This window comes from Onychomys torridus, chromosome 4 (assembly GCF_903995425.1).
Source record: "Onychomys torridus chromosome 4, mOncTor1.1, whole genome shotgun sequence".
In the NCBI taxonomy this organism is placed as follows: Eukaryota; Metazoa; Chordata; class Mammalia; order Rodentia; family Cricetidae; genus Onychomys; species Onychomys torridus.
Genome location: NC_050446.1, coordinates 61,785,881 through 61,857,969, shown reverse-complemented (window position 1 = coordinate 61,857,969; position 72,089 = coordinate 61,785,881). Strand labels below are relative to the sequence as shown.

General features: G+C 38.6%; 3 protein-coding genes and 2 pseudogenes across 3 annotated transcripts; all 5 read left to right on the top strand.

The window, feature by feature from the left end:
- The first annotated feature begins 16,861 nt into the window (after nt 1-16,861).
- On the top strand, nt 16,862-17,809 carry LOC118581135 (putative olfactory receptor 5AK3). Its single transcript, XM_036183088.1, has one exon. It carries the CDS (start codon nt 16,862-16,864, stop codon nt 17,807-17,809), a length of 948 nt encoding a protein of 315 aa, XP_036038981.1.
- An 8,455-nt stretch (nt 17,810-26,264) lies between these two features.
- LOC118583219 (putative olfactory receptor 5AK3) lies at nt 26,265-27,209 on the top strand. Its single transcript, XM_036186640.1, has one exon. It carries the CDS (start codon nt 26,265-26,267, stop codon nt 27,207-27,209), a length of 945 nt encoding a protein of 314 aa, XP_036042533.1.
- A 13,002-nt stretch (nt 27,210-40,211) lies between these two features.
- LOC118581767 lies at nt 40,212-41,154 on the top strand (annotated as a pseudogene).
- Nucleotides 41,155-52,653: 11,499 nt separating this feature from the next.
- LOC118581127 (olfactory receptor 5AK2-like) lies at nt 52,654-53,583 on the top strand. The gene has a single exon (XM_036183072.1). The coding sequence runs from the start codon at nt 52,654-52,656 to the stop codon at nt 53,581-53,583; it is 930 nt and encodes a 309-aa protein (XP_036038965.1).
- An 8,569-nt stretch (nt 53,584-62,152) lies between these two features.
- Nucleotides 62,153-63,037, top strand: LOC118581360 (annotated as a pseudogene).
- The last annotated feature ends 9,052 nt before the right edge of the window (nt 63,038-72,089 follow it).

Here is a 72,089-nt window from a genome sequence, read left to right as displayed (position 1 = left end):
ATGTGGCCTAAGTGTGCAGTACTTATAAAGTCTGAATTATTGGAGAATAACATTCAGGACTTTCACAGACACCCACCTATATTCCCCAACTCACTCAAAGCAACTTCCAGCCCTAAAAGTACTATATGGTGATATTTCATTTGTACTGAAATGTGATTTTATTTGTATGTTAATAAATAAAGTTGCCTGTGGGTCAGAGCTAATAGCAAGCCATAGCAGAAGCCAGGTGGTAGTGGCACACACCTTTAATCCCAATCACATACATGACAGGCAGATCTCCGTGTGTTCAAGGATATACAGCCAGCATGGAGACACATGCCTTTAATCTCAATACCAACCATAGAGACCTAGAGGTTTGTATAGACAGGCAATGATGAGGAGATCATGTGGTTGGATTTACAACCAATAAGAAGGAAGAACAGAAAGTCAATAAAAAGACAGACAGACACACAGGAAGTAAGTCTCTTTCTGAGGGGAAGGACAACAGCGGCAGGAAGGGTAAGAAGGTTTTTTAAGTCTCAGCTCTTAGCTACTGCTCTGATCTCTTGGGCTTTTAACTCTGCATTTGGTTCTGTGTTTCTTATTTAATAAGACTGTTACATCTACAGTACTATTCAAGGTAAATATCCTACTTAGATTTTCAAGTTTGATTTCTGTTGCTGTCATCAACACAACGAAATCAACTTGCCTGGAAAGGGTTTATTTCACCTTACACACAATCTACCACTGGCAGAAACCAAAGCAGGAACTTCAGAGAAGAACTGAAGCAGAGACAACAGAGGACCAATATTTACAAATCTTCTCCCTAGATCACTTTCAGTGACCATTTTATATAACCCAGACCCACCCACAGCTGGCTGGGTCCTCATACATAGATTAGCAATCAATAACATGTCCACAGGCCAATCTGATGGAGACGGTGTTTCAAGTGATGTTCCTTCCTCCAAAGTGTATCTAGTTGAAAACCAATATTAGCCATCACAGAAAGTTATCATGTTTAATTTATATATTGTATTTTAATGTACCTTTTCTATATTTATATTTTTATATGCACAAATACTTATATTGTATTACAATTCCCTAAAGGACTTAGTTCAGCAACATGGTTTTGTAGCCTACTAGCAATAGACCATGCCCTGTAGCTCAGATATGTGGCAAACGATACCAGTTATGTGAGTGTGACTACACTCTGGTGTTTGTCCAGCAGTGAAATCACCTCTTCATCATTACATGGTACATTCTTCATCGTTAAGTGATGTGGGATTGTATTCAGATAAATGTCTTAAATCAACAATCAGGCTTTCAAAATGTTAATGGGACAAAACTTGTTTTCTTATCTCACATGGGGATACTGAAAAACCTTTGGAGCTGGGGTAATATATTATATCCTTTAATATATTGTGCACCCTAATAAAGCTTATCTGAAGATCAGAGAAAAAAAAGCCAGCCATTATATTAAACATAGAAGTCAGGCAATGGTAGCACATACCTTTAATTCTAGCATTTGGGAGGCAGAGTTCCATCTGGATCTCTGTGAGTTCAAGGCCACACTGGGAACAGAGCCAGTTGTGGTGGCACATGCCTTTAATGCCAGCACTAACCATAGAGGTCTGGAGGTCTATACAGACAGTCAGGAAGTGATGTAGCTGGCAGAGAGAGGAAGTGAGACAGCTGAACAGAAGAGCATATAGGCGTGAGTATACAGGAAGTAGGTCTCTTTGGAAACTGAGGAGTTGGTGAGGTGAGGTTGGCTGTGGCTTGTCCTATTCCTCTGTTCTCTCAGTTTTCACCCCAGTATCTGGCTCCAGGTTTTTTATTAATAAAACCTTTTAGCAATTTGTCTTACAGTATACAGTTCTGTTTATCAATTGTATATACCTTAGCAAGGATGTTTGGGGGAGGGCTAAGATGCAGTCTGTGTTAGCATGCTTGCTTAGCATGTAAAAGATTCTATGTTTGATCCCCAGTCCTATGAAATATTAAAGTTTAGAGACAAATAAAGGAGGGACTTGTTTAGAAGTAGAGTAAATAAAATCAAGAAGTCTTTCTGTGTGCTGTAAATATGTGATGCTACCATTAGTTAATAAAGAATCTGTTTTAGCCTATGGTAAGGCAGGATAAGAGCCAGACAAGAAATCCAAGAGAAGATACAGGAAGAAGAGTATGGAGTCATGGCAGATCCCAGACCCCTGCCCAAGAAGCAACATGCCAACAGACCAGTAACACCACGGCCATGTGGTAAAACATAGATTAATAGAAATGGGTTAATTTAAGATGAAAGAGCTAACAAGATTCCTGAGCCATAGTCCAAACAGTTTGTAATTAATATTAAGCCTCTGAGTGATTATTTTATAAGTTTCTGCAGGCCAGATGGGACACAGGAAAACTTCTGTCTACAAAGAATAATTTAAATTGAACTCTTACTAGATTGCTATATATTTAAGTTATTAATTATGAGAAAAATAAGAAAGCTGAATGCTGAGATACAAAATCAACAAGTAGGTTGTTGTTGTTGTTTGGATTTTGTTTTGTTTTGTAGTTGTTGTTTTTGAGACAGGATTTCTCTGTATAGCCCTGGCTGTCCTAGAACTCACTATGTAGTAAAGGCTGGCCTTGAACTCAGAGATCCACCTGCTTCTGCCTTCTGAGTGCTGGGATTAAAGGCATGCACTACTATCACTCAGAGCAATGTGTGTTTTTAAAAGAAGTAATAACAGAAATTAGGAACAAAAAAACATGACTTATATAAATAAATATCAAAATTGTGAAAGCATAATGACATTTATCATCTATATTAGTAAAATGTTAGAGACAATTTATATGTCTGATAATGGAGAAAGAGCAAATTAAACAGATTCAGAAATTCATCTTTCAATAAAATATAAGGGAACCACAAACGAAGAGTGTGGCCTCTCTCTGTACAGACATACTTAGATCAGTCAGAACATTAAGTGAAATGCAAGCTACAAAAGTACCGTGAAGAAGACCATCATCTGGGTACTAGCATAAAGAATATAAACATTAATGTGTTTCAAACACAATGCATAGCTTATAGCTTGCTAAATAACAAGATGTCAAGGCAGTGATGATCACCAAATAGGAAAGGAGTGCCTGGAAATTAAGCCTTGAAGAAGGATATGGTTTTTATTCATGTTACCATTTCAAATTTATTACCATATGGGTGACTTACTATACAGAGAGAAGAAAGGAGGGATGCAAGAATGACAGAAAAGGAAAGGAATTCAGGAAGGGTGCCAGAAGAAAAGGAGGAAGGAAGAGGAGAAAGGAGGCTAGAGAAGACTAGGGATAAAAGAGAAGAGGAGAGATTAAGGAAGAAAAAGAGGAAGAGAGGGAAGAAGGGAGGGAGGAGGGCAGAAATAAATTGAAATATTTTTAAAAATCTAGTAAACAGATCCTAATGAAAGTAACACAGAAACAAATTTTGTCCCCTCAGGGAAGTTATGGTTTTCAGCAGGGAATAACAAATGAATGTTGTTTATTCAATTCCATCTCAGGCATAGGAGCTTAGGGTTCTCTGAGTACTAATCCCTTAGGCACAAGTTATTTACTTCCTGATGGGAAAAAGCGAACAGAAAGGCTTAGGTGGGCAATTACCTTAGCCAGCAGCAGCGCAGACACATTCTGGTGGCAACGTCAGGGTAAGTAACACAAGGCAAAGCCTATCACTAACATAATTGCACCTCTCTGCAGTGAGGAAGAAACTGCAAAGCAAAAGAGCCAGAAGCAGAGGCCAGCATGACTCTCCCAAAACCCCAAGGCCACTACTCATCTCTGGTGATGAAATGCAAAGTAGTGAGGGGTTTGAACTGTCTCAGTGTTGCCTGGGGAAAAAAATAGTGAATGAGTAAATAAGAGAGTAAAATTCCAGTTCATTAACCAAACACTATTGAAGGGCATAGCATAGTGCATGTGTGCTAGCTGGGCCATTTGGCAGGCATTCATTTGGTGTGGACTCCTGTTCCAGAATATTCATACAGTGCTCAAATGAATCTTGCATTGCAGTAAAGCCTTCTTCCTATTTTATTTTTATTTTGAAAGTGTATAGAATCACAGGAAGTTGCAAAGATACTACAGAGAGTTCCCACAACCTTACAGTTCTCTGTAATAGTTAATATCCTATATATCACACTATGACACCAGCATCAACACTTTGATGGTACTATAGTGTACATGTACATGTCTACTGGGTTCTCACAGAGTGAACTCATATAAGCACCATACAAATCAATATACAGGATATTCCATCACAGATCTTGTATTCCATACAAACTCTTATCTTGTTACCATGCATAGACACACTGTCTCCCTCCATCTATACCTCTAAGCCCTGTTAATCACTTATTTAGTCCCCATCTCTACAATCTTGCCATTTTCATACTGTTAAGAAATGGAAGTTATTATATATATATATATATATATATATATATATATGAAATAAGCTTTTTCATTGAATCAGCAAAATTTCATTGACATTCATACAAATCGTGGCATTTACCAATCAATAGTGTAATCTTTATTTTTAAGTACTAGTCCACACTACCATTGTAGTGTTCAATATTTGCTTCACCACTCTATGATTCAGCATGTGGGTTGATGAAAGCCATTACAAGTGGATGTTATGACAATTTGTTTATGTGATTTTCTGTGAAGTAAGTCTTGTACAAAACAAACCAAAAGAACAAAAGTAGTACCACATAGCATATGTTTAGAATTCCAGAATTTAGAAACTCCTAAACTTCTGTTAAGATGACTTACTATTTTCACAGTCCCATGACAGTGCTGAGATATTCAGCAATTATGTCTCTTGTTTAGTATTTGGTTTTGTCATTATTTTTATTTTGACAATCATAAATATGTGTTTCATACTATCATCATGTTAGTGTGATGATTTCATGGTACTCATAATTTTTGTGTCCATAATAGGAATGACATTGGAAATATTCTATATGTTTATTTGTGATTCATTTAGAACTCTGGTAAAACACTTGTTCATGTATCTTACTAAATCTTTTTTTTTTTTTACTTTTAAAAATTACTTACTTTATATACCAACAACAATTTTCCTTCTCTCTTCTCCTCCCATCCCCTCTCCCACCTCCTTTCTACCTCCCTGCATCCACTCCTCAGAACGGTTAAGGCCTCTCACAGGAGTCAACAAAGCATGGCATATTAAGTTGAAGTAGGACCAAGCTCCTTTCCCCTGCATTAAGGCTGAGCAAGGCATCCTACCATAGGGAATAGGTTCCAAAAAGCTAACTCATGTGCCAGGGAGAGACCTTGGTCCAGTTGCTAGGGGCCCCACAAACAGACCAAGCTACATACTTGTCACCCTCATGCATAGGGCCTAGGTCAGTCTTATGCAGGCTGCCTAGCCGTGAGTCTAGAGTCCATGAGCTCCCATGAGCTTGGGTCAGCTGTCTCTGTCAGTGTCCCTAGTCATGATCTTGACCTCCACCTTGCTTATGTAATCCCTCCTCCCTCTCTTCAGCTGGACTCCCAAAGCTCTACCCACTGCTTGGATATGGATCTCTGCATCTGCCCCCATCAGTTACTGGATGAAGATTCTATGATGAGAATTAGGGTAGTCACTAATCTGATTACAGGAGAAGGCCAGCTCAGGTAACCTTTCCACTATTCCTAGTAATCTTAGCTGGGATCATCCTTGTGGATTCCTGGGAGTTTCCCTGGAAACAGTTTTCTCCCTAATCCCATAATGGCCCCCTAGGTCAAAATATCTCTTTCCTGTTCTCCATTTCAGTCCCTCCCCCAAACTCCACCATCCCAATCCCTCATGTTCTCCTCCCCTATTCTCTTCCCTCTAGCCCCCTCTGCCCTGTCCCCCAGTTTACCTCCGTGCTCTCATCTATTTCCCCTTCCTAGGGCAGTCCATGCATCTCTCTTAGTATCCTCCTTGTTACCTAGTTTCTCTAGCGCTGTGTATTGTAACCTGGTTATCCTTTGCTTTACATCTACTATCTACTTATGAGTGAGTACAAGCTGTGTTTGTCTTTCTGGATCTGGGTTACCTCACTCAGGATGATTTTTTCTAGTTCCACCCATTTGTCAGATAATTTCATGCTGTTGTTGATTTTTTACCACTGAGTAATACTTCATTGTGTAAATATACCACATTTTATTTATCCATTCTTCCATTGACAGGCATCTAGGTTGATTCCAGGTTCTGGCTATTAGGGATAATGCTGCTATGAACATAACTGAGCAAGTATCCTTGTGGTAAGATTGAGCATCATTTGTGGATATGCCTAAGCATGGTATCACTGGGACTTGAGATAGATTGATTCCCAATTATCTGAGAAACTGGCATACAGATTTCCAAAGTAGCTGTATAAGTTTGCACTTCTACAAGCAGTGGAGGAGTGTTCCCCTTTCTCTACATGCTCTCCAACATTAACTGTCATCTGTGTTTCTGATCTTAGGCATTCTGACGGGTGTAAGATGGTATCTCAGAGTCATTTTGATTTGCATTTCCCTGATGACTAAGAATATTGAGCAATTCCTTAAATGTCTTTCTGCCATTTGAGATTCTTCTGTTAAAAATTCTCTGTTTCGATCAATATTTTAAATCTAGTTTGAGTTCTTTATATATTTTGGAGATCAGCACTCTGTCAGATATGGGGTTTGATGGAGAAAGATCTTTTCCTATTCTGTAGGCTATCTTTTTGTCTTATTGACCATGTAATTCACCTTATAGGAGCTTCTCAGCTTCAGGAGGTCCCATTTATTAATTGTTGCTCTCAGTGTATGTGCTACTGGTGTTATATTCAGGAAGTAGTACCAATGCATTCAGGGCTACTTACTACTTTCTCTTCAATCAGGTTCAGTGTAACTGGATTTATGTTGAGGTCTTTGATCCATTTGGACTTGAGTTTTATGCATGGTGATAGATATAGATCTATTTATATTCTTCTATATGTCAGCATCCAGTTATGCCAGCATCATTTGCTGAAGATGTTGAAGATCATAGGTATGTGGATTTATGTCAGAGTCTTCAGTTTGATTCCAATGATCCATGTGTCTGATTTAATGCCAATACCAAGCTGTTTTTTAATTACTATAGCTCTATAGGAGAGCTTGAAGTCGGGGGTGGTGATGCCTCCAGAAGTTGCTTTATTGTACAGGATTGTTTTAGCTATTTTGGATTTTTTGTTTTTCAATATGAAGTTGAATATTGTTCTTTTGAGGTCTTTTGAATCTATAGATTGCATTTGGTAAGATTGCCATTTTTACTATGTTAATCCTACCTACCCATGAGCATGGGAGATCTTTCTGATATCTTCTTTAATTTCTTTTTTCAGGTACTTAAAGTTCTTGTCATACATGTCCTTCCCTTGCTGAGTTAGAGTTACCCCAAGGTATTTTATATTATTTGTGGCTATTGTAAAGGCTGATGTTTCTCTGACTTCTTTCTCAGCCTGTTTATCATTTGTGTATAGGAGGGCTACTGATTTTTTGAGTCAATCTTGTATCCTACCACATTACTAAAGTTGTTTATCAGCTGTAGGAATTCCAGGTTAGAATTTTTGGGGTCACTTATGTATACTATCATATCAACTGCAAAAAAGTGGAAGTTTGACTTCTTCTTTTCCAATTTTTATCCCCTTGATCTCCCTTTTTGTATTATTGCTCTATCTAGAACTTCAAGTACTATATTTAATACATATGAAGAGAGTGGACAGCCTTGTCTTGCTCCTGATTTTAGTGCAATCACTTTGAGTTTCTCTCCAATTAGTTTGATGTTAGCTGTCTGTTTGCTGTACATTACTTTTATTATGTTTAGGTATGCTCCGTATATCCCTGATCTCTCCAATACCTTTATCATGAAGGGCTGTTTCTCTACTGTGTGGAATAATTTGAGGAGTATTGTTGGTATTAGCTCTTCTTTGAAATTCGGGTAGAATTCTGTACTGAAACTATCTGGCCCTGTGCTTTATTTGGTTGGGAGACTTTTAATGACTGATTCTATTTCCTTAGATATTATGGATCTATTTAAATTATTTATCTGGTCTTGATTTAATTTTGGTGGGTAGTACCTATCCAGATAATTGTCCATTTCTTTAAGAATTTCCAATTTTGTGGAGTACAGGTTTTTGAAGTATGACCTAATGAGTCTCTGGATTTCCTCAGTGTATGTTGTTATGTCTCCCTTTTCATTTCTGATTTTGTTAATTTGGATGCTTTCTCTCTGCCTTTTAGTTAGTTTGGATAAGGGTTTGCTATCTTGTTGATTTTCTCAAAGAACCAACTCTTTGTTTCATTGATTTTTTTTTTTTTTCAGCTGAGGATCAAACTCAGGCAGGGCCTTATGCTTGCTAGGCAAGTGCTCTACCACTGAGCTAAATCCCCAACCCATCACTGATTCTTTGTATTGTTCTCTTTGTTTCTAATTTGTTGACTTCAGCCCTCAGTTTATTTACTGTGGTCTACTCCTCCTGGGTGAGTTTGCTTCTTTTTGTTCTAGAGCTTTCAGGTGTGCTGTTAAGTTGCTAGTATGGGATCTCCCCAAATTCTTTATGAGCACTGCTTTCATTGTGTTCCATAATTTTGGGTATGAAGTACATTCATTTTCATTGAATTCTAGGAATTCTTTAATTTCTTTCTTTATTTCTTCCTTGACATGGTGATTCAATTGAGTGTTGTTCAACTTCCATGAGTTTGTAGGTTTTCTGAATTTTGTGGTGTTGCTGAATTCTAACTTTAAGCCGTGGTGATCTGATAAGTTACAGGGGGTTATTTTAGTTTTTTTGTATGTGTTGAGATTTGCTTCGTGACCAAGCATGTGGTCAGGTTTAGAGAAGATTCCATGAGGTGCTGAGAAGAAAGTATATTCTTTTCTGTTTGAGTGTAATGTCCTATAGATGACTGTTAAGTCCATTTGAGTTATAACATCTGTTAGTTCCCTTATTTCTCTGTTAAGTTTCTGTCCGGCAGACCTGTCCATTGGTGAGAGTGGAGTGCTGAAGTCTCCCACTACAACTGTGTGATTTTAGCTTAAGTAATGTTTCTTTTAGAAATGTGGGTGCCATTGTATTTGGGGCATAAATGTTCATAACTGAGACTTCATCTTAATGCATTTTTCCTGTGATGAATATGAAATGTCCTTCTCCATCTCTTTTGATTAATTTTAGTTTGAAGTATATTTTATTAGATATAGGATAGCTACACCAGAATATTTCTTAGGTCCATTTGATTGAAAAAAACTTTTCCTAACCCTTTGCTCAGAGATAATGTCTGTCTTTGAAGTTGAAGTGTATACAGCAGAAGGATGGATCCTGTTTTCGTATACATTCTGTTAACCTGTGTCATTTTATAGGTGAATTGAGTCTATTGGTATTAAGAGTTATTAATGACCAGTGACCGTTAATTCCTGTTAATTTTTGGTTTTGGTAGTGGTGGTGGTATTGTGTCTGTGTTTCCCTTCTTTGGGATTTAATGGTATGAGGTTATCTATTGCCTGTGTTTTCATGGGTGCAGCTAACATCCTTGGATTAGAGTTTTCCTTCTAGTGCTTTCTTTAGAGCTGCATTTGTAGATAGGTATTGTTTAAATCTGGTTTTGTCATGGAATATCTTGTTTCCTCCATCTATCGTGATTGAAAGTTTTGCTAGGTATACTAGTCTGGGTTGGCATCCATGGTCTCTTAGTGTCTGCAAAACTTCTGTTCAGGCCCTTCTGGCTTTTAGAGTCTCTACTGAGAAGTTGAGTGTAATTCTGATAGGTCTGCCTTGATATGTTACTTGGCCTTTTTTCCTTTGCAGCTCTTAATATTATTTCTTTACTTTGCATGTTTAGTGTTTTGGTTATGATTGTGTTGAAGGGCCATTTTTTTTTGGTCCAGTCTACTTAATGTTCTGTAATATTCTTGTATCTTCAAAGGCATGTCCTTCTTGGTTGGGCAAGTTTTCTTCTATGATTTTGTTGAATATATTTTCTGTGCCTTTGAGCTGATATTTTTCTCCTTCTTCTATCCCTATTTTTCTTAGGTTTGATCTTTTCATACTGTCCCAGGTTTTCTGGATGTTTTGTGTTAATTTTTTGGATTTAACATTTTCTTTGACCAATAAATCTATTTCCTCTATCATATCTTCAATGCCTGAGATTCTCTCTTCCATTTCTTGCATTCTCTTGGTTATGCTTGCATCTGTAGTTCCTGTTTCTTCACCCAGCTTTTCCATTTTCAGAATTCCTTTGGTTTGTGTTTTCTTTGTTGCCTCTATTTCAATTGTCAAGTCTTGAACTGTTTCCTTCACCTGTTTAATTTTTTTTCTTGACTTTCTTTAAGAGACTTACTGATTTCTTCCAACTTTTTGTTTGTCTTTTCCTCGATTGCTTTAAGAGAATTTTCATTTCCTCTTTAAGGGCCTCTATCATCTTCATAAAGTTATTTTTAAGGTTGTTTTCATCTGCTTCATCTGCGTTAGGATGTTCAGATCTTGAGGTTGTAGAACCATTAGGTTCTGGTGGTACCATATTGCTCTTTATGTCATTGAATGTATTCTTACACTGCCCTCTACCCATCTGGGTTTGGAGTAATTACAGGTACAGGTGTTGGTTCTTCCTCTAGTCGATCCAGGTAGTGCCTGTGCCTCCGGGTCACTCTGCCTCCAATTGGTGCAGCTAGTGTCTGTGCCTCTAGTGGCCACCAAAACCTCAGGGATGGTGTGTGTGTGTGTGTGTGTGTGTGTGTGTGTGTGTGTGTGTGTGTGTGTGTGTGTGTGATAGGATGAGTTCTGTGTGTTTGGAGGGCAGAGTGGGACTGGAAGTTTACAGGGTCCAATGGATGGCAGGAGTCTTACTTGGTGACAGGCTACTGGGGCTATGATGGGTGGGGGAGGGGCACAGGATGTGCCCCAGAGTCTAAGGCTTAAAGAGTGGGGCTATGCAGCCCACCTCTTCCTCCAATCATTGGAGGTGGAGCCTGTGCCTCCAGGGACCTCTGATGCTGTAGGGTATGGTGGAGGTCTATCTTACTAGTTTTCTAACTTGACTTTTTAAAATTTTCAGTTTAAGAGTTCCTTAATACCCTATACAAAGTCTAGCATTATATATGTGCATTAAATTTTTACTTCAGAGTGTAGCATGCCTTTTTCTTATCTTAACCAGGTCTTTGAGCAAAAGTGTGAGTTTTTATGAGGTTCAATTTATTTGTCTATTTTAATAAATTTTTATTTTAGTAGCATGTCTAAAAGAATTCTTCACTGAGCCTTGGGATGCAAATCCTTTGGTCCTTTCTAGAAGTCTTGTTGTTTTATATGTTGCATTTATCTATGTGTGCCCTTTGGGGTAAATACTTGTATATGGTGTAAAATTTGCACTGAGATCATCAGTTTTCTTGTGGATGGCCAAGTACAACAAAGCCATGTGTTAAAACAAACAGTGCTATTATCTCTCACTGGCCTCTGTAGCTTTGTTCCAGTTGGCAGACAGGGCCTGTGAATATGTAGTAGTTGGATATCTTCTCTCCAGGTGTCACCAAGCCCCCTCGATCCCACAACCCACATATAAAATAACCACTCGGACGCTTATATTATGTATAAACTGTATGGCCATGGCAGGCTTCTTGTTATCTACTTCTTCTCTCTTAAATTAACCTGTTTCTGTTAATCTATAACTTACCACGTGGCTCGTGGCTTACCTGTACCTTACATCTTGCTTGTCATGGCAGCGGCTGGCAGCTCTCTCCGCCTCTGGCTTCCACTTCCCAGATGAATATCTATTCTAGAACTCTCCATTCTGCTGTATATATGTGCCTATCTTTCCACCAACATTAGCATTGGTCACTACAGCTAGAATAAAGATTTCAATATCAGGTGGATTGACCTTTACCTTTTCAGAATTACTTTAGCCATTCTTTTTTCAATATTTTATTCATCCCCCTCTCATCCTTACTCCCCCATCCCCCCACCCCTACCTAATCCCCCCCAACCCATCCTCCATTCTCTCCTCCAAAGGGTAAGTTCTCCCATGGGGGAACAGCAAAATCTGGTACATTCAGTTGAGGCAGAACCAACCTCCCCCCTGGCCATAGCCCCTTGGAGGCATCAAGAGTAAGCAAGGTGTCTGCGCATAGGTAATGAGATCCCCAAAGCCAGCTCATGCACCAGGGATAGATCCTGGTCACACTGCCAGGGGCCCATAAAACAGACCCAGTTACACAATTGTCTCCCGTATACAGAGGGTCTAGTCCGGTCTCATGCAGGTTCCACAGCTGTTGGTCTAAAGTTCATGAGTTCCTAGGAGCTTGGTTCAGTTGTCTCTGTAGATTTCCCCATCATGATCCTGACCCCCCCCTGCTAATATAATCCCTCTTGCCTAATAATTGCTGTTCCTCTCAAGATAGAGTCTGCCCCTTTGAAGGACTCTGTTTTGCCTATGATTTAATGACAAAACAATTTCCTAGAATATACTTTTTCTCAGCCCTCATTAAGCTAAAACTGAAGGCAGCAATGTCTTTCTCATTAATTATGTTTGTCCTGTGGTGCTTATTTCTCAAGGAATTAAAAGTATCAGTGAAGTCAACATCAACACTGACATAGTTTTCCACACTCCATCACTAAAAATAAATTGTTTCTGACGAGCTTCTCTGTGATGACACAAACCTGCTGAGAGTCACTGATAGAAGACCAATGGAGTGCTCTACTGATGGGCTGGGGATGTAAGGTGTTTGTTTTCCTCTGTGGGTTACATTGTGACATAACACATTACATATACAAAAACGAACAAAATGGTGAAGCAAAAATCCCATCACATGATATAATTCAATAGCTAGTTTTTAGTAGCCTGGGGTTGTGACTATTGCTCAAAATTAAAGTGTTTTCCTAGCATATATACAGCCCTGAGTTCAATATTCTACAGTGCCAAAGGTCTTTTTGAATGACCTCAAACAACCTTCAATAATTCACATTTGTAATCCGTAGCAGTATCATGTGCATCTGTATTTCTCTCTCTCTCTCTCTCTCTCTCTCTCTCTCTCTCTCTCTCTCTCTCTCCCCCCCCCTCTGTGTGTGTGTGTGTGTGTGTGTGTGTGTGTGTGTGTGTGTGTGTGATGGGTTGCTTGAGAGCTTCAAAACTGGTCCTTTTCCCTGGAAGTTTCTGCTTCCTCCATAGGCTTTGTATCTTTCTTCATTCTTTATATATCAAATGTTGGGACTTCATCTTGCTAAGCCAGGGAAGTTCTGGTGTCTTCTGTATAGTGATATTTTATTTGTACTGAAATGTGATTTTATTTGTATATTAGTAAAGTTGCCTTGGGGTCAGAGCAAGCCAGAGCAGAAGCTGGGCAGTGGTGGTGCACACCTTTAATCCCAGCACTTGGGAGGCAGAGCTAGGCAGGATCTCTGTGTGTTCAAGGGTACAGCCAGCATGGCAACACACACCTTTAATTTCAATACCAACCATAGAAGACCTGGAGGTCTGTACAGACAGGCAGTGATGAGGAGGTCATGTGGCTGGGTTTACAACCAATGAGAAGGCAGAACAGAAAGTTTATATAAAAGACAGGACACAGGAAGTACACAGGCTCAGGCGGAGAGGAAAGACAGAGCAGCAGTGAAGGGTAAGGTTTTCAGCTCTCAGCTATTGCTCTGACCTCTCGGCTTTTAACTCTACAATTGGCTCTGTGTTTCTTATTTAACAAGACAGTTACATCTACACTTCTGTAGGCTATTGGCCTGTCAGTTATAACAAGAAGTTATAAGCTATAAGCTGTGTTCTGAAAGGCTCTGGACTGGTTCTTATCTAAAATGCCTAGGAGCAATTCCAGAAGGATCTAAACAATCCTCATTCTTTTAAACCCTCTTACCAGGCCTGGAGAATTCAATAGTGTGAATCTAGCTGATGCTCCAAGCTTTCCCTGTTGCTGGCTCAGTATTTTATCTTCTTGTATTTGTTAATCAGTAATGAATCACCAGTATGAGGTCTAGGTTGAAAGTTGTTCCATTGTTACAGGGTCCTTCATAGGTGCATATTAAGGAAAGAAAATCTTTAGTAGAGGCCTGTGAGCTCTCTGTTCTCACGACTGAGCTATGCAGTGAGTGGGTTGGTCGTCTCTATCATTGATTTAAGTCTTCCTTTCTCTCACTCCTCTTGCCTTTCCACTCTGGAGTGATGCAGTGGGAAGTGTACTTCTTCCATCTCAGACTGACTAGCTTCTGGAACTGTGAGTCCAGTAAATTTCCATTATCCATATAATTCAACGAGTCTCTAATATTCTACTGTAGTAAAACAAAACAGACTCATGTGATTGCAGAAATGGCCTAAAGCAGACCAACATCCCCATGAAACATCAGAACTGCCACCAAGACTTAAAAACACAGGATGCGCAGTTGATTTTGGATTTCAAATGAACAATGTATTTTTAATCTTTTAGTATTTCTCATATAATATTTACATCACATCACTAAGATTGTGCTGTTTATCTGAAATCCACATTTTAAATTGTTATTCTGTTTTATACATGGCAACCTTAACATATGATATGCCAAGTTCCCCAACTATCCATACCTAGCTAACAGATGAAAATTCCTACAAATTGATATTCAGATGTGCCTGTCTCTGTAACATGGGGGTGAAGAACTGATTCAGGCTTGGAAGGAGAACATTGGTCTGTGCTTCACTGGGTAGAGTATGGATCATGACTACACACAAGCAAGAGTGATTCAAAATGTGGTCTCTACTCCCACGAAATGGCTCAGAGCATCAAAATGTTTCCTGACAATCTTGACACCCCGGGTTTGATCTCCTAGAACCAGCTCCTACAGGTTGTTCTTTGACTGTTACACACCACACATGCTCTGTGGCATGAGCACACACACACACACACACACACACACACACACACACACACGTGCATAAAATACTTAGTATGTAATCAGAAGGTTTTTCTCTTTTGAAGAAGTATAGTCTATCTCTAGTTCCATAAGAAAAACACAAGTATTGACGGGAAAGATGTCCATATGCACCATATGAAAAGCCATCAGGTATTATTCCATAGTCAGCAATACTTGGCAGAATGGATGAAAGTTTAAGCATGATGGCACTGAATCATAGAAGTTGAAGTTTCAAACTACATGAATGCATGTTACCTTTATACTTAATAGGTCAATAGAGGAAAAACAAAGGTTGTTACTGATTAAAAAAGATATTGTAAGTATTAAACTGTTACCACATGATTTTTTTTTTTTTAAGAAAGGTTGGACCTAAAGTGAAAATGTCATGGGAAGTGAAAACTTACCTCTTATAAGATATCCATTTTGTGAGGCAAACTCTTTATATGATAGTTATTAAAAAAATAATAAGTCATGTGGTAAAAATCATCAAAAATGTGGAGCATGAACGTGTCTCAGAACCTTTTTCTTGCATAGACTACTAATTGCAACAGCTATGACCAGAATTAAATGATTAAAAAATAGAGAAATAAGAAAACTACAGGTTATTGCTGGGCAGTGGTGGCACACAACTTTAATCCCAGCACTCGGAGACAGAGCCAGGCAGATCTCTGTGAGTTCGAGGCCAGCCTCGTCTACCAAGTGAGTTCCAGGAAAAAGACACTACATAGAGAAACCCTGTCTCAAAAAAAACAAAAAAGAAAGAAAGAAAGAAAGAAAGAAAAAGAAAAAGAAAAAAGAAAACTACAGGCTATTAAAATGAACAAAATAAAATTTTGATTTTAACATATGTAAACAAAAACTTTTATTACAGCAGAAAGGTATGTCAACCTAGATTTCTCATATTTATTCATAAAAAGAAGACAGCATTCTTCTATCAATTATGTTTTATTTGAAAATGAATTCCTGGCTCAAATACATTGACCATGTGCTGGCCTCTTATTCTAGATCCAGAAAGTTATTTATTAATCTATCAAAACTATATGTATTTATCATGAACACCTAGGTCAAAAAAGTAATATGAGGTAGTTGAGAGAGCAGTGAAGGGTGAACCCGCTGCTCTTGCAGGGAACCTAGGTTAGGTTCTGAGCATGTACAAGTCTTCTCACAATTGTCTCCAACTCCAGTTCTGAGGATTCTAGCACCCTCTTCTGGCCTCTGTGAGCACTGCATGCATATGATACACATGCATATATGTAGGCAAACACTCATACACATAAAATAAAATAAAGCAAGCTTTATAAAAGTAATGTGACATGGATCTCAGGCTGGACCACTGAAGCCTAGCCCAGTTGTCATCAGAGAGGCTTACAGAAACAGATGCAGAGACCCACAGCCAAACATTAGGTGGAGCCCAAGGAGTCCTGCAGAAGAGGGGAGGAAGGATTGTAGGAGCCAATGACCACAAGAAAACCCACAGAAAAAAACTAACCTGGACTTATAGAAGCTCACAAAGTCTGAACATATAACTATAGAGATTGCATGAGCCTGACCTAGGCCCTCTGCCTATATGGGACAGTTGTGTACCTTGGTCTTTTTATGGGACTTCTATCAGTGGGAGAAGGGGCTGCCTCTATCTCTTTTGCTGGCTTTTAGGACCATATTCCTCATAGTGGGTTGCTTTGACCAGTCTTAATACATGGAAAGGTGATTATTCTTACTCCAACTTGATATGCCATATTTTGTTGCTATCCACGGAAGGCCTACCCTTTCCTGAACAGAAACAGAGGAGTGGATTGGAGTGGAGCTGGGGAGTGGGGTTGACAGAGGGGAGGTGGGGGAGGGAATGGGAGGGGATAAAGAGAAAAGGAACTATGGTCAAGATGTAAAACAAACAAACAAACAAATAAATAAATAAAGTGAAGTATACGAATCCTTCCATTCAATAAGTCCTAGCTTTCCCCTCTTGTCTTGGCCCTTTCAGGTTCTTAGCATCCATGGCACAAGGAAATGACACCAAAGTCACTGACTTCTATCTTCGAGGATTTGGGGTCCAGCACAATACTCAGTATGTCCTCTTCATTGTGTTTCTTGTCATCTATGTGACCTCCGTGGTGGGAAACACTGGGATGATCCTCCTCATCAATACTAACTCCAGACTTCAGACCCCCATGTACTTCTTCTTACAACATCTGGCTTTTGTTGATATCTGTTACACATCTGCCATCACTCCCAAGATGCTGCAGAGCTTTATGGTAGAATACTGCTCCATATCAAATACAGGATGTGTAATGCAATTGTTGATATATGCCACATTTGCAACCAGTGACTGTTACCTCCTCGCTGTTATGGCAGTGGACCGTTATGTGGCAATCTGTAAGCCCCTTCGCTATCCTATAATCATGTCTCGAGAAGTTTGCATCCAGTTGGTAGTTCTTTCTTATCTTATGGGATCAGTAAATTCCTCAGTACACACAGGATTTACATTTTCATTGTCTTATTGTAATTCCAAAAACATTAATCACTTTTTCTGTGATGTTGTCCCAATCATCACTCTTTCATGCTCCAACATTGACATTAATATCATGCTACTTATTGTGTTTGTGGGATTTAACCTGACGTTCACTGTGTTAGTCATTATCTTCTCCTACATATACATCATGGCTGCCATCCTAAAGATGTCCTCCACAGCAGGAAGGAAGAAAACCTTCTCCACATGTGCCTCCCACCTGACAGCAGTCACCATTTTCTATGGAACCCTCGCTTACATGTACTTACAGCCTCATTCTGACAATTCTGAGGAGAATATGAAAGTGGCCTCTGTGTTTTATGGCATTGTGATTCCTATGTTGAACCCTCTGATCTATAGCTTAAGAAACAAGGAGGTCAAAGAAGGTTTTAAAACAATAACCACAAAGTTCTTTAGATCAAATGCAAATGCTTGAAACTGAGAACATCCAAGTATCTAATAGACATGTGTTAGTACAGCTTGATAATTCTGAATCTGAGAACATTCTCAGCTATAAATCAGTGCTACATATATCAATATGTAATAGTTTAGAATGTGGGAAATGTCCTAAGACCTGTTTCTAAAACTGATTTTCATGTTATGTCATTTAGAAAGCATCTTACATTTCTCAGGAGGAAGTTTTCATAGGCCTTATTTGAGAATTTAAGAAACATACATAAAACTTTGAAAAATATTGTTGCAAATTTTTAGTGCCATAGTAGTTTCTTTTTTTCTTTTTTTTTATTATAAGAAATTTTCTATTCATTTTACATTCCAACCACAGTTCCCCCTCCTCCCTCCCCCGACTCCCTAGCCTTCTCCCCAATCCATCCCCCATTCCTACTTCCTCCGAGGCAAGAACTGCCATGGAGCATCAACAGAGCCTGGCACACTCAGCTGAGGCAGGTTCAAGCCCCTCCCCCTCTACCAAGGCTGTGTAAGGTGTCCCACCATAGGCACTGGGCTCCCAAAAGCCTGCTCATGCACCAGAAATGGATACTGATCCCACCAATTCTACATAATCAATATTGATATTAAAATTTTCCTAAATCATTTACAATGAAGTCTATTATGAATTTAGTTCTAATTGTTACACAAATCTATATATGAACACATCTATTACTTTGATACTATCTTATGGTTCAAGCACTATTTTCTGCTCAATATATCTCACATGCCTTACATTCTTAGCACGTCAGAGCAATTATTTTTGTCATTACTTACCCTCACTATCCTTACTCCATCTTTTTCCTACCCAAAGAAGAATTCCTTAAAGTATTTTCTACTACTATATATAAAATACATATAGAAAGAGATGTCTAAAAGCTATAATTCTTTTATAAAGAGTGTATAAATAATGCTTTCTTGCACTTTGAGGAGCTACAGAAACTCAATCTGAGGTACATGGGAGGATTTTGAAAGAGGGAAAAGGAAATAGAAAATTATGAAATTATAATCACAAAGAAAATTATGAATTTTCTAAAGTGCAGGTTGAAAACATGTCTTTGCCGAGGGCTTCATTAAAAGAGCATAGAAGTTTTCAGGGTGAAATGCAAGAAGAAAGAAATGCAACTTTAAAAATAAACAGCGATAGTCGGTGTGATATCACAGAGCACTTTCCCTCACTGTCACACGGGGACAAAATCCCTTACATTTAGATTAGATACTGATTTCTTCCCAGTGATTATATTGACAGATATTTTTCTCTACACCAATATCTTTACAAATATGGGTCCTCGAACAATATGAGAAGATACTGAACTCGACTCGTAAGAAGAGATCATTAGCTATTGTTAAAGACCAGGTAGCATGAGAAGAAAGTGTCATTCCTAGAAATAAAGTAAGATTAAATAAAAAGCCCTCTACAGAAAATTTAAACCAATTAGTAAAAAATGACTAGCTGGGGCAAGAGAGGACTGGAGAGGTTCAGCAGTTGAGTACACTTGCTCAGAAGGACCAGAGTTCAAGTCCTACCACCTTCCGAACAAACTGGGAGTCCCACATCACCTGTAACTCCAGATGCAAGGTATCTGATGCCCCATTCTGGCCTCTACTCACTCACAGGTACCTGCACCTTCCACGCACACATGTATGTACATTCACATGAACACATGAATAAATAAATTTAAAATAACTAACTGTAAAAGATGTAGATGAATGGAGGGAGTGGAAGACAAGAGAGGTTAATAGGAAACATAATTAAAATATATTATACGTCTATATAAAAATATAATTAAACCCTAATTTTTAAAATCACTACAGATTATTGTTTATCCAATTTCAAGTCAGGCTTGGAGACCTCAGATTGTCAAGGGAGTATATATCCCTTAAGCCCCAGGTATAAACTCTCTGATGAGGAAAAAACACAAAGGCTTGGGTTGACATCACCTCAACCAAGTGCAGAGAGAAAATCTGGAAGCAACTCCAGTGTAAGTAAAACAAAACAAATGTCATTTTTCAGCATCAGCTGTGATCATTACAATGTGAACAAGAAGCAAAAGAACAAAAGAGGCAGAGGCAGAGTCCCAGAATATCTCACCTAGGGCCCAGAGGATGCACTTCACCATGGGTGAGATAATAAGGGGGTGAGGGGTTTGTTTTCACCTGGCTGAGTGCTTCCTGGGAAAGAAGGTAAGGAACCGAACAAATAATTGAAAGAGTCAGCTAATAATTGGTTGGCGTGTGTTATTATAGTCATTTGGGTGGACACAACTCAGTGTCTGTCCCAGTGCAAAGTTTGCATGAATTTGCTTGTTTGATGCCTGCATTACTGCACAGCTCACTCTGTGCCTTTCTACTAACTTCTGCTTTAAGTACTTACAGATTCACAGAAAATTTTAAAGATAATGCAGAAAATTCCACCTATACCTTTGGATGATTCTTTCTCCATGGTTTCATCTTGCATAATAACCCTAGGCTTTAAAATTATAGCTTTATTATTGGCACGGTGTCCACGTGGTTAGATGGCATTTTCTCCCTTCTTTGGGTAGACTCCCAGAGCTGCCATGTTAGTAAAGATAGAAAATATCCATCAGAGATCTAATTCTAACAAACTTCTCTCACATTTGCCCTTTATAAACACACCAACCCAATCACCTACTAGTTCTAACTCAAGCCAATCACTAGTCACTTCTTTATATTAAAATCTTACCATCTTGATAAGGTTATACACAAAATCATACACTACAAGACCTCTGCAAATTAGATGTTGCTGTGGCGAGCCACCATTCATCCATGTTTCTCTCTCACAGATTCTAAGTGCCGTTTCACCGTGGAATAATGTGATCTGTTTAACCAACAGTTTGCTGAAGAACATTTTAGCTGTTAACACTTTTAAATTATTGCCAGTAAAGCTTTTTTGAAATTTTTTCCCATTTTGACATGAGCATACGTTTTGTGAAAGCAAAACTGGCTAGAAATGCAGGGACTGGACTGTATGTTTGGATTCCTTAAACACTTCCAAATTATTTTTGCAGAGTGATTATGCCATTTTCCAGGCCCACAACAATCTATAAAAGACCCAGAGCTCTGAGTTTTTGCGAGCTTCAGTTTTGTCACTGTGTTAGCAACAATGATGGCTGTGCAGCAACAGCTCATCATGCTTGGTGTGATAATATCCTATCATGTTGATAATTTGCATCTTCCTAATGGCTAATAAGCCTGACAGTTTTCCATATATTTGTACATACATCCCTTCAGTGAAATAGTCTTTTCATATATTTTACCAATTTTCTAATTATCCTTCTTTCAATAGTTTTGCATCTTCATCAAAAACTATGTGGATGTACCAGTGTACAGTTTACTCTCAGAAACCCTACTGTGTTTCCACTATGTCTGTCCCTCCAATATTGGAGTGTTCATTAGCTTAGTGACACAAAGTGTTCTGAAAGAAGTGAAATGCTGTATGCATTTTTCTTCATTTTATATTCGTTGTTTGAGAATTAAATGCAACATATCTTTAACATATTACCTCCCCAACTTTTCCAAAATCCACACCCACTTTCTTACTAACCCAACCTTGTTTCACTCCCCCCACCACACACACACACACACACACACACACACCTTTTTAAACCCATTAAATTCAATTTGCATTACTCAAATAATTTTAGATGTGAGGTCATCACTGAAGCCTGGCCAGCTTACCAGGAGCCACACCCATAGAGAAAACTGACTGGCCCTCTCTCAACAGTTACCAATAGCTCTTCAAACAAGAGTTGACTTTCATGACCACCTACTCCCTCCACTCTGGGATTTTGTCTGGGGCTTGCGCTTGCACAGTTCTTGCACACGCTATCACAACTGCTGTTAGTTTACATGTGCAATTGTCCTGTCGTACACTAAAAACAGTTTCCTTATTGTCATCCACTCCCTCTGACTCTTACACTGTTGATGCCTGCTTTTCTTTGATGATCCCTGAGCCGTAGGAGGAGAGGATGTGGTATAGAGGAGCTATTTAAGACTGAGAACTCTGCAATCTCATTCTCTGACCTTGACAAGTTATGGGTCTCTGTGTTCATAACCATCCACTGCATTTTTTAAAAAGTTCCTCTAGTAACAATTTAGACATGCATTAATCTAAGGGCATAATGGTAAGTCATTGGCAACTGCTTTAGTACTATTTCAAGTCACAAAATAATAGTAGTAGATTCCACTCTAGAGGCTATAACCTACATAGCCACAAATGGGCAATCTTTGGCAAGCAACAACTAGGATTAGGCAACCCAAATGGTGGGAGTTTTGGACATTGAAGGGCCTAATTCATGCACTTAATTCTTTTTTATTAATTCATTTAGATGTTCTAACTTTTCTTTTCAGCATCAATTTTTAAATAATGTTTGAAAATTAAGAGGCGTTGTCACATTCCTTTATCAGTTTGGGAAGAATCACATTTCATTACATTGAGTGTTACAATCCATGAAAACTGTTCATTTTCAGTATTTTTCATTTCTCTTATCAATATTTTCTAATTTTCTGTGTAATAATTTTATGTATATACTTAAACATTTCATTTTTCAACCACCAGTAAAAATATTTTTAAGCCTCAATTCTCATCAGTCTATTGCTAGTATAGAAATACTATTGATGTTCAAATAGTCATCTTTTATTCTGAAATTTCTTCAGCTCCTTAACATAGACCATTGTGTCTTTTACAAGAAGGACAGTGCTATTTTATGGTTCCTGAAATGTGTTACTTTTATATGTCTAGGCATTGGGTAGAACTTTCAGAAGTATGATAAATATCATAACAGATGAGGATATATTCACTTTGCTCTTGATCTTAGAAGGCAAGTGTTTAGTCTCTAATCACCAACGATGGTTTCTGTAATTTTTTTTTTTTTTTGCCGGAGCTGAAGACCGAACCCAGGGCCTTGCACTTGCTAGGCAAGCGCTCTACCACTGAGCTAAATCCCCAACCCCAGTTTCTGTAATTTTTTTCCAGCAAGTTAAGAACTAATAATAGGAGCCTGTTTTCTTACAATAGTGAAGAATTGTTGAATTTTTCCAAATGTCTTTATTCATAAATATATTTAACCATTTATTTTCTATCTGCTATGAACATATTTGAATACACTGATTTGGCTTCCATATCTGAGATGAGAGTAATCATGGACTAAATCCCACCTGATCATGTATACAATTCTATATGTGTGCCCAAATTAAACCATTGATTTTTTTTTTTTTAAATCTTGCTTCTTCATTGATGTGAGATGCTGGGGAGTAGTTTTCTCTTTCCATAGTCTCCATGTCTGGTGTTGTGAGTGAGAATAGCGAGAACTCACTCAAGGTAAGTCAGAAATCATCTTTCCATGTAGTATTTAATTCCCCCTTCATTTTGGTGAATTCTCCACAACATTTTTCAATTACACTTATTTATTTTGTCTGTTTGTCCCCCCCCCCAGTCTCTGTGCATGAGTGTGTGTGTGTGAGAGAGTGTGTGTGTATGTGTGTGTGTGTGTGTGTGTGTGTACTTGGAATGTAATTTGTTCATTCATGGGTAATTTCTTTAATTATATAGTATTTTACAGGTGTAAAGGTCTATTTATATGAATTATAATTATGCGAGCAATAATTTCAACTCTGCTGAGTAGGCTACAGAATGAAAACAATACCTGATGTTCAATACTAGCATTTATCCTTCAGTAATTGTACTTCCACTTATTCTCTGTGAAGGGTGTGTTATTTTTAGCTGGGTTCTTTGAGTCCCAAAGATAATGCTTTCTCAATACAATTTCTGCTTTCCCCAATGGTATTCACACTGTAAGCAGCAGAAGCTCTGTTGTCTTTGGGGAACTGAGGGCCTATAAGTTAGAAGAAAAAGTTGTAACAGGTGAATTGCTTTCTAGAGGACTTTAAACCAGTGCTCATTGTTTTAACATTCCTTTCAGTTTTCTCCCAGTAGACTTATCAATACCAATCCCTGAACCCTTTAGGGATTCTACAAGGTAAATATAGTCAATTATTTGCTTTCCCTGTTGCTGATTTAGGATTAGATTTTCTTGACTCTAATGAGTCAGTAATCAATAAACACAATCCACGTTATAAGGTACAAATGTGTACCATTACTACAAATTCATAGATTCATGCCTTTTAATTAAAAAAAAAAAACTTTCTTGTACATGTTATTGAAATACCATCCCTTTAAAATAAGACAGACAGGAACTGGAGAGACGGCTCCATAGTTAAGAGCACTTGCTGTACTTTCAGAGGGTACAATATCGTTCCAGCAGCCACACCGTGAAACTCACAAGTGCATATAACTCAAACCCCAGAGGAACTGATAGCCTTTTCTGGCTTTTGCGGCATCTCTCTCTCTCTCTCTCTCTCTCTCTCTCTCTCTCTCTCTCTCTCTCTCTCTCACACACACACACACACACACACACACACACACACACACACACTAAAAATAATAACATAAATCTTTAGGGAATAAAGACAGCTATAAAGAATAAAATCCCTGAAATTCAGTGACATAAAACAATAGAACTCTCAATCGCATCAAGTGCTACGATAGAAATACATTGTAGGAAGAAGAGCTACTTTAAACACAATGTGTTCCTCAGAGTTCACCTCTGGAAACATTTAGGGGTCATCCCCTAAGGGAAGGTGATCGGATTGTGATGGTTCTACGCCTGTTGCTAAGTTAATGGCTTTGCTGTAGGACAAAGTTAGCCATCATCACGTAGAATAGATTCGTCATGCCAGAGATTTAGTTCTCGCCATCTCTTGCCCATCTACCTTCTGCCATGGAGCAATGCAAACGAAGGCCCTAACTTGACACAGCCTCTCCTCTTGGACTCATCTGCCACCAGAACTATGATCCAAGTACATCTATTTTTTATACATAAATTACTCAGTTTCTTTTTTTTAAGCCAATATAATAAGAGTTTTTTTCTTTTTTTTCTGAGTTTCATTATAAATTACTAAGTGCTATAGTAACACAAAGTGTAGTAAGAGAGGATCCCTGCTCTACAGATTCATTCTGTGGCAGATAACACAGAGATTATACCCCTCATCCACACAGATTCCAGATTTCAGACTCCCATGGACTTTTTCCTACATCTGGCTTTTGTTGATCTGTTTTACATCGGAAGTAGGCTTTCATAAGCAACAGAAGCAGGATATCAGACTTTGTAAATAAAATTACATGATACTGAATAGAAGATACTGAATGTCATATGAAGAATAAATAACATTACTTTTAATTGTCCCTTAAAATCTAAAGGTCCATTATGATAAAAATTATGTTATTTGATAAAATTCAAATTTTAACCTGATGTTCTTTCTGGTATCCAGCCACCCAAATATATTGCTTACAAGATGTTCTTAAATGTTGATCCATGTAGAGCAGGTGAAGAATAAAAAATAAAGTGGAGATTTGTATAATTTCAGTTTCCATAGGAATGGAGAGAAGAGGCCTGCATTAGCCTTAGATGTCACATGCATCACCTTTGTTAGTCCCGCTGGACAGATTTTAGTAGCATGGCCATGGGCTTTGAGATCATCTCAGTGTACAAGTGTGACTGGAACTGCAACTCCCTCCTGTTGCCTGAAGAAAAGACAGGTGTATCAGTGGGCCAGGAACCAGTTTCTACCATACTAAAGTTGATGATAGAATATTCCACCCTGAGCAATGCTTTTCAATCTGAAATGGAATGATTGTAAAGACACTGCATCATGGAGTTGAAAATTCTACACTGTATAAAAAAACCACACATGAACTCACCTTGGCGCTAAACCCAGTTACGTGCAAAGATTCTGTAACAAAAAAAAAATGTATAATTTAAAAATAAGCTACCAATGTATGTAGATCAAAGTGTTAGCACATGGTTTTCCCTTAGCCTTGGTAATAGCTCAAGAGAAAAATCAGTCAATGCCATGGGAAATGCAAATCAGCCTCTTATAAATTTATGAAATATGGGGATTCTTTTAGCACAAACAAGTACAAAGCCATCATGAAGCCAACAAAATTGTGTAGACCTTAGAATTGTCTCAAAACTTTTTTCATTACTAATTTCAAGAGCTTGAAGCACAATTAAGAGTCTAAAAAGATAAATGTGTAAAAATTATATAGGGTTTTGTGGTCAAAATTATATTTGTATATTGCCTTATGTAATTATAGATGCATGTATCATAGAATGGGAAAAGTATGAGATTTATATTTCTTAGAATTGTATATTCAATGTTGACTTTTCTGTGAAGTATCCTTTACCTTTAAATGAATCCATTGCTAAAATACACATGCAGAGCAACAAACCCATTTGTGAGTTTTTATTATGGATATCAAAGTAAAGAATGGAGTGAAAAATAAGGACTTTTCTTAAATCTGATGAAAGATTTTCTTTCTTATTTCTCTCCTTTTCTTTGTCACCTATAGACTCTTGATAACCATGACACAAGGAAATGATACCAAAGTCACTGACTTCTATCTTCTAGGATTTGGGGTCCAACGTAATATTCAATGTGTCCTCTTCATGGTGTTTCTTATCATCTATGTGATGTCCATGGTGGGTAACACTGGGATGATCCTCCTCATCAACACAGATTCCAGACTTCAGACCCCCATGTACTTCTTCTTACAACATCTGGCTTTTGTTGATATCTGTTACACATCTGCCATCACTCCCAAGATGCTGCAGAACTTCATACTAGAAGATAAATCAATAACCTTTAAGGGATGCTTAATACAATTATTTATTTATGCAATATTTGCAACCAGTGACTGTTACCTCCTAGCTGTTATGGCAGTGGACCGTTATGTGGCAATCTGTAAGCCCCTTCACTACCCCATAATCATGTCTCGGCAAATCTGTATTCAGTTGGTAGCTGGTTCTTATCTCATGGGATCAATAAATTCCTCAGTACACACAGGGTTTACATTTTCACTCTCCTTCTGCAAGTCAAAAATCAACCACTTTTTCTGTGACATCCCCCCAATTGTCACTCTTTCGTGCTACAACAACAACACTAACTTCATGCTAATTTTAATTTTTGTTGGATTTAACCTGACATTCACTGTGCTGGTTGTGATACTCTCCTACATATACATCATGGCCGCCATCTTTAAGATGTCTTCCACTGCAGGGAGGAAGAAAACCTTCTCCACATGTGCTTCCCACCTGACAGCAGTCACCATTTTCTATGGAACCCTCGCTTACATGTACTTACAGCCTCATTCTGACAATTCTGAGGAGAATATGAAAGTGGCCTCTGTGTTTTATGGCATTGTGATTCCCATGTTGAACCCTCTGATCTATAGCTTGAGAAACAAAGAAGTCAAAGATGCTATAAAAGCCACCAGGAAAAGGTTCTTTAAATTGGATTTAAATTATTAAAATTTAGTACATCATATTACAAAGCGGAGGTGTGTTACTGCAGCTGAAATTCATCTATAATGTCCACAAACCATCACTGTAGCTCATTTAGTAATTTTAAACTAAAAACAATGGCCTCTGAAATCATGTCCAGAGACTTTCATCCTAGAACATTTGAAACATCTCAACTTCTGATGAGAAGAATTCATGGAGATTATTCAAATGCTAAGAATTAATGTACATCTGAAAAAGTACTATTTCAAATTTATTTTTAAGTGCATACAAAATCCCTCCTTGTATACTGTCATTATTAAAATTAAGTCATTATATTCCTGTCATTTAAACAGTTCTGTAAATTATCTACAATGGGATCCATTGCTAATTCTGCCCAAATTATTTATTGCAAATAACCCTAAATTTTCCTATTTACAAAACATGTTTTTACCCAAGCTATCATTTCTACTCAATATTTATACATTTGCTACCTTCCTAGGTACTTGAGAGTACTTATTTATGTCATCAGTCATCCTCTTGATATAATTATCTCAGTCTCTGGGAAAGAGAACTACTGGGAGCATCTTCTATTTCTGTCTCCAATTGAGATAATTTTAAATGAATTAATATAAAAACTTACTGGTATATATCCACTTCAAAAAGGCATATGGATCTCTTTTGTTTAAACAAACAGCTACAGAAACTTGATAGGAATTCCAATGGAACCAAGGAACACTTTAAGTCAAAAGGTAACTGTTAGCAGGAAAGCTGTAGTACCATATTGTACTTCACATCAGTGATCTGAAGGAATATAGGAAAGACTCATTGTAAAACAGTAGATTGCAACTCAGAGCAAACTGTTTTTCAGAGTACACCTTGATCAGTCTATGTTATATACCAACCATAGATGCATATTCAAAAACTAGCCACTTGATCTCTGTTAAAACAAAATACTCATTATTATACCTTCCATGTTTATTAAATTTCATGAATTTACTAGTTTTTATTTTTTTCTTTTTTATTCCTTTTACATACCAACCACAGATCCCCCTCTCATCCCTCCTCCCCTCCCCCAACCCCTGCCATCCCCACCCTCTCATTCAAACCTCATCCCCTCCTCCAACAGGGTAAGTTCTCCCCTGGGGAGACAGCTAATCCTGGTACATTCAGTTAAGGCAGGACAAAGCCCCTCCCTCCCCACTACATCAAGGGTGAGCAAGGTATCTGCCCATAGGTAATAGGATCCAGAAAGTCATCTCATGCACCAGGGATAGATCCTGATCATATTGCCGGGGGCCCATTAAACAGACCCACCTATACAACTGTCTCCCATATGCAGAGGACCTAGTCCGGTCCCATGCAGGTTCCACAGCTGTCAGTCTAAAGTTTGTGAGTTCCTATGATCTTGGTTCAGTTGTCTCTGGAGATTTCTCCATCATGGTCCTGACTCACCTTGCTCTTATAATTCCTCTTCCCTCTCTTCAACTAGACTCCTGGAGCTCGGCCTAGTGCTGGATTGTAGATCTCTGCATCTTCTTTAATTAGTTACTGGATAAAGGCTCTATGGTGACAGTTAGGGTATTCACCAATCTGATTACCAGGGTAGGCCAGTTCAGGCATCCTCACCACTATTGCTAGTAGTCTAATCTAGGGTCATCCTTGTGGATTCCTGGGAATTTCCCAAGCACCTGGTTTCTTCCTTACCCCATAATGTCTCCCTCTATCATAATATCTCTTTTATTGCTCTCCCACTCTGTTCCTCCCCCAGCTCAACCATCCTGCTTTATGTGTATGAGTATTTTTACCTGAATGTATGTCTGTGCACTATTTGCATGTCTGGTACCAGAAGAGAGTTTCAGATGCCCTCAAACTGGACTTGTAGATGGTGTGAACTGTCATGTCAATGCTGAGAATAAAAACCAGGTCCTCTGGAAGAGCAGTCAGTGCTCCAACCTATTGAGCCTTCTTTTCTGCCCCTAATATAGCTTCCTTTAGATGAATAAACAAAGCATGCGCACAAATGAGTTGAATATGGCCAGAGAGAGAATATGTAGTGCCTGGACCTCTTCTACAACAAATGCATGATGGCAACTCATGATTTATGAGATCCAACAACAGTTCCTGATATTACTATAGACAGACACTCAAGTCTTCATTCAGAATTGGAAAGGGGGGCTTGAGTGACCATTCAATAAAGTTCCTGTGTTGCAAGAAAAGCAACCTGAGTTTTAATCCCAGAACTCACATGAAAAAAACTGTGTTTAATGGAATGCATTTGTAATCTTGGCACTAGGGAGGCCAAGAGAGTGGATCTCTGGGACTTTATGCCAGCCAGCCTAAATTCTTCAGCCATGTGCAGATCACTTCTTGTCTCAATAACAAGGAAGAATACCAAATATGCATGCAAGTGCTCAGAGAGGTAGGGGGATAGCAAGGGAGTCATCAGCAATTATAGCTAACTTCATAAAAATTATAAATCTAGGCAGGCAGTGGTGGTGCATGCTTTTTATCCCAGCACTCAGGAAGCAAAGTAAGGCAGATCTTTAAGAGTTTGAGGCCAACCTTGTCTACACAGTGAGTTCCAGGACAGCCAGAACTACAGAGACCCTCTCTCAAACAACAAACAAAAAGTTATAAATCTAAACCCTGAGAGAATAAATATGATATTATGAACCAAATATCCTGGAATAAGAGTCACAGCGAGAAAAGAATAGCTACACAGGCAGAAAGACAACGTGTTTATCATTCCATGAGCATGGTCACTGCTACAGCAAAATGCAACCAATGTCTGTGCTTTGTGTGTTTATCATTCCTCTATGAAAACCATCTGTGATTTTAAGGGGAAAATAATGTGATAAGAATTAGATAGTAACTCAAGCAGCCTTTATGTGTCTCGGTTTTCATACCTGAGACATGGTCTTGATTTTAATCGAGGTTATGTGTCTTGAGGAGATGTTGTGAAGAATTAAATTTACCATTTAAAATGTCTGGCATGTACCCTCAGCTCCTGGGAGGTGATCTCTAAATTGATGCAATATCCTGCCTAACAGGAGTGAGTTGTTTGCTTAGAGGACTGGGACTATGGATAGTGGTTTCTTATGGGAGTTTGAGATATTCTTTAGCAATTTCAAACTCAGAGGAAGTGAAGAATGGAGGTATTAACTGTACAGCTTGTGTATAAAGATTATCCTTGTTGCCAGCATGCTACCAAGCCTCAATAAAATTCTGGATGCCAAAGACACAGGTGAATTCCCTGGATTGACAATACTGTGCATCTATCTCTATTTGTTTTCAATAGAGCAAAACATCATGGAGGACAAGGAAGTTTTATATTTACACAGATATGAGGCATTGCTCTAGGCATCTCTTCCTTTATCTGGTTCATATTTTCATCCTTGTTGTTATAATAAAAATGTGCTTGTCTATATACTGTTTACCATGGTTTTACTTGGCAATCTATAGCAAAATATCATTGACTGGGTGGATTATAAACAACAGTATTTTCTTTCTCATGGTTTCAAAAACTAGAATACAACATTAAGTGGCAGAGGTGATTCTGGTAAGGATGTTTTTCTTGGTCATGGTTATTCACATCTCATTGTATCCTCTTTTGATCAAAAAGAAGCTTGTGAGCTCTCTACATTCATTCAGGAGGACTTCATGTTCATTGTGTGCTTACTTTCCAAAAATGGTGGCACTATGAAATAGTGAACTTCAGGGAGTCACAGATTTAAAAGTCCTCTTCTCCCCTAAAATTCATATCCATCTCACATGCAAAATGTCTTTTTTCCATTATAACAATGCTAATGTGCTTGCTACATATCAACTTCAGAAGTCTAATGTCCCAAATAATTATCTCAATATCATCTACATAAAATATAGGTGAGTTTCATGAAATTATTTGTTCTAAATTCTTTTCCAACTATGAATCTGAGAAAATGGTCAGTATGTGTTTTCAAAATAACAGTTGCTGGGGAGAGGAGAAGAAGACACAAGTGCCTAGAGGGGTCTGTTAGACCATCCAAGCTACCCAGAAGAGCCTCCTTCATCTACAAGCTATATGCAAGTTGTGCAGAAACCTGCAGGGATGTAGCTTTCCTGAGTTGTCACTGAGTTGTTGGTGAGCTTTTTGGTAATGCATCTGCCTTTGAGTAATCCCTGCCTTTGTAGGTAATCCTTCCTCCATATTTCTGTTAACAACCCAACATTGGTTTGCACAGAAACAGAAATACACACACACACACACACACACACACACACACACACACACACACACAATGATAAGAAAGACATTCCTACTGCACAAGAGAGAGAGAGAGGGAGGGAGGGAGGAAAAAAGGAAGGAAGGAAGGAAGGAAGGAAGGAAGGAAGGAAGGAAGGAAGGAAGGAAGGAAGGAAAGAAAGAAAGAAAGAAAGAAAGAAAGAAAGAAAGAAAGAAAGAAAGAAAGAAAGAAGAGGAAGTAAGGAGAGGAAGTAAGAAAGGAGTAATGGACCCTAAGAAACTATTGAATCTTGGAGGTGAGTTCTGATATTCTAAAGCTGGGGAATAATCTCCTTTGGTCCCCTATACTACCCTCTGAATATTTTAGAGGTGGGGTGGAAAAACTGCCTTTCAAACTCACACTGAGAGACTTCCTCATGAACATCATACTTATCATGTCCCTACCAATATATTATGCATGGTTTCTTAATTAAGCTCCAGTAAGAAATAAAAATTTTTTCATCTCTCTGTCTCATCAGTCCTGGTGTGAATCATTTTACTTTTTCCACAGCACCTCAAAATTCCCCCAGCCTCTACTCACTACATACATCCAAGACTGCTTCTCTATTTTTAAACACTTGAAACAGATGCCCTTCACTCTGTGTAAAATTTTCAGCCTTGGAGAATTTGGGCTGCTATAACAAGTTACTATAGTCTAATTTGTTTCTAAGCAACAGGAATGTATTCCTCACAGATCTGGAGAGTAAAAGCCTGGAATCAGGGCAACAACCTGAGCAGGCTCTGGTGAGAGTTCACTTCTGACTTGCAGACTAACAACTTCCAATGTTAACTTCAGCAGCAGAGGGAGAGAAGAGAGGGGAATAGAGACATAGACATTTGGTCCATAACACTAATGTTCTCTGAGATATTCCACTAAACTATTATATTATATAAGCGTCATTTTGGAGCATCCCAAATGAACTTGGAATCAGTGTAAGAGCTATCCCTGATGGCTTGAGAGCCAATGAGCCTGTCCTGCCACTAGCCAGCTACCACAGGCAGTAGAGCTGGCTCCACCACTCACCTGGGCAAAGCTGGGAAAGCTGGCCCCGGTGGCATGGTCATGGAGAGCTGGTAGGCTGACCAACTCAGCTACCACCTAGGTCCAGATCCAGAGCTTTGAGTTGGGTCTGCCTCAATATCTACTCTATCTAAGAACTGCTGGAGCATGTGAAGGGGCCAGTCCTGTAGAACCAAAGGATCCAGTATTCATAGTGTAGCAGAAGCCAGAGGCCTTAAACCAGACCACTGACTCATTTGACTCATTTTAATGAACATTTGCGAGTAAAGCTATTTGGGCAAAAGGGCAGACTGGACAACACACCATGACACATCATAGCTTCCACAGCAAGCTATTTTTTTGTGGTTTTTTTATTATTTTTATTTTTTGTTTTCTTTACGAGGTGGCGGGGGATGTTGCAATGGCAGAAGGCAGATATGGAGGGACAGGAAGATGAGTGGAATTGGGGTATATGATACAAAATTCACAAAGAATCAACAAAAAGGTTTTTAAAAATGTGTCCATTGAAGCTACAAAGAAAAATGGCTTCTGTGGAAACTGTTTCTTCATAATGTATAGTTTTATTGATCTTTTGAAACTGATTTTCTTAGCTAGCTAATAGAGTAAAGAAAAAGATATAAAAGGAGAAAATGTTTACTTGGGTTATGATGAAATCTACAAGGGATTCTGGGTAAAATCTACGAAGTGTACATTGAGTCTCATTTGGGCAAGATATTCCATCAACTCTCCTCTTTCATTGGATGACAGTCTGTATATGTTAATATTTCCACACATACATCATAATTTCGGTGATTCCTCTTCCATAGTTTAAGAGACAGAAACTCATTATGCTAGAAGGGAGGTGCCACAACACATAGAGGGATAAACAAAACTATCAACTACAAATACTCTAAAATCAAGTGCTGATGGGGTGTAAAATAAGACAAGAGATTACGTTGTTCTGTGTTACACAGACCTAACCAATGGCGCTAAGCACAAGGCAGCTGAGTGGTATGGAAAATTTTTGTCTCTTGGGCCAGGTTACAGATATGGCTGTCACTCTATTCTCTTTGTGGGTCATTATCAAGCTACAGAAGACACATTGGATTGTGAGGCAACCAGTGTATAAGAAACACTAGGGAAATCACAAGCATACTAATCTTGACTCTCAAACATTTGTTTTAAAGGAAAAATAAATCCCTGCATTCAAGTCAATATTTGATTGTCTATGAGCAATCGAATTCCTAATTGGGATTGGAGCTAACAATGAGGACTGCTAAATGTCAATTCATTAGCCTTTTTCTCTTCATTCAACTAATCAAAGGAAAGCTTTGTCTGTAGTCATTAAGTTAAATGTTTAATCATAGCGAAGTTTGAGGTGTGTGAAACTCACAGTCTCATTCCACAGAAAGTTATATTAAATATTCTAATTTAGTAAAGTCCAAGCAGAATAAATGACTGTGTGTAGGAATGTTTTTATATTGATTTTTTTAAGAGAGGGAAGAGAAAAATCAAGTATGAAGTTCTAAATGGACAATGACCAATGTGATACTACAGAATTAATTAATGTAACACTGTATCTGTTTGTCAAACTGAATGTCATATGCCTTCAAATTTAGAATACATTCAAATTTTCTGTTTTATAGAAGGCCATCTTTTATTTTACCAATTATATTGATGGGAATTTTATATAAAACTAAACATGGGCTCTTTGGCATAGGCAAAGATGCACAAAGGTGCTCATAATGAAGAAAAAGCCATCAGTGTTAAAGAATAATTTCTGACTCTCACTCTCTCTCTCTTAGTGTCTATATTTAAATCTATGCTAAAAGCTTTTCCTTAATAAACTTCAACTTTGAGCTGCCCTGCCTCTGGTTCCTAGCCATCCAGGCAGTGCCAGGTGTGGGCTCCCTCTCATGCCATGGGCCTCAAGTTGGACCAGTCATTGGTTGTCCACTCCCACAAGTTCTGCACCACCACTACCCCAGCACATCTTGCAGGCAGGACAGATTGTAGGTCGAAGGTGTTGTGGCTGGGCAAAAGAGAAAAAAAAGTCAATGGAATGATTCCTAGATATTCTGCTATACTCAAAGATCAGAGCCTAGTCCACTTGTCATCAGAGAGGCTTCATCCAGCAGATGCAGAAACGCACAGCCAAACATTAGGCAGAGCCAGAGGAACCTTGCAGAAGGGGATATGAAGGGTTCTAGGACCCAGAGCAGTCAAGCATACCACAAGAACAAGGCCCACAGACCCAACTAAGCAGGGCCCATAGGGGCTCACAGATACTGGAACAACAAACATGTACCTTTTATGGGTCTGAGCTAGGTCCGCTACATATATGTTATGGTTGTTGGCTTGGTGTTCTTATGTTTACAGGGGGGGGGGGGAGTCTGACCCTTGCCTGAACTTGTGACCCTTTTCCTCCTTCTGGGTTGCCTCATCCAGCCCTGATATGAGAGTTTGTGGCTAGTCTTATTGTAACTTGTTAAGCTATGTTCAACTGATAGCCCTGGGAGGCCTGCCCTTGAGAGAGAGAGAGAGAAAGAGAGAGAGAGATGGATCTGGGGGACAGGGGTGGGGGAGGTACTAGGAGGACTTGAGGAAAGGGAAACTGTGGTCAACATGCAAAGAAGAATAAAAAAAAACTTCAACTTTGTTTCAAATAAACAAGGAACAAATAGCATGAATATATTTCTAAAAATAACACCAAAATTTGTCATCTCGAGAAAGTTTAAATTCACCTCACCACAGAGTCAAAAATCACTAGAGAATGTTATTTATCCAATGATGTCTCAGCCCCTGAGCCTCATATTCTCAAGAGAGTCGATACTGATCCCTTGGGCCCCAGCAATAAATTCCCCAAAGAGGAGAGAACATTCAAGAGAGCCTTGGTTGACAATCAGCCTGCTCCAGCTGCAGGCAATGAGGCGGAGCCACCCTGGTGTAAGTAAAGCAAAGCAATTCCGTGTTCATCCACAGTTACACATCTCTGCAGTGTGGGAAGGAACTGGCAATGCAAAGGACCTGCAGCAGAGTCCAGCCTGGCTCTCAAGACCAGGAGGGTGCTGTTCTCCATCCCTGGTGGTGTAATAAAATGCATAGTGGTTGGAATCTAAGTATTGTCTGGGAAACTATATGAATGAACACGAAAACGAATCTACTAATCACTTTACAAACTATGAATATTATACACCTTTAACATTTTTTGAGAGTTCCTTATGTGCCTTACGTATCTTCTTTTCAGACATGTGTTATGAACTTATTTTCTCCTGTGTACTGTGCCTTTTCATACTCTTAATCATTTTTATTTAGCAAAAATTAATTTAAAATTTTCATGAGGTTTGATTTACTTATTTTTATCTATTATCCTATACTGCCCTATTTTCTCAATTGTTACATCTTATATAACATAATGAAACAACAGGGTGCTGGCTTGTTAATCCTTGTTACTTTACTCTTTGGGAAGTCTTGCTTAGTCAAACAACTTTTTCCTTCCACATAAATTACACAATAGCCTATTCTATATCTAGAGAAAAATCTTACAGATTAGGAACTATGTCCTATTGTGTGTTAATTTTAAGCAGATTAACATCATATTATGCTGAGATTTTCAGCCCATACAGCTTGTTTACTTATGTAAGTCTTTGGTTTTATTTATCATTGTTTTTTGAGTTTTATCATACGGATCTTATACAGTTATGATTAGATTTATACTTAAATATTTATTCTTAAATAAAGTCTACTTTAGTGACTATAAATAAAACATCAGTTTCGGCTTCCATCTTCCCTTGTTAATATGCAGAGTTGTTTTCTCTGTGGTCATCATTCATTCTGCAGTTTTGCTAAAGTGACTTGTGAGCTCTAGAAGATGACTGTGGACTCCTTGGGATCTTCTGAATTACTCATGTCACCTGCAAATGCATACAGGTATATTTATTCCTGTCTAACATGTATAATTTTTATTCTTCTCCAGTCTTTGGTCTACTAACTAGAATTTCCATAAACATAAGGAATAGCAGCGATGATGATGTGTTTATCTAGGGAGGCAAGCATTCATATTTATAGATGTTCATTGAACTGAGAAAGTTTCTACTATTCATAGTTTGAACCTTCTCTTTTTTCTTTCATTTTTTTTCTTTTTCTTTATTCTTCTCTCACACAATACATCCAGACAGAAGCCTCCTTTCGCTTCCATCCTCCCAGTTCCCGATAACACTTCTCTCCACTAGATCCACTGCTCTTCCATTTCCCTTCAGCAAAGAGCAGGCCTCTCAGGGGTATCAACCAAACACAACATAACAAGATCCAATAAGATTAGGCACAAACCCTCATAGCAAGGCTGGATGAGACCATCAATAGGAGAAAAAAAAGGTTCTCAGAGCAGACAAAAGAATCAGAGACACCCCTGGAGTGTTAGCAGTCCAACAAAAACCCCAAGCCTAAACAACCACAGAATGTACACAGAGGACCAAGCATAGACCACCCAGGCAGACTCTGTAATTGCCACTTCAGTCTCTGGAAGCTCTATGATCCCTGCTTAGTTGATCCTGTGGGCCATATTCTTCTTGTGTCCTTAACCCCTGTGGCTCCTATAGCACTTCTATGGGGTTCATTGAACTCTGCCTAATGTTTAGTTGAGGGTCTCTGCATCTGCTCCCATCAGCTGCTAGAGGAAGCCTCTCTAATGATGATTGGGCTAGGACTCCACCTATGAGCATAGCAGAATATCATTAGGAATTACTTCATTGACTTTTTTTTTTTCTTTTTTATCGGTCACATTTGCTTCTACCGTAGTTCTCTGGCCCATCCAGCTTCTGGCTCTGGCCACCCAGGCAGTGTCAGGCATGAGTCTCAAACCGGATTAGTCACTGGCTGGCCACACCACAAGTTCTGAGACACCACTGCCTCCAGCACGTCTTACAGTCAGGACAGGTAGTGGGTTGAAGGTTTTGTGGCTAGGTTGGTGCCCCTTTTCTTAAAGTCATGACCAAGTGTTGAATTCTGCCAAATGTCTTTTTCCACAAGTTCACACAATCCTGTAATTTTCTTCTCTAGATTGTTTATGATAGATTATATAACTTCATATTCTGAAATGGCCTCTTGCTATAGCAGCCAATCACACTATGTAATATAAGACTTTCTGTCCATCTGTCTCTCTGTATCTCTCTCTGTCTCTCTGTCTCTGTCTCTCTGTCTCTGTCTCTGTCTCTCTCTGTCTCTCTCTCTCTCTCTGTCTCTCTCTCTCTCTGTCTCTCTCTCTCTGTATGTGTGTGTGTGTATGTGTGTGAGTAAGATTTGCAAGTATTTGTGAAAAGATTTTCCTTCAAAAGTCATCTGAAGTATTGGGAAGTAGGTTTCTTTTTTTACTATTTGTATCTTTCCTCCACAGTTTTATCCATTTATCTGCATTTTTTCTACTGAAGAATAAAAATTTCATACATTCATTATTATGCAATATGCAATGTATCTGTTGCATATATTCATATTACATATATCCATAATTTCATTATACATTTGTTGAGCATCTAGGCTGGTTCCATTTTCTTGCTATTACAAATATGACAGCAATAAACATGGATGTGTAAGTGTATCTGTAATAGTTCTCTAGATGTATGTTCAGGAGTGCTGTAGATATATAGTAGAGTAGTTCTATTTCTTTTCTATTTTTGAGATAATGTAACTACAACATTTCTTACTTCCGTTTGCTCCTTCCAAACCCTCCCATATGCTCTTCAAATCCACAATCTCTTTTTTGTTATTGAAAGCATATGTGTATATACATTTATTTCTAAATATAACCTGTTTAGTCCATATATTGTTACATATATGAGTGTTTTCAGGGATGACCATTTGGCGATGGACAACCATTTGGTGTGCTCTCCCCTAGGGAAGACAACCTCTCCCACTCCCAACTTTCCTCAGTTGCCTGCAGTTCTTTGTGTAGGGTTGAGGTCTCATAGGCTTTTCCTTATCCACTTTGACATGCCCATTGGTATCATCCTTTTTTCATTTTTTGTTTGGGCAAACATGTTGGTGAGACTTTATAGGTGTCACTTCTGATGTTATTGGAGACACAGTCTCACCTCAGACTCCCTGATCTTCTGGCTCTTTCAATCTTGCTGCCTCTTCCTCTGCAAAGTTCTCTGAGCCTTCAGTGTAGAAGTGTTTTGTAGATGCATCTGTTGAGACTTGGCTCCACACTCTGCATTTTGATTGCTTGTAGTTTTCTGAACTGTCCATACTGATATCCAAAATGTTTTTACTAGGTTACACTCACACAAGCAATGAATAAGGATTCTCTTTCCCCATTCCTCAGCATTTTTTGTTGTCTTTCTTTTCTTGATAATAACCATTCTGTCTGGAATGAGATGGAATCTCACAGTCATTTTAATTTGTATTTTTCTGATAGCTAGGGATATTCAACTCTCTTTAAAGTACTTACTGACCACTTGTATTTCTTCTAAGAACTTTCTGCTAGCTTTATTTAAAATATGTTTTGATTAGAAATTTGAGAGTCTTAATGTTTAATTTCTTAAGTTCTTTATATATCCTGTGTATTGACCCTTGTCTGAGGTACAGCTGAGAAAGATTTTCTTCCATTTCGGTCTGTTGATTCTGCTAATAGTCTCTTTTGCTGTGCAGAAGCTTTTTAATTTCATGTAGCCTCATGTGTCAGGTCTTCTGGCTATTTCCTTGTGAATGCCTATACATTGAAGCATTTTTCCTGTTTTCTCTATTTTACCATTTAAGATTTCAGACAAAGTTCTTTGATCTACTTTGATATGCTATTGTATGGGGTAAAAAATATGAATCTAATTTTATTCTTATACAGGTAGGCATTCAATTTTATTCACACATTTTGTTGAATAGACCTTATTTCACAGAACGTATTGATACCTTTGTCAAAAATTAAATGGCCATAGCTGCAGGATTTATTCCTATATTCTCTGTTCTATTTCTCTCTGTTTCTGTTTTTGTGCTGGTACCAGGTCTTGTTGCTTTAGTTCTACAGTGAGGTCAGGTGTGACTATATTACTAGGTGTGTTCTTTCTGCTTAGGATTGCTTTGACTATAGTTGGCCTTTGTCTCTTCATATGAATTTTGTTTTCCCTAGTTCTGTAAAAGATGTAATTAGGCTTTTGATGGGAATTGCATTTAATCTCTAGCTAGCTTTTGGTAGTATAGACTTTTCACAAATTAATTCTACCAATCCAGAAGTGTGGATAGTCATTCTATATCTAGTATTTTCTTCAATTCCTTCCTACACTGTCTTAGTTTTCATTATAGAAGTATTTCAATTCTGTCGTGAGCTTTATTCCTAAATGCATTAAGTCTATTGTGAATGGTTATTTTTCCTAAGTTCTTCCTTAATAAGCTCATTGTTTGCATATATTAAAAACTACTATTTTGTGTTGATTTTGTATCCTGCAACTTTATTGAAAGGGTTTACTAAATCTAAGGATTTTCTAGTAATCTGTATGGTCTTTTGAGTATTGAGCACATCTGCAAATAGGGATAATTTGACTTTTTCTAAGATGTATTCTCCATTTTAAAATGAATCATGTCTCAAACACACTGACTTATAAAGTAGTTTCTTATCATAGATATAGAAAATCATTTAGAAGCTGATAAATATAATGATTGCTTGTCAGGAAGAGCCAACTCAAATAAAATGAATCAAGGAGAACAAACTGCTAATATAAAGAAATCCCTGAGATTTCTTTCTTTGTCCCTCCTCTTGGTCTTCTCTAGATTTTCGGTGACAATGACACAGGAAAATGATACTGAAGTCAAGGGCTTCTATCTGCTGGGATTTGGGGTCAAGGGTGATATTCAGTGTGTCCTCTTTATGGTGTTTCTTGTCATCTATGTGACGTCCATGGTGGGTAACACTGGGATGATCCTCCTCATCAACACTGACTCCAGACTTCAGACTCCCATGTACTTCTTTCTACAGCATCTGGCTTTTGTTGATATCTGTTACACATCTGCCATCACCCCCAAGATGCTCCAAAACTTTGTAGTAGAAGACAAATCCATATCATTTGGAGGGTGTGTAGTGCAATTACTGTTCTATGCAATCTTTGCAACTTGTGACTGCTATCTCCTGGCAGCTATGGCGGTGGACCGCTATGTCGCCATCTGCAAACCACTTCATTACCCCTTAGTCATGTCCCGAAAAGTCTGCATCCAGATGGTAGCTGGTTCCTATCTCATCGGATCAATAAACTCCTCAGTACACACAGGATTTACGTTTTCATTGTCATACTGCAAATCAAATCACATCAATCACTTTTTTTTGTGATGTTCCTCCAATTATCAGCCTTTCATGTTCCAACATTGACACTAACATCAGGCTTCTTGTTACCTTTGTTGGATTTAACCTAATGTTCACTGTGTTGGTTGTTATCTTTTCCTACATAAACATCATGGCTGCCATCCTAAAGATGTCCTCCACAGCAGGAAGGAAGAAAACCTTCTCCACATGTGCTTCCCACCTGACAGCAGTCACCATTTTCTATGGAACCCTCGCTTACATGTACTTACAGCCTCATTCTGACGATTCTGAGGAGAATATGAAAGTGGCCTCTGTGTTTTATGGCATTGTGATTCCTATGTTGAACCCTCTGATCTATAGCTTGAGAAACAAAGAAGTCAAAGATGCTATAAAATCGACAAGGAAAAAGTTCTTTAGATTTAATATATAACAATAAAAATTTACCATATCAAATAGTCAGAATAATTGTACAACTGTATTTTAATAATTAGGAAATTTGAAGAAGTAGGTTCTTAAATGACAACCACTCCCATTAATGCATCTGAACTTATAATATAGGGAATAGTTTGAAACTTATATTTGAAACTCATAGTTTAAAATTTATGTTTCATACTAACATGGAGAAGACTTTATGGAGACTATAGTAGATATTGACAAATATATTAAAAAAAACTTCATGAAATACCCTTTCAAATTTTTTTAAATACTTAAATGCTTTCCAATGGTGGGCCAGGCTTGCATTTAGTCAAGCTTTTGGCCAAGGGGGTGCCATGGAGGTCTCCAAATAAGTCAGGCTGATGCTAGAACAGAGGGTCACTCTCCAAAAACTGAGTGTGGGGAGGGTGCCTTGCAGAGGACAATATCAACACAGCTCACTAAATGTAGAATGATGGAGCTGGTGCCTGCATGGAGCCTTCACCCCTGCATTCTAGGCTCTTTGGAGAAAGTAGGCACTCTACAGGCTACAGAAAGAGAAACCTGGACTCCAATTTAGCCACAAAACCATTGACCTGTAATCTGTACTGCCTGCAAGATGTGCTGCAGCCATGATGGTACAGAACTTGTGGGAGTGGCCAAGCAATATCTGGTTTAACTTGAGGCCCACACCATGAGATGAAGCCCATGCCCTACACTGTCTGGATGGCCAGGAACTACAGACTGGATAGCCCATAGACCTAGAGTAGAACAAAACACGACTGTCAAAATTAATAAAATGATTTCTAATGATATTCTGCTATACTCACAGATTCATGCTTTGTCTGGTCATTATCATCAAAGAGGCTTCTTCCAGCAGAAGATGAGAGCAGGTACAGAGCTCACAGCTAAACATTATGGGGAGAGTCTATATTGGTGGTCTCTATTGGGTCCCTCCTTTTGGAGATCAGGGAACCCTATGGAACAGGATGAGGAAAGACTGTAGGAGTCTGAGGGGATGGAGAATACCAGGAGAATATGGCCCACTGAATCAACTAAGCAGGGCTCACATGGTCTCACAGAGACTGAAGTAGCAAGCGGGGAAGGAGGGCTTGCATGGATATGCACCATATCCTCTGCATATTATTTTATGACTGTTAGCTTGGGATTTTGTGGGACTCCTAACAGTGGGAGCAGGTGTGTCTCTGACTCTTGACTGATCTTGAAACACTTTTTCTCCTATTGTGTTGCCTTGTCCAGCCTCACTATGAGGGATTTTGCCTTGTCTTATTGTATCTTATTTTGGTCTGTTGGCTGTCATCTCTTGGAGCCCTGCTATTTTCTGAAGGGAAACAGAGGGGAATGGATTTGGGAGAGAAGGGAGGGGTGTTAGGAAGGTTAGAGGAAGAGAAAACTGTGGTCAGGATGCATTGTATGAAAGAAGAATCTATTTTCAATAAAAAAAAAACACACTTCAATAACTAGGAAACTCTTATCTGTATATAATAAATATTAACATTGACTTTTATTATTTTATTCTATAAATAATTGCCTATATGAGGTCTTTTATATATTCTATTCAAATTATTACAAAAATCTGAATGTGAAATAAATGTATTCATTTTTAAACTGTTTTGCATTTCTATCCCTTCCATCCCACATTCCCATTATTATTACATTCCATGGTACTTTATCCCTTATTTTTTTTTTACTAACAAATTCTTTATTTTCAGTCTATACTAATCTTCCCTATGAACTATAACACAACAAACACTTTCTATTTCTATCCCAAGTGAGATAATCTAGAAAGAGATGGCACTAAAAATTTATCCTTGATCATTTATTTACAAAAGACATACAAAGTATTTTTGTTGAGACAAACAGCTTTAGAGCAAACAAAACAATTCACGTGACTTTTGATATAATCATGATCATATGAAAACGATATTACTTATTAATGCCATTATATTGGTGGAGTTTTGAGTCAGACCAATCCAGGGCTTTCTTGGAGACCTGGATGAAAGGACAAAAGGAACATAGTTCTGTGTCTTTGCCCAGGGGCAGACATGGCAAGGCCCAGTCTGAGTCTAAGGTCAGGGTCTCAAAGGAGTTAAGCTTTTAGTTCCTGGGAGAGACTTTCCTCTGGAGAGAATAGACTTGGTCAGACCAAAGACCACAGTGTGGTCAGTCTGTAAGATAATGGGATACTTTGTGTTCCCTTTGTATAACATTGCTTAGTTAGCCTCCTGCAGGCTTCCTCCCATTGTATGATAGCTTTCTACCAACTTTGTCCTATTTTCCCCTACAAATAATACATAAGATGCTGTACTCCTTAATAAACTTGTTTTCCATAAGACACAGCTTATGCAATACCTCCTGATGCCAAACTTTTGTATCTCCTTGTCTTCTGGTCTCCTGATCCTCTCTCTCTCTCAGGAGCCGGTCAATGAAGAATGACCTGCTGGTCCAGATCAATGGAGAACAGAGATTTCAACATTTATCTCAAAAGAGTTGTATGATATATCAAATCTGAGAGTGGTCATATAGGTCCCAATGTTTGTAGCCAATTAGTGTAAATAAAATGTGGTTATAGAGATTGCTAAATTTTGGATATCTAAAATAGCATTGTGAGGAGGGTGGATGTGTGTAGGTGTGAACCACCCTTACAAATTGTGTTGTTTATTGAATTTTTTGAAGGTTTTAATTCAAAGGCACAGAAAATAACTGCAACAATAGTGAGACATAGATGGGAACAATACAAGCATGAGTGATTTACTTGTCTTAGTTACAAACTGTGAAACTAGAACTCAATTCTACCAGGTCATTAATGGACAGTAAAGAATATTCCTCAAAAGTGTTGCTCTGCAAGACAAAGAATTGAGATATTTGTTCTACCTCCCTCCAAGAGGCTGAAGATTTATGGGTATTGCTACCATCCAAATATATATGCTCCCTCTGATAAGTCATCCTGTGTGACTCAATAGATGTTCCTGAGGCAAGAAGTTGAGAGTTGCCATGGGAGAAAGGCCAATTTTAGAACCAGAAAAAAAATCTCTGCTTCATATGCACTGAATCAAGTTCAGTGTAAGGTAGTATGAGAAATGGATCCTCCGCTCTATATTCAAAGGTCTAGCCAACACCTTTTAAGTGCAGAATTTCTAAGGGCAAAGTCTGTTTTCATGTTAAAGTGCTTCCAGATAGTTGATGTCTCACTCTTACCATTATTTTCTTACCCTTAATTTGAAAGGACATGGGATAGCTGGAGTATGGCAGGCATTTTTTGAAGGCTAACCAGCCAGCATATTTGACAACTCCGTTTTCTAGAGTTGCAAGGTAAGCTAAAAGCTACAAGTTCATTAGAGTTAGTTTGTTCCTTGAAGACCAATTAACTTGGATTTCATAACAGCACTATAAACAATGCAATGCAAAGTTTCTTATCCCAAAGGTTTCTAGTTGAAGTATGTTCTGTAAAGTGTAACATTTTCTCTATGTAGGGATGTCTACATACAATGTCTTTATGTAGGGATGTCTACAATAAATTTCTAGCAAATAAAGAAACAATCCACTTGGACTTAAGTTTTGTGCACGGTGACAGATATGGATCTATTTGCAGCCTTCTACACATTGACATCCAGCTATGCCACCACCATTTGTTGAAGATGCTTTCTTTTTTCCATTTACATTTTTGGCTTCTTTGTCAAAAAATTATATGTTCATAGGTGTGCGGGTTAATGTCAGGGTCTTCAATTCAATTCCATTGGTCCACATGTCGGTTGATGCCAGTACCAAGCTGTTTTTATTACAGTAGCTCTATAGTAGAGCTTGAGGTTGGGGATCAGAGAACCTGGAAACAACCTAGATGCCCTTCAAATGAAGAATGGATAAAGAAAATATGGTACATATACACAATGGAGTACTACTCAGCAGAGAAAAACAATGACATCATGAGGTTTGCAGGCAAATGGATGGATCTAGAAAAAATCATCCTGAGTGAGGTAACCCAGACTCAGAAGGACAAACATAGTATGTACTCACTCATAGGAGGATACTAGATGTAAAACAAAGATTACTAGACTGCTACACAACTCCAGGGAGGCTACCTAGAAAACGGGACCCTAGAAAAGACACAGGGATCACCTAATGACAGAGAAATGGATGAGATCTACATGAACAACCTGGACGAGAGTGGGAGAAATGAAGGGCAAGGTTTGAGGGAAAGAAAGCTTAGGGGAGCAGGAGATCCCAGCTGGATCAAGAACAGAAAGGGAGAACAAGGAGTTGGCTGTTTGGAACCTTGAGCTTATACAGGGACACTTCGCTCAGCCTGGAAGGAGGGGACTGGACCTGCCTGTACTGAATCCACCAAGTTTAAATGAATCCCCAGGGAAGTCTTGGCCCTAGAGGAGATGGGAATGGAGGGGAGGGGAGGGGGGAAGGTGGGGGGTGGGGGCGGGAGGGGGGAGGACAGGGGAACCCATGGCTGGTGTGTAAAATTAAAACACAAATATAATAAAAAAAAAAGGGGGGGAAGAAAAAAAGAAACAATCAAGGGTTAATATTTTGTTTAAGTAAATAAATGATGGTCAATGTTATGCTATCTCTTCAAAAGACTGTATCTCTAATGTCATTAAATTTGGGTCATATTTTCCATTTTCAGAAAACCCTAGGTTTTTATGAATTCGGTAGCAAATCTTTATATTTAAAGCTAAGCACAATTCCTTAGATCCATGTTTGAAAAAAAGTTCAGTCTGATTTGTAACAAGAAATAACAAATAATTATTCAATAATAAGGCAGCACAACAATAAAAAAGAAGCTAATGGATCATAGAAAAATAACAGAAAAAAACTAATCTCTCTAAAAATTTTGAATTGGGTCAGTAACATATAACTTCAGAACATTGTTTATCCAATTTCATCTCAGCTCCTGGCACTACAGGTTCTCAAGGGAGTGAATATTGATCCCTTATCCCCCAACTATGCACTCCCTATTGGGTAGGAAACATTCAGAGAGGGCTTGATAATGAGCAATCAGCCTGTGCCTGAAGCACAGAGATTCTGGAAGCAACCACAGAGATTCTGAAAGGAATTTAAAGAAAGCAAAACTGGTGGGGTTTCCAACATCTTCTGTGCATCTTTGCAGCAGATAGTGAAATGAAAGGGGGGGTTCAGCTTAAGTTCCAGAATGTTCCACTTCCTCCCTGGTGCCATCCTGGAAATAGAGTGAGGAAACTGAATTGCTCTAAATTGTCCAGGGAGAATGAGAATCAACAAACGATCAAATAGTTAAATGACAGAATGAATCTGAACTCCCTTCGTGTTTTGTTCGCGTGTGTATAACAGAGTATTGAGCGCCCATTCAGTACCCTGTGGTGGGTGAGTTTCTTTCAGCCATGAAATGAAAGTGATAAAGAACTGAGTTTACAGTTCAATATCTCTCCCTTCTCCCCACACTCTTTCTTCCACCCCCATGACTAAATTAATTATCAGAAATTTTTATCTGTCCTGAATGTAAACAGCATCTTCCAGACACAACAGGACTGATACACATAGGAACACAAAGACTGTGTAACAGCAAACAAGACTCCAACAGGTTCAAACCAGACAAAATTTCAGTATTGAAAGGAGGAAATGGACACAAAGTCCCACCCCTACCAAGAAGCTATTTGTAATTGATACCTGCTAGGAAAAGGAAAATCAGTTTTCTCCAATGGAGTGTCACTGGGTATATCAACCACACTCCAGGGCAGGCCCCATGCCCAGGAATAGTTCCCCAACATGAAACAGACCCATGGATTCTTGTTGATGGATGTGTGTATGTGTGTACATTTTTTGTTTCATTTTTTTTCTAGAGTTTTTACCTCACTGGATTTTTTATTTGTTTGATTTTCTTTTGTTTTGTTTTATTTTGAGAGAGAGGAAAGAACATGAAGTTGGGAGGGTAGGAAAGTGGAGAAAGAATATAATCAAAATACATTGTATGAGAAAAATGTAGCAAAAATGGGAAAAAGGAAAATTTGAAAAGAAGTAAAATTGTTATATATATATATATATATATATATATATATATATATATATATATATATATTCAAAATAATTTTTATTCTGATTATTCCACGCTGTCCATTTGAAACTGCAAGACCCTTTTCTCTCTGTGCAATATGATGTGGGTACCTTTCCATAAGTGTACATATTCGTCTTAATTTGAAGGTCCACATATCAGTCTGTAAGATGAAGCTAACTAACCTTGTTTCCAAACATTTGCTTTCATTAATCACAACAATGAACATGTTCCCTAAAGTAATTCTGGTGACCCCATCTTACAGGAGTCAAAACTGAGCCAGAGAGAGTGAAGTCCTCTATCACTATGAAGCTGTTGGTGAGAATCAAGCCCAGGTGTGTCTATTTGTCTGTGGACACCAAAACAATTAAGCTGTGAAAGTGTATGGACTCATCAGAGGGTTAACTCGATCAGAACACTCAGGTATTCTCATCTCAGTTCTCTTCACAAAACTCATTTGATTATCAAATACCCTCATTGTGCGCTCAATCTCTCTCTCTCTCTCTCTCTCTCTCTCTCTCTCTCTCTCTCTCTCTCTCTGTGTGTGTGTGTGTGTGTGTGTGTGTGTGTGTGTGTTAATGTGACTTATTTCTTGAACTCTAGAAAACTGTTACCCAAAACTTTATGTATTATTTTAATTCAAAGTGATTGTGGCAGCCCTGGTTATATTTTTTCACAGATGCGCCCTGTTCTGTTTTGGTTTTTTTTGTTTGGTTTGGTTTGATTTGGTTTAGTTTTTGGTTTTGGTTTTTTTCAAGACAGGGTTTCTCTGTGTAGTTTTGGTGCCTATCCTGGATCTTGCTCTGTAGACCAGGCTGGCCTTGAACTCACAGAGATCCACTTACCTCTGCTTCCCAAGTGCTGGGATTAAAGGTGTGCACCACCATCACCCAGCTACCCTGCTCTGTTTATCTCATGTTATTTTACTTTTTTTTTTTTTGGAACTGAGGATCGAACCCAGGGCCTTGTGCTTGCTAGGCAAGAGCTCTGCCACTGAGCTAAATCCCCAACCCCATCTCATGTTATTTTAAAGGGCCAGAGAAGCCCACAGTAGCTGCAAACTTAGCGTGCTATATACCCAACATTACAGACATGTTCCTATACAAAACTCATCATAGCTCCTATGGAGCTGCCCATAGCTCTATCTGCCATCCCTGACAGCTGAGTACAAGAGAATTTCTGAAACTTGATTAATTCAGGGTTATGTGGAAAAATTTACAAATGTAACAATTCACTTGCTGATTTTTCTTTAATTGTCTCTTAATTGAAAGTATGTCTAATAATTGAAACTATGGACATTCCTATGTTTGTATACATTCATGTACAAACATGGATGTAAACGTACATGAGTATGAACAACCATTGTATGTGGTCATTAATTTATTTATCATATTTACCTTATACTGGAGATTTGGCCAGTAGAAACATAGATTTATTTTAACTGTCTTCAACATTACAACTAATTTACTTTTATAATAAAATATATGCATTCTTGTGTATCCACAATTCTCACCAAAACTTGGTACTTTAAATTGATGAATAAAATTACATTTTAATGAAGTTTTTATATGTAACTACCTGGTTAATGACGAGCTATATATCTTTATATATTCCTGTTGAACATTTAGCTTTTCTTTCTTCTACAATTGTCTTGTTCATAACTTTCTATTAGATGAATTTATAATATATATATACTGGACCTCTAATATCTATACATGTTTTAAAAACAAATTTGCATAACTAAATTCCAATCTTTTTTGTTTTGGTACTGTTGAGTATTTCAAAAGGGGTACTTTTTTAAATTTTATGTGTAGATGGTAGAAGTCTTTTATTAGTGATGTGTAGGGATATGTCTGAGTGGGTGTGTATGTGTACTAGAGGAAGATGCTGGATGCCTTGCTTCTTATTCCTTTGAAAAGAGGTTTCTAATTTAACCTGAATCTAGGCTAGGGGCCAGCAGCCCCAGCAATCCTTATATCTCGATTTAGGTTACAGGAACCTGTGCAGCCATGTCCAGTTTTTTACATGGATGTTGAGATCTAAAGTTGGGGACTGCACAGTTAAGTGCTCAACATGTGAACCCTCTCTACAGCCTCAAAATTTTCTACATTCTTGACTTTTGGTTTATGATTTTTCTAAACTCTTTCTGTATTGCTAAGTCACAAGTAGTCAACATTGTTTTTCTCAAAAAATGTAGGTGTTTAAATCCATAATACATTAGAAAAAAACTTTTGTAAAGCGTAAGTTGAAATTCAGTATGATTTCTTCATATGCATAAGCATTTATAGCACCACCGTGCGTTTTAACATCTCTTGCGGCTCTATACTTTCTTTCCTCCCACCAAACCCTCCCATATACCCTTCCTTGCTCTCTTTCAAATCCATAGCCTCTTTTTATTAGTTGTTATTACATATGCATATTATTTATACATATATATTCCTAAATATACCCTGTTCAGTCTTTATACTGTAACTCCATGCATATTTTCAAGACTGACCATTGGTGCTGAGGTGCTCTTCCATGGAGAAGACTATTTCTCCCACTATCAGCATTTCTCAGTTGGCTATTGTTCCTTGAGTAGGCTTGAGGCCTCATGGGTTTTCCCCGCCCACTTTCACATGTATATTGGTCTCATTCTTGTTCTGCTCATGCTGGTGAGACTTTATTGATATAGCTAAGAGACACAATCTCACAGAAAATTCTATGATCCTCTGGCTTTTATAAGCTTTCCACCCCGCTCTTCGGCAATGTTCCCTGAGCTTTAGATACAGGCATATTTTATAGATGTAGCCACTGGGACTGGGCTCCACAGCTCTACATTTTTATTGGCTGTGGTTTTCTCTAGTGGTCTCTGTCTGCTGTGTGTAGAAGTGCCCTTAGTGAGGGGTGAAGACTACACTTATCTGTGGGTATAAGGACAAATGTTTATAGATTATTCATAGGGATTATACTGCTTTAGCAAAGTAGTAGTTGGATGTTCTCCTCCAATATCCATGGCTTCATTAGCACTGAGTAGTTGGCTAGGTTTCCAGCACCAGGCATGCTTTCTCTCTTGCTGAATGGGTCTTAAGTCCAATTGTAGAGCTATGGTTACTGCCAAAGTATGTATGCCACTACTGCAGTCTTCAGGTTATTGTGCCATGCTCCTTGTTATGTGGTTTATAGTCAGCATAGCTGGGTAGGCCTTTGGTTGCCCCCTTGCTTTGAAAGCTTGCATAGTTTGTTTTTCTCAGCTTCACTGACATGTTCTTCTACTCTCAAGCCAGTCCCATGCTGTCTTCATAATTACTGCTTCATAATAACTTCCGCTGTCTGGCAGAACAAGTTGCTCCCTCGACTTATTTTCCTTTCAATTTCCACATAGAATTGTCAAGTCGAACATAAAATTTTCTCAAATATGTAACTAGAATTACAGAGAATTTACAGATTAATGGCACAGGTTGGCATTTTCATCCAAGAAATTGGTCTGTTTGTATCTTCAAGCCTTTAGGCAAAGTTATTTCCTTAATAAAGAACATGAACATGCTCTGTTTTATTTACATTTAGATTTTTAAATCAGGCCAAAATCTTTGTTTTCTTTGTCTTAGTTGTTTTGCTTTGGTTGACTTTGGTTTGCTTGAGGCTCTTACACATGCACAAAATATTGTGCTCATACCCTCCCCTCATTAACTTCTGTCATCGCCTCCCACTCCTGCTAAAATCCTCCTTTTTCCCAACTGGTCCTCCTCTTGCTTTCCTGGGTTTGTGTGCAGCAAGGGTCTTTTGCAAGTGGTCGTGTGTGTGTGTGTGTGTGTGTGTGTGTGTGTGTGTGTGTGTGTGTGAACATCTTTATTATTCCTTCACATATAGGCACTAGTTCTCATAACATTTTGGTAATGATAATGTTCACTACAGAAATTTTATGAAACCACTTACCAGGGTAACATTGTTCCTCCCCATTCATATTCTCTAATGTTTACCAAGAAAGATTGTCAACCTTTGCCAAATAATGTTTGGTATCTTCTAAAATGATATGACTGCAGTCCTTTACTATATCAATGTAGAAAATTGTGTCTACTAACTTTCTGATGCTAAAAATGTTGTCATTCCTAGGACCAATGTGACTTGGTCTCGATTGCTTAGAAAAAAAATTATTTTTTCCTTTATGCTTTTTTTTTCTTGCAAATACAACTTATGAGAGGCTTCCTTCTCTTCATTTTATTCACCCTTCCCCTAAACAAGAAAAATAGTACATTTGGTTTATGAATCTAAAAAGACCCAGGCATCTAAGGAACAAAATTGAATTTTGTTCCTAGAAATGCCTCATGGAAAAATTGTCACAAAGAACTATTTGTAGCAGAGGTAAGCTATAGCCAATCTAGTCAACACTAACTGAAGACACAGGTGAATGATGAGCAATGAGCAGTAGTGTGAAGCACAGATACTGGAGTGTGATGTGTGACCAACACCAAGCCTTGGACTTTACCTAATCTATCTGTAATGAGGAAAGTACAAGAAGTAATCTTGATTACTGAATATTATTTAAAAATTTTGATAAAGCTGACATGTTTTATTAGTTTTCATAAAACTTTGAAATTTTACAAAAAAAATATTTACACACACTTTGATTAAAAGTATCTACTGAAGTCTACATGACAATATGTCCATGCTGGGTAAACTAGATTAGTAAGGAGGGGAGAAGGTAAAAATGGGATATGGAATTAACTTAGAGAAAGTTTATATAAAACTATAAGGTTAGGTTGAAATTTTCAATCACAATGATTATTGAAGGTATTGTCATTAAAATATAGAGCATAACAAACAAGATAAGAATGAAATAAACATTTTTATTTTATTAATTGATATGTTAATAAAATAACAACCAGTAGCTAAGAACACAGATCTGTTCAAAAGCAGTTTCTGAAAACCGGTTGAAAGTGGTGTAAGTGCTGAGGTTCAGTCTTCAAATGCCATCAACGTGTCACAGAAAATAGATCTTTTAAGGAGCAAGGGAAATAGTCTAGCCAGTAAAGGACTCACATGCAAGCATAGGAACTTGACTTTAACTACCAGAAACCATGTATAACAAAATCCAGGCATGGTGAGATCCAATTGTAAACCCAGAACTGGGGGGAAAGAGACAGATGGGTCACTGGTACCCACTGCTAGCCAGTTCAGCTGACACAGTAAGTTCCAAAAAGAGTGAGATACCTTGTTGCAAAACACAAGATGGACTATACCTGATGAATGTCACCTAGCATCGACCTTTGGCCTTCAAATACACACATACACTTACATGTACACGCACCTATGCACACATGCCCCAATCGCACATATACACACAATGGAAAGCACTCTTTGAAGTCATCACAAAAACAAACATTATGAAATTTCTAAAATAAATAATCAAAAAGGGGTTATTTTCCCTGCTATTTTTTCCTTTATCAATTTTCAGCTGATATTGGATTTCTACTAACCATGGAACACAGTAATGACACCAAAGTGACTGAATTTATCCTCCTGGGATTTGCTGGTCAACACGAGTTTTGGCACATCCTCTTTGTGGTATTCCTAGTAATTTACACAGCCACCTTAGTGGGCAACATCGGTATGATCCTGCTCATCAAACTTCATTCTTCCCTGCACACTCCCATGTACTTTTTCCTGCAGCACTTGGCTTTTGTTGACCTCTGTTATTCCTCTGCCGTCACTCCCAAGACATTGCAGAATTTTGTGAGCACAAAACCATCCATCTCCTTCATGGGGTGCATAGTTCAATTGCTGGTCTATGGTACCTTTGTAACCAGTGACTGTTTCATCCTAGCTGCTATGGCTGTGGACCGCTATGTGGCCATCTGTAACCCACTGCGCTATCCAGTCATCATGTCCCAGAGACTCTGCATTCTACTGCTTCTTGGTTCATACACTATGGGCTTCCTAAATGCCTCTGTAAATACAAGTCTTACTTTCTTAACAAATTTTTGCAAATCCAATGCCATTAATCACTTTTTCTGTGATGTACCACCAATTCTTGCCCTATCTTGCTCCAGTATTGACCTCAATATCATGGTATTGACAATCTTTGTGGGATTTAACTTGACATTCACTGTGTCTGTTGTCATCTTTTCCTACACATACATTTTGGCTGCCATCCTAAGGATGTCTTCTGCTGCAGGAAGGAGAAAAGCCTTCTCCACATGTGCCTCCCACATGACTGCTGTCACCATATTCTATGGGACACTCTCATACATGTATGTACTTCATGGGACCAACAGATCTCAAGAGCAGGAGAAGGCAGCTTCTGTGTTCTATGGTATTATGATTCCCATGTTAAACCCTCTCATCTACAGCCTAAGAAACCAGGATGTAATAGAGGCCCTGAGGCACATAGGAAACAAATGTTTCTAGTGGAAAACTTGGTCTCCGTGTCAACATGGCTCAAAAGGCAAGACAACTGGGCTCTGTCCTTGGTCAGCTCAGGGAGATGTGGCTAATGTTCATGTCACACAGAGACATTCCTTGATTGTCAATGAATATGAAAGACTATAAAAAATTAAATTATCAAATAAATAAACTTATTACTCTAATGTTGAAAAGTAAATCTATATTTCTCACATTCTAATCAAGTACTCTACTAGTGAGTTTCATCCAAGTGTCTAAATAAGGTATTGATGCTTTGTACATTTTCTGAGCCTCTTTTGAAATATTACTCAAAAAATAAAGTTATGGTATTTCTCCCCATCTTATAAGGGTTAATGGAATCATATGCATTGTATATGATTATGAGATTATTAATTTTTGTAATTAAAATTTTAAAAGTCTTCTGTAAGGGTCTAGAGTGATGGTACACACCTTTAATCCCAGCAATCAGGAGAACAGGCAATATAGACAAAAAGGTAGGACCCCTTTTAGTGATTCTTCTTTCACATCAATAGTCAGTTAAAGGAGCAGTTAGTGGGAAGATTAACAGGACAGTGTTCAGTACCTTTCCCAAACCCAGAAATATAACATAAAAATAGTGAGTGACTAAGAAATACTGGAAGCTATTGAAAAGGTACAAAAATCATATTTGAATATTATCCTATGTTAATATAGATACACACTTAATATATTAGAAAATAAGTATGAATCTATGTTTCTTTGAATTAATATTCTTCTATGAAGAGTTCTTCATTTTCAAATGGATCCATAGCTCAAATGCACTGTTTATATGATTATTTCCTATCAAAAATATTTTTAAAATCTCTTTAGAAGGCATAAAACCTCCTAGATAATGCTTGTCAGGAAACTTTAAGTTCCAAAATATTGTGAAAGGTAAGACCATCTTTATATCAAACAGATTTTTCTCTTGTCTTGCTCTTTGTCTGGTTCTATATAGGGAGTGTGACTTGGGGAATGTCAGTGAGTCACTGACTTTAATCTTCTAGGACTTAGAGTCCAATGTGCTACTCACTGGTTTTTTTTTTTATTGTTTTTTTTGTAATTTACATATCATCCATGGAGGGTAATAATGGAATGATCCTCATCATCAACACAGATTATAGACTTCAGATTCCCATGCACTTCTTATAACATCTGGCTTTTGTTGATATGTTACACACCTGACATCACTACCACAATACTGCAAAAGTTTGTGGTAGAAGATAGATACATATCATATAGAGGATTGTAATGCAATTTTTGATATACAGCAAACTTGCAACCAGTGACTGTTACCTCCTGGCAGCTCTGGCAGGAGACCATTATGTGGCCATCTGTAATCCACTTTACTAACCAACAGTCCTGTCCCTAAAAATTTTATATCCAGAGAGTAGCTAGTTCCTACTTAAAATGGGCTAACAAATTTCTCTGTACACACAATTCTTACATTTTTTTCAGTCACACTATAAGACCACCATCAATTGCTCTCTTTGTGAACTTCCTCCAATTGGTCAACTTTTATACTCCAGCTTTAATACCAACCTCAGACTTCTTGTTATCTTTGAAACTTGACTTGACATTCACTGTGTTGGTTATTACTTTCTCTAAATACACATCCCACTAATCTAAAGATGTCCTGTACTGGAGGGAAGAAGAAAACCTTCTCCACATGAGACTTTCACTTGGTAGTATTTTATGGACCACTAGGTACTTACAGTTAATTCTGAGGATTTGAGAGTAACTTCCATATTCTATAGATTATGTTGAAACTTCTGATCTACAGCATAGGAAGAAACAGAGTAAAAGATGCTATAAAAAGACATAGGAAAAAGGTCCCTTTAGACTGGATATACATGGATAAAATTTGCAACATCAAATCAAGGCTATGATTTGCTGTGGGATGTTCTTATTTTCTGTGAATGTGTTGCTCTGATTGATTAATAAATAAAAAGTTGACTGGCCAGTAACCAGGCAGGAAGTATAGGTAGGATAAACAGACAAGGAGAATTCTGGGAAAAGGAAGGCTGAGTCAGGAGACACCAGCCCACCATCCAGGGAGCAGCATGTAATGACACACAGGTAAAGCCATGAAAAATGTGGCAGCATATAGATTAACAGAAATGAGCTGAGTTTAAGTGTAAGAGCTAGTGAGTAGTAAGCCTGAGCTAATGGCTGAGAAGTTTTAATTAATATTAAGCCTCTGTGTGTTCATTTGGGTCTGAGCAGCTGCGGGACTGTAGGACTATGGGAGCCAGGTGGGACCAGGAAAACTTCAACTACAATGATTGTTCAATTGCATTCAATAATTATGAAAGGTAAAACACTGAGCTTGTAAATGATGGCTGACTTCTTTAATATATCAGATCTTATAAAGTATATTCAATGACCTCTTCTAAAACTAATTTTTCTTAGAATAGTTTCTGACATGTATCTTCTACTATTCTAGAGAAGGACCTTGTGAAGACTATTGAGGTTATCAATATGCATATGTAAGCTTTAGAAAATACTACTTCAAGTATTTCCAAATATATCTTAATGGCTAGAAAAATCTGCATTGTGATATAGTCAATATTAGCATTGAATCTAATTTTTTTCTCCTTTAATTACTTTCCTATATCCAGAGAGGTCCTCTACAAATTTAATTAAAATTATTGCAAAAATATGAGTGTGAAAAAAAAGTATTTATTTTAAGACCATCTTCTGATTCAAGTTATCCCTTCTACCCTGTTGGCTTCATGTTTGTTACACTTCATGGAACTTGAAAACTCATCTCTTCATTTCTTAGCCCTTTCTTTATTTCTAGCCTAATATTATCTTTGAAAAACCACACTATAAACACTTCCTGGTTTTTATGGTGTTGGTGGTAAGCCTAGCCTTTAACAGCTGAGCCATCTCTCCAGCCCAACAGTTTCCATTTCTGTCCCAAGTGAGAAAATGTAGAAATAGGTGGTCTTAAAACTTTACCAGAACTTGCTCATTTACAAAAACTTTACAAAACATTTCTGTTCAGGCAAACTGTTTTAGAATTGCTGAAAAACAGTTTGTTCCAAATAAGAACCCACTGCTTTGTAGTTGGTCAGGAAACAGCTTCAGATCATTCTCTCACTATCTTCATTAGACCATCACTGTGTGGAGTGTCATCCTGGCACTCAAGGCTTTCTCTAATAGTTCTGTTCTCACTCAAAATGCTCTTAGCTATAGAGCTGTCACACATTAGAGGGCCTAAGTCAGCTCCATGCAGGCTCCTTAGCTGTTGGTCCAGAGTCTGGGAGCCCCTATGAGCCCAGGTCAACTGTTTCAGTGGGTTCCCTTGTGATGACCTTCCCCCTGCAACCCCACCCCTCAGCTCCTACAATCCTTCCTCCCTCTCTTCAACAGGATTCCCCAAGCTAGACCCATGCTTGGCTGTGTGACAGTTGTGTAGCTTGATCCTGGGACCCCTAGTGGTGGAAGCAGGGTCTGTCCCTAAGGCTTTGGCTGACTTCTTGGAACCTATTCTTCATACTGTTGCCTTGCCCTTCTATATTGCCCACCCTTAATACAAGAGGAGGCCTGCCCCTTTCTGAATAGGAACGGAAGAAGAGTGGATAGGGAGAGGAGGGAGGGAACGTTAGAAAGGGAGGGGGAAATACAGTCAGGATGTAAAATAAATGAATAAATTTAATTTATAATAAAACATTAAAATAAAAAATGTTAAAAATGCTTTTAGCATCCACTAGAATTACACTCATTTTCAAAATGATTATTTATCAAATTCCAATGCAAATCTGACCACCAAGGTATACTTCACGGATGACAATATTGTAGATAAACTGACAACTGTTAAAATTCTGATCAACTATGACTCATCCTACTACTGATTTAATTATGAAAACACTCAAGTTCATTCTCCCTTAAGATAAGAGACTCATCAGTTTTTTCCTAGCATGTACTAATTGTAAAATGTAAATATATCCTTAAGGAAAGAGATATTATAGCATTTACCAAACAGTTTGCAATAGAAATGACATGGAGAAAAGAATAGCTACATACAAAGGGAAAACTGGGGATTTATTACCTTTTCATAAGTGTCTTTGTTGCCATGGCAAAATATATGCAGTTCATATCTTACACCTGAGAGAACTGTGTTTACATGAAAAGGTAATGTGGGCATAAGTAAACAGTTTGCATCCATTTTCTGTAAGTGTTAGGGTAGTATGCATCTTACTTTTTATTCCTCTATGCATTACAGCTCAGATGGAAAGGTACCCTGGCAGCTGAAAGCCAAGGAATATCACAAAGTCACACTGCACAACAAACCTCACTCAAGAGATTTACTGGGAGGGAAAAAACAGGAGGGTGGCTGCCTCTACTCAGGAGAGAAAAAGACGCAAACTAAACAGGATACAGGGCTTATAGAGAGTTTCTTGGGAAGAGGATCGAATTTTTCAGGGTGGAGATTGGTGGGATTTCATGTCCCAAGATTGGGCTTTTTACTCTGTAGGGTGGGGGCAGGGTCCAGCAGTTAGGGCAGTTAGAGTGTTCTGTGAGTGGAACCTGGCAGTCAGAGGCCCTGAGGGGAGGGGCCTGGCCACTCTGTGGCTGGAGAGGCTTACAGTTCCTGGATGTGGTTGCAAGTAAAGGTTATGTATTAGGGTATGCAGTGAAGAATTAGACTTGCTAAGCTAAAGAAAAATCTTGCCTTCTGCCCTCAACTACTAGAAGGTGTTTTCCTGGAGGCTTTGGTGGCTGCACAGTCTAACAAAATGATTTATTATGGTAGTTTGGGATATTATGGGCCAAATTCAAAATGTACTGGATATAGAGGAGTATTATGTGGTCATCTAGCAGTGGTTTATACCTAAATTTTTAATATCCAATACCACTCTGACCTCTAAAGATCAGGGTAAGCTCAGGAGTTTGGCAATGTTGCCCTAATTCAGAGAGGAGCCTATCCTAGAAGACGATGGAATTTTCAACTATTCCTCCCTTTAAGACTTTGCTCTAAGAAGCTTGTGGGATGGTTCTGATTTTATCATCTTGCTATAACAAAGCTGTGTTTGTATTATGGCACTTTCCTGCGGGCTTAGTTCCTTTGTAACAACATAAAATGATATCTCTTGAATCTGGAGGACAGAAGTCTGATACTGCATTGCTAGCATGGAAGAGTTCTGGCGAAGGCTGTGAAGTGGTTGCAAACTCTCAACCTTTCATTCCACATTCAGAGAGCAGAAAAGGGAAGCACTCTCATGTGACAGATGGATACAGGTCCTTTTCACTGGAGTCCCAATCTTAAGACCTCATCTAATCATAATAATTCCCCAATACCTCACTGCTTCATATTGAAGGAGGGATTTCAGCATTTTTCTTCACAAGAATTATGTGAGACGTTAGACTTATGAGTGATTCTCTTGGACCCTAAATTTGCAACTAATTAGTGTAAAAAGAGTGCAGTCATCAGGGCCACTGAAATTTAGGATGCTGTCGAGAATGCCATAAATTTTGGGTCATCTGTTCTATCATAGTGCTCAGTTGACTGAACTTTTCTGGAGATGTTCACCCAACACAACAGAGAGTAACAGGGAAGAAAATGAAATGAAGATAGAGAAAACATAAAGATGGATGAATTATTTACCTGGGTTACACCTCGGGAAAGTGGAGCTTATTCCTGCAGGGGGCATTAAAGAACTATATACAATATTGCTCACAAATGACCTTCTGCAAGGCAACACATGGAGACACTTTATTCAATCTCTCTCCTGCACTGCCTGAAGGATTATCAGCATCATTACTCTCCACTTACTCACTATGGGTGGGAGTCTGAGCTCATTAAGCCACTACAGAAATTGGTGTGCAGGTTTCTGACAGAGCTGAATCTCTAATGTCACATCAAGTCTATCATACACCCCTATATTTAGGTCATATTTACACATATTTTTCAGAATCCCATGGTTTTTTAAATGAGTACCTTGGCAAAGTTTTATATCTGGACCTGAACACAGCTTCTTGGTCCTGTCTTTGGAATGATGCCCAACCTAACTTGTAACAAGAAAAAACAAATAATTGTTAAATAAAAGCAACAGAACAAAAGCAAACAAAAAATCATTTCATGATGAAAATAAAAGGGGAAAATGGCCTATCCAGTAACTTAAAATTTATTTAGCAAATACAATTTATGAAAATTGTCTATGTAATTGCATGCCAGTCCTTTGAACCTCGGGTTCTCAAGGGAATACTGATCCTCTATGCCCTAGCTATGTACTCTCTCATGATCAGAAAGCACTCAGAGAAGCCTTGATGGGCAATCAAGCCCACCCTACTGCAGACAGAAACTCTGGAGGCAGAGGTAGTGAGAGGAAAGCAAAGCTAGTGAGGTTTCCATCTTCTGGGCATCATTGCAGCAGGTAATGGTATGGTATGGCAAACAGTTCCAGCTAAAGTTCCAGAATGTTCCAACTTCAAGACCAGGAGTCATTTCCTCCCTGGTGCCATTATGAAAATGGAGTGAGGAAACTGAATTGCACTAATTTGTCCAAGAATGATGAAAATTAAAAAAGGATCAAACAACTGAATGGCAGAATGTATCTGAACTCCCTGTGTCTTGCTTGTATGTGCATGAGTTAGTATTGAGTTCCCTGTGGTGGGAACTTCACGTGAGTGAGTTTGTTTCAACCTAGCATTACTAGAAAGCAATCTTTGATGCTGCCTTCTTCCTTCTCAAAAAAACTAAAGCTATTTTAGCATATAAAGGTAACCTGTAATCTCACCACTTGGAAGGCAGAGACAGCAGGATTGTTATAAACTGAAGGTCAGCCTGGTCTGCATAGCTAGGTCTGAGACACCCAGAGCTATATAGAAAGACTCTGCCTCAAAAATAAATAAAGTAGATTATCTTATAAATTTAATCTTCTCTATATATCTCAATTAATCATCACAATTTGGCTTGTATTTTTCCTGAACTTGTCTGTAGGGAAATAAAGAAGATGAAGGAAAATGTGAAAGCATATGAAACACACTTGGAAATGCTTTATTCATTGTGCATTATGATGTGGGCACCTTTCTGTAAGTACACATGTTGATCACACTCTGAGCCACTATGGTTTAGTTAAACTTGCTTCCAAATGTTTACTCTCATAAGTGGTGATACAGTCAACATGTTGTCTTAAGTAATTCTAAGATCCCATTTTACTAGGAAAGAAACTGAATGTCCTCTGTTCTCTGTCTTTCCAAAGTGGTGGGAACTCAAGCCCAGGTCAGTGAGTCACTGTACCCCTGCAAAATTCTGACTTTAAATGAAGCTTTAGAAGAAACTCTTGTTCAGAATACTCAGGTGATTGGCTATTCTCTCCTCAATGTTTGGTCATATTAAATGTGTGATGAAACCTCCAAACACAGCAATTTCATTTCTAGGAACATGTTACTGAGAAATTTTCACAGTGGTTATTTGACACAGATACAAGCTATAGCCAATCTTCTCATCACTACCAAAGGACACAGGTGAATGCTGAGAGATGAGAGACATGAGGCAAAGCTACTGAAGTGTGTAGTATGTGGAGAACATCAGACTGTGGATGCTACCTAATCCATCTATGATACGATAAGAACAGGAAGTTATCTTGCTTGCATAAAACTGTTAAAGAATTTTGACAAGGCTGAGATCTCCTCTTGGTTTTCATGAATTTTTGCAAATCATATAAAGAAAACTATCAGTTTTTCGTGGATACTCCAATAAGCACATTGACAGAAGCCTACATGATAGCCAAAGCACAGTTGGCCAGCAAGAGAGAGAGATGAAATGAATACATGCACAGGAATTGAGCAATGTCATAAAGAACTACCCATGGCAGTGGAGATTCCCATATACAATATTTGACATGGGTTAATAGAATTTTAATTAAACTGTATAGCATAAGAGGAACAATTTGTAAATGGAACAAGCGTATTTTCATAAACCTTAATTGATATGTGAATAGAAATGACAATTAGCTGAAAATGTAATGGCAATTTCCCCAAAGTATGATTAGAATCATCCAAGTACTGAGGATCAGTATTTAAATTCTAAGTTTAATATATCATAGAGAACATCCTTGTGGAAGCTGAGGAAATAGCTGGATCAGTAAAATAAGCTCATCTCCCCAGCATATTAATAAGAAAAATGTCAGATGTGATGGTACATATTTGAGAGAAAACCCAGCATGGCAAGGCAGGAAGATTTCTGGCTCACTAGCCAGTCTGCAGAGTGGACCCAATAAGTTCCAAGTACAGTGTGAGATTCTGTTCCAAAAACAAGATGAATGAATGGCATATGAGGAATGATACCCAAGGTTGAACTGTGGTACACACACACACACACACACACACACACACACACACACACACACACACACAGAGCCAACCAAAAATACATACATTCAAAACCCATAAAAAGTCTTTGAAACCATTATGAAACCAAACATTATAACATTTCTAAAAACAAAACAAAAAGGGGTTTTGTTTGTTTGTTTGTTTTTATTTGTTTGTTTGTTTTTGCTTTTTTTTCCTTTGCCTATTTTCAGCTGATATTGGATTTCTACTAACCATGGAACACAGTAATGACACCAAAGTGACTGAATTTATCCTCCTGGGATTTGCTGGTCAACACGAGTTTTGGCACATCCTCTTTGTGGTATTCCTAGTAATTTACACAGCCACCTTAGTGGGCAACATCGGTATGATCCTGCTCATCAAACTTCATTCTTCCCTGCACACTCCCATGTACTTTTTCCTGCAGCACTTGGCTTTTGTTGATCTCTGTTATTCCTCTGCCATCACTCCCAAGACATTGCAGAATTTTGTGAGCACAAAACCATCCATCTCCTTCACTGGATGTGCAATGCAGTTATATGTCTATGGTACGTTCATAACTGTAGTTAGAGTTTTCCTGCCTGGCCCAGTCAGGACAAATCTCTCTTACCCGCCAGTCTTACAGTCGCTCAGACCCAACCAAGTAAACATACAGAAATCCACAACACATAACCAATGACTGCTTCATCCTAGCTTCTATGGCAATGTCATTAATTACTTTTTCTGTGATGTACCACCAATTCTTGCCCTATCTTGCTCAAGTATTAACCTCAATATTGTGCTGTTGACAGTTTTTGTGGGTTTTAACTTAGCCTTCTCTGTGTCTGTTGTCATCTTTTCCTACACACACATTTTGGCTGCCATCCTAAGGATGTCTTCTGCTGCAGGAAAGAAAAAAGCCTTCTCCTCATGTGCCTCCCACATGACCACAGTCACCATAGTCTATGGAACAGTCTGCTACATGTATGTACTTCATGGGACCAATAGATCTCAAGAGCAGAAGAAGGTGGCTTCTGTGTTCTATGGTATTATGATTCCCATGTTAAACCCTCTCATCTATAGCCTAAGAAACCAGGATGTAATAGAAGCCCTGAGGCACACAGTAAACAAATGTTTCTAGTGGAAAACTTGGTCCTCCATGTCAACATGGCTCAACAGGCAAGGAGACCGGGCTCTGTCCTTGGTCAGCTCAGGGAGATGTGGCTAATGTTCATGTCACACAGAGACATTCCTTAATTATCAATGAATATGAAAGAGAAAAAAAAACATTAAACTGTTAAATAAATAAGCCTGTTATCTCAGTGCTAAGAATTAAACCAAGATCTTTTACATTCTAATCAGGTAATCCATAGACTCCAATAAATAAAATTCAAATTTATGTATTTCTGAAAGAGAATCCATCTGGATAGCTTTACTTCTTTTGAACATTTTTTGAGCCTCTGAAAATATGTGTAATAAAATCAATCTTACAGTAAAGAAAACAGTAATGCTTTGTTGGTACCTTAAACTATGAAAATTTTCCTGTGGGAAAATTACATTTGATTGTCTCTTCTTTATGGTTACATTCTGAAAATAATATCTCTTCTTATTTTCCTCACCTATCTATGTTATCAGTGCACAGGAAATTCTAACATAGCATTGTTTTAGATAATATATGCAGCAAAGTAGAGTGGGACAGAAAAGGCATAGAGGAAATCCTCATGCATGCCAAGACATTAGGAACGAACATGCACCTTTTCTGTACTATTTTCATAATTATTATTAAATTATTGTGGCAGTTAAGAATATCTGCCACATACATGTTTTATTACTAGAAACTTGAATATACAGTACTACCCCTGTGATGGTTAAAATAAGAAAGCTCCCCAAAGTTTTCTTTGAATACTTATTTGAATACTTATTCACCAGTTAGTGGAACTGTTTGGAAAGGATCAGTAAGTCTTGTTGGGGGAAGTATGTTACTGAGAGTAGGCTTTAAAGTTTCCAAAACCCACACCAGGCGCTCTCTCTCTCTCTCTCTCTCTCTCGCTCTCTCGCTCTCTCTCTCTCTCCCTCCCTCCCTCCCTCCCTCTCCCTCTCCCTCTCTTTCTCTCTCTGTGTGTCTGTCTGTCTCTGTGTCTTTCTGTGTGTGTCTCTCTATCTCTCTGTCTCTCTGTCTCTCTCTTTCTCTACCTCCCTCCTTCCCTCCCTCTGACTTGTGGATCAGATGTGAGTTCTCAGCTGCTTCTCTGGCACCATGCTCCTCTGCATGCTGATAATGGACTAAGACTCCAAAACTGTGACCAAGGCCTCAATTAAATCCTTTCTGTCTCTTCACAGCAACATAACACTAAATAGGACAACCCCTTTAAAAGTGTACAGTTTAGTAGGAAAAATGAATTTGAGAGAGGGAAAGGGAAGGATTTGGAGGAAGAAAGGGAAAATAAAGCAGTTCCATTTTAACTTCAAAAAATGAAAAAGAATGTTAATTCATGCAGTAATGACTTATTTTTAAAACCTTCTGAACACTCAACTTCATATGGAAAAAAAAAAAAAACAGGATTGCCAAAAGAATCCTGTACAATAAACAACCTCTGGAGGCATCACGACCCCTGACCTCAAGCTCTACTATAGAGCTACCATAATAAAAACAGCTTGGTACTGGCATAAAAACAGACATGTGGACCAATGGAATCGAATTGAAGACCCTGACATTAACCCGCACACCACTGAACATATACTTTTTGACAAAGAAGCCAAAAATGTACAATGGAAAAGAGAAAGCATCATCAACAAATGGTGTTGGCATAAATGGATGTCAATGTGTAGAAGGCTGCAAATAGATCCATATCTGTCACCGTGCACAAAACTTAAGTCCAAATGGATCAAAGACCATAAATCCAATTACTTTGAACCTGATAGAAGAGAAAGTAGGAAGTAGTCTTGAATGCATTGGCACTGGAGATCACTTTCTAAATATAACACCAGTAGCACAGACACTGAGAGAAACAATCAATCAATGGGACCTGTTGAAACTGAGAAGCTTTTGTAGAGCAAAGGACATGGTCAACAAGACAAAGTGACAGCCTACAGAATGGGAAAAGGTCTTCACCAACCCCACATCTGACAGAGGGCTGATATCCAGAATATACAAAGAACTCCAGAAATTAGACATCAAAATGCCCAGCAGTCCAATTAAGAAATGGGATATAGAACTAAACAGAGAATTCTCCACAGAGGAAGTTCAAATGGCTGAAAGACATTTAAGGAATTATTCAACAATCCCTAATTATCCGGGAAATGCAAATCAAAACGACTCTGAGATACCACCTTACACCTGTCAGAATGGCTAAGATCAAAAACACAGAAGACAGCTTATGCAGGAGAGGATGTGGAGCAAGGGGAACTCTCCTCCACTGCTGGTGGGAATGCAAGCTTCTACAGCCACTTTGGAAATCAATATGGCACTTGTTTAGAGAATTGGGAATCCATCTCCCCCAAGACCCAGCTGTAGCACTCTTGGGCATATACCCAAGGAATGCTCAATCATACCACAAGGGCATTTGCTCAGCTATGTTCATATCAGCATTGTTTCTAATAGCCAGAACCTGGAAACAACCTAGATGCCCTTCAAATGAAGAATGGTAAAGAAAATATGGTATATATACACAATGGAGTACTACTCAGCAGAGAAAACAGTGACATCATGAGGTTTGTAGGCAAATGGATGGATCTAGAAAAAAATCATTCTGAGTGAGGTAACCCAGACTCAGAAGGACAAACATGTTATGTACTCACTCATAGGAGAATACTCGATGTAAAACAAAGATGACTAGACTGATACACAACTCCAGGGAGGCTACCTAGAAAACGGGACCCTAGGAAAGACACAGGGATCACACAATGACAGAGAAATGGAATAAGATCTACATGAACAACCTGGACAAGAGTGGGAGTAATGAAGGACAAGGTTTGAGGGAAAGAAAGTTTAGGGGAGCAGGAGATCCCAGCTGGATCAAGAACAGAAAGGGAGAACAAGGAATAATAGACCATGATAAATGATGACCACATGAGAACAGGAATAGGCAGAGTGCTGGAGAGGTCTCCAGAAATCCACAATGATACATCCTCTGTAGACTGCTGGCAATGGTCGAGAGAAAGCCTGATCTGACTTAGTCTGGTGATCAGATGGCCAAACACCCTAACGGTCATGCTGGAACTCTCATCCAATAACTGATGGAGTGGATGCAGAGATCCTCAGCCAGGCCCCAAGTGCATCTCCAGGAGTCCAATTGTCAAGAAAGAGGAGGGACTATATGAGTGTGAATTGTTGAAACCAAGATTGGAGAGGCACAGGGACAAATAGCCAAACGAATGGAAGCACATGAATTATGAACCAAAGGCCTGTGGAGCTCCCAGCTGCATCAGACCCTCTGGATAAGTGAGACAATTGAATTGCTTCAACTGTTTGGAAGGCATCCAGGCTGTAGGACTGGGACCTGTCCTTAGTGCATGAGCTGGCTCTTTGGAACCTTGGGCTTACACAGGGACACTTTGCTCAGCCTGGAAGGAGGGGACTGGACCTGTCTGTACTGAATCCATCATGTTTAAATGAATCCCCAGGGAAGTCTTGGCCCTAGAGGAGATGGGAATGGAGGGGAGGGGAGGGGGGAAGGTGGGGGTGGGGGCGGGAGGGGGGAGGACAGGGGAACCCATGGCTGGTGTGTAAAATTAAAACACAAATATAATAAAAAAAAAAGGGGGGAAGAAAAAAAGAAACAATCAAGGGTTAATATTTTGTTTAAGTAAATAAATGATGGTCAATGTTATGCTATCTCTTCAAAAGACTGTATCTCTAATGTCATTAAATTTGGGTCATATTTTCCATTTTCAGAAAACCCTAGTTTTTATGAATTCGGTAGCAAATCTTTATATTTAAAGCTAAGCACAATTCCTTAGATCCATGTTTGAAAAAAAGTTCAGTCTGATTTGTAACAAGAAATAACAAATAATTATTCAATAATAAGGCAGCACAACAATAAAAAAGAAGCTAATGGATCATAGAAAAATAACAGAAAAAAACTGGGGATTCATTTAAACACCAGTAGCACAGACACTGAGAGAAACAATCAATCAATGGGACCTGTTGAAACTGAGAAGCTTTTGTAGAGCAAAGGACATGGTCAACAAGACAAAGTGACAGCCTACAGAATGGGAAAAGGTCTTCACCAACCCCACATCTGACAGAGGGCTGATATCCAGAATATACAAAGAACTCCAGAAATTAGACGTCAAAATGCCCAGCAGTCCAATTAAGAAAATGGGATATAGAACTAAACAGAGAATTCTCCACAGAGGAAGTTCAAATGGCTGAAAGACATTTAAGGAATTGTTCAACAATCCCTAATTATCCGGGAAATGCAAATCAAAACGACTCTGAGATACCACCTTACACCTGTCAGAATGGCTAAGATCAAAAACACAGAAGACAGCTTATGCAGGAGAGGATGTGGAGCAAGGGGAACTCTCCTCCACTGCTGGTGGGAATGCAAGCTTCTACAGCCACTTTGGAAATCAATATGGCACTTGTTTAGAGAATTGGGAATCCATCTCCCCCAAGACCCAGCTGTAGCACTCTTGGGCATATACCCAAGGAATGCTCAATCATACCACAAGGGCATTTGCTCAGCTATGTTCATATCAGCATTGTTTCTAATAGCCAGAACCTGGAAACAACCTAGATGCCCTTCAAATGAAGAATGGTAAAGAAAATATGGTACATATACACAATGGAGTACTACTCAGCAGAGAAAAACAATGACATCATGAGGTTTGCAGGCAAATGGATGGATCTAGAAAAAAATCATTCTGAGTGAGGTAACCCAGACTCAGAAGGACAAACATGGTATGTACTCACTCATAGGAGGATACTAGATGTAAAACAAAGATGACTAGACTGCTACACAACTCCAGGGAGGCTACCTAGAAAACGGGACCCTAGGAAAGACACAGGGATCACACAATGACAGAGAAATGAATAAGATCTACATGAACAACCTGGACAAGAGTGGGAGTAATGAAGGACAAGGTTTGAGGGAAAGAAAGTTTAGGGGAGCAGGAGATCCCAGCTGGATCAAGAACAGAAAGGGAGAACAAGGAATAATAGACCATGATAAATGATGACCACATGAGAACAGGAATAGGCAGAGTGCTGGAGAGGTCTCCAGAAATCCACAATGATACATCCTCTGTAGACTGCTGGCAATGGTCGAGAGAAAGCCTGATCTGACTTAGTCTGGTGATCAGATGGCCAAACACCCTAACGGTCATGCTGGAACTCTCATCCAATAACTGATGGAGTGGATGCAGAGATCCTCAGCCAGGCCCCAAGTGCATCTCCAGGAGTCCAATTGTCAAGAAAGAGGAGGGACTATATGAGTGTGAATTGTTGAAACCAAGATTGGAGAGGCACAGGGACAAATAGCCAAACGAATGGAAGCACATGAATTATGAACCAAAGGCTGTGGAGCTCCCAGCTGCATCAGACCCTCTGGATAAGTGAGACAATTGAATTGCTTCAACTGTTTGGAAGGCATCCAGGCTGTAGGACTGGGACCTGTCCTTAGTGCATGAGCTGGCTCTTTGGAACCTTGGGCTTACACAGGGACACTTTGCTCAGCCTGGAAGGAGGGGACTGGACCTGTCTGTACTGAATCCATCATGTTTAAATGAATCCCCAGGGAAGTCTTGGCCCTAGAGGAGATGGGAATGGAGGGGAGGGGAGGGGGGAAGGTGGGGGGTGGGGGCGGGAGGGGGGAGGACAGGGGAACCCATGGCTGGTGTGTAAAATTAAAACACAAATATAATAAAAAAAAAAGGGGGGGAAGAAAAAAAGAAACAATCAAGGGTTAATATTTTGTTTAAGTAAATAAATGATGGTCAATGTTATGCTATCTCTTCAAAAGACTGTATCTCTAATGTCATTAAATTTGGGTCATATTTTCCATTTTCAGAAAACCCTAGGTTTTTATGAATTCGGTAGCAAATCTTTATATTTAAAGCTAAGCACAATTCCTTAGATCCATGTTTGAAAAAAAGTTCAGTCTGATTTGTAACAAGAAATAACAAATAATTATTCAATAATAAGGCAGCACAACAATAAAAAAGAAGCTAATGGATCATAGAAAAATAACAGAAAAAAACTGGGGATTCATTTAAACACCAGTAGCACAGACACTGAGAGAAACAATCAATCAATGGGACCTGTTGAAACTGAGAAGCTTTTGTAGAGCAAAGGACATGGTCAACAAGACAAAGTGACAGCCTACAGAATGGGAAAAGGTCTTCACCAACCCCACATCTGACAGAGGGCTGATATCCAGAATATACAAAGAACTCCAGAAATTAGACGTCAAAATGCCCAGCAGTCCAATTAAGAAATGGGATATAGAACTAAACAGAGAATTCTCCACAGAGGAAGTTCAAATGGCTGAAAGACATTTAAGGAATTGTTCAACAATCCCTAATTATCCGGGAAATGCAAATCAAAACGACTCTGAGATACCACCTTACACCTGTCAGAATGGCTAAGATCAAAAACACAGAAGACAGCTTATGCAGGAGAGGATGTGGAGCAAGGGGAACTCTCCTCCACTGCTGGTGGGAATGCAAGCTTCTACAGCCACTTTGGAAATCAATATGGCACTTGTTTAGAGAATTGGGAATCCATCTCCCCCAAGACCCAGCTGTAGCACTCTTGGGCATATACCCAAGGAATGCTCAATCATACCACAAGGGCATTTGCTCAGCTATGTTCATATCAGCATTGTTTCTAATAGCCAGAACCTGGAAACAACCTAGATGCCCTTCAAATGAAGAATGGTAAAGAAAATATGGTACATATACACAATGGAGTACTACTCAGCAGAGAAAAACAATGACATCATGAGGTTTGCAGGCAAATGGATGGATCTAGAAAAAAATCATTCTGAGTGAGGTAACCCAGACTCAGAAGGACAAACATGGTATGTACTCACTCATAGGAGGATACTAGATGTAAAACAAAGATGACTAGACTGCTACACAACTCCAGGGAGGCTACCTAGAAAACGGGACCCTAGGAAAGACACAGGGATCACACAATGACAGAGAAATGAATAAGATCTACATGAACAACCTGGACAAGAGTGGGAGTAATGAAGGACAAGGTTTGAGGGAAAGAAAGTTTAGGGGAGCAGGAGATCCCAGCTGGATCAAGAACAGAAAGGGAGAACAAGGAATAATAGACCATGATAAATGATGACCACATGAGAACAGGAATAGGCAGAGTGCTGGAGAGGTCTCCAGAAATCCACAATGATACATCCTCTGTAGACTGCTGGCAATGGTCAAGAGAAAGCCTGATCTGACTTAGTCTGGTGATCAGATGGCCAAACACCCTAACGGTCATGCTGGAACTCTCATCCAATAACTGATGGAGTGGATGCAGAGATCCTCAGCCAGGCCCCAAGTGCATCTCCAGGAGTCCAATTGTCAAGAAAGAGGAGGGACTATATGAGTGTGAATTGTTGAAACCAAGATTGGAGAGGCACAGGGACAAATAGCCAAACGAATGGAAGCACATGAATTATGAACCAAAGGCTGTGGAGCTCCCAGCTGCATCAGACCCTCTGGATAAGTGAGACAATTGAATTGCTTCAACTGTTTGGAAGGCATCCAGGCTGTAGGACTGGGACCTGTCCTTAGTGCATGAGCTGGCTCTTTGGAACCTTGGGCTTACACAGGGACACTTTGCTCAGCCTGGAAGGAGGGGACTGGACCTGTCTGTACTGAATCCATCATGTTTAAATGAATCCCCAGGGGAGTCTTTGCCCTGGAAGAGATGGGAATGGAGGAGAGGGGATGGGGGGGAGGTGGGGCGGGGGCGGGAGGGGGGAGGATAGCGGAACCCATGGCTGATGTGTAAAATTAAAATACAAATATAATAAAAAACATAAAAAAAACCTTTGAACAAACATGCTTTGAGCCAAAACAAGTTAAGGATTGTGGTTTGTTTTTGCTCTCATTCTACAAAATAAAATGCACACTTCTTATAAACTGTGGACCTCTCCACAGGTCAGATGAGGAAGGGATTTTATAAGGTATGTAATTTCCAGAGAGAATGTAAGGATGGATTAGGGGAAACTCTAGGTTTCTACCATTTAAGACTCTAAACATCATCTAAACCACTATTTGGCTAAAGACAAAATTGAAACCAAATTTATAAATATGCATATAATAATATTCCAAAAATTTTGAAAAAGCCTATAATGTCCTAACAATGTTTTGTCTCTACAACTACTAGCAAGGAATAACAGGAAAAATAACAAAGCTCACATTCCAGGAGGTAGTAAGATAGCTTTAAGATGAGAAGGAAGTAATTTATTTTAATCTAATTAAAATTAAAATTAATATTTTAAAATAAATTAATAAATCCAGTATTTTGTGCTCTGAAGCCAAAATAGTGGTAATAATGGACATTCTATTTTATCATTTGGTGATTTGCTGTCTTATCAAGAGAAATAGGATCATGTGGCAAAAGAAGTAAAGGAAGAAAAGAATAATAACTCTGCAGTATGACAATAGATTCAACCACATGATGAATAATTATTTCCTAAGGAAATATTGATTGCAAAGCAGTACTACAGAAGGCATTGTAACAGAAGTACTATTGAAGAGCCGCAACCATACAAGGAATACAATAGTGAAGACACAGCTCTTTCCTCCCAATTGAAGTACTATGAACCTAACACAAAGTATCAAGGACTACACAACACAAAATCTTGAACCGATGGAGGGCATGGAGAAGGAAAGAACACTTCAGAATGATTTTATAAAACTAGGTAACAAAGTAGCTAAGAATCTGTTCAAAATTACTCAGAAACATTAATATATAAATGTGGGATAAAAATAGCATCTTTTTAAACAGCACATTGAAACAGCAGAGGACTCAAAGCAAGTTAGCTTTACTATGGAAACATGAGATATCTCAGCATTGCAAAATCTCTAAAAATAGTATTCCCAAGGGATATCTACCCTCCATGTTTATTGAAGCATTACTAGCAACAATCAGGATATTGAAAACACTAATATTCAACAACGGACAAATACATATACAGATGACACAAGTATAATATGTATAGATTTTACAAATA

Coding starts and splice junctions, on each gene's coding strand:
- LOC118583219 (XM_036186640.1), top strand. CDS start 26,265: ATGACACAAGGAAATGATACCAAAGTCACTGACTTCTATCTTCTAGGA.
- LOC118581127 (XM_036183072.1), top strand. CDS start 52,654: ATGGAACACAGTAATGACACCAAAGTGACTGAATTTATCCTCCTGGGA.
- LOC118581135 (XM_036183088.1), top strand. CDS start 16,862: ATGGCACAAGGAAATGACACCAAAGTCACTGACTTCTATCTTCGAGGA.